The following is a 72,089-nucleotide window of genomic DNA, read 5'->3' on the forward strand; positions in this document are numbered from 1 at the left end:
AGTAGGGTTGGTGGTTGGACTTGATCATCTCAAAGGTCTTTTCCAACCTGAATGATTCCATGATTCTATGATTCATGCACCCTCCAGAAAGCATGTAATCTTGGTGCTCAGCCGAGGATGAGATCTAGAACTGTGCCTGATCCTTTTGTGCATGCTATACAGGTGAAGAAAATTTCCTTACTCCTTGTCATGAAGAGTCCGGCCATGTACGAGACGAAGCACAGCTCTGCTGCAGCCATCACAGCCTGAATAACTAATTATCTTGGTGGGAATAACCCTGACATCCATTTTGCTTGACTCATGACCTTGTGCTTTGTCTGCACAAATGCCAGTGTTATGGCCAAGACTCTCTTTAAAGTTTTATGGCTCTGCAACAATACTGAGTCGGGACAAGGTCAGTACTGTAAATGTGTGCTCTGTGCGCACTTTTTTCTACTGTCAATTTTGGTTCTACAGTGTGAAGAAAGGCAAAACTCAGCAGAAATTATCAAATAACAATGTCTGCCACTATGGCTTTTCATAGAATCATAGAATAGTTTGGGTTGGAAGGGTCCTTTAAGGGTCATCTAGTCCATCATTTGCCATTACTGATGCTGCAAAGAATTGCTAGGAATGTTTTCAAGATCATTGTAACTTTATTAAAAAAATGCTGAATGTCATTATTTCTCTTCACAAAATGAGTCAAGACAGGGATTGTTTCCACAGATGTTTTAAAAGAGTCTTGTCTCCGAGGTAATCTTAGTATATCCTGAACCTCGATTAAACATTAAGAAGCTTTTTCTGGGAGACCACTCATTATGTCTCTGAATTGCATTTATTTCCTTTATGTTCCTGAATTTTACCTGATACAATGTGAAATTTTGTCTGAGACAGACTGCTTTGACTTTTTTTCCCCTAGGGTTTTAGTTTTGTTACAAACAGAAATTGATTTTCCGCATATTGTCAAATATCAATACAGTGGCAAGATGGAGAGGTTCTGGATATATTTTTTTTTGCTGATTCTATTAGTACAGTAAGTTCAGTTTTCCTCAGTCCTGGCATTTAAGATTCCCTGCACCAGTCATCACTACATGAGCGGGCTCATTGTATAGCAATGCATGTATGTTTGGTATCTGGTGATCAGTTTTCCTGGGTGGCTGGTTCACTTGCTAGCTAAGGACCAGGGAATGGGACTATGTCTCCTGGGCCACCTCCAGGACTGTACTGTTGCCATTCTGTAAGCACACAAGTTAGAGCTGGAAAGTTAGAGGCAGAAGTCAAATGCACGTATTGCAGACAGAGACACAGAGTGAGACAGTGTGAGACTTCCTAAGTCTCAGAAAGATGCCTGTCTTAGATCCTTTTCAAAATTTATGTGCAGGGTAAAATTGAAGCTCTAAGAGGTGAACAAAATTAGGAGTCATTAAGCACATGAAAATTTTTCATGAAATTGTGGGTTTTACTGAAATTCTTTTCTTGTAGCGGTGAAACGCCTCCAGGAGAAAATCCTTGGAGTTTCTAGTATACGTGTATACAATAGACTATACTTTCGTTCTGTAACTCAATGCAAACAACACCACCCCTCAAAAAAACCCCAAACTCCCACCTCTTTCCATTGGAGGCAGATGATGCCTGCTTCACTTTTGCATCATCCAGTGCTTGACTCCTGGATGAGTCTGTTAAACGTCCCTTCTCCCATGTTCTTTAAATGTGAACGCTACAGTATAATTAATGTTCTTATTGTTTCTTTGTTTCTTTTTCTTCTATAAGGAGAGTCTTCCGACAAAATGCACAGGCTCTGTGCCTGCAGATCCCAGATGTAAGAAAAGCTATTTTTCGAATCAAAACCTGATGGAAGGAGAAGCCTTAGTCTTATCCAACATCCACATTTTCCTGCACACAGAGACATCCTTGTATTTCTAGGTCTGATTTTTGTAGAAAACATCGTTATTGTCAAAAGAGAGAAAAAGATCTAACAAAGACAGCCATACCTAAGTCATACTGCTTTAGCTATCATCTAGCTAGCCCCATTTGTAAAAGTTTTTAGAGTTTAAGACTGGTTTCTAAACATGATGGCACCCAAGGATTCAAGTTTTTAACATACCTTGTATGAACAGAGGTACATTTGTACTTTGAAATTATCAGAAGGTATTAGTTTCTCTGGAAACACATTTTTACAGTCACATGCATTAAATGTTATCTGTGTGGTTTCCATACAACTGAGACCTTACAAACAACTTTGCAACCTTTTTTTTTTTTTTTTTTTTTTTTTTTTACTTGTTCTTTCAGTGCATTTCAGTGCTCATTTACATGGTTACATGTTTTCATGTAGGTCTGATACAGCCTACTAGTTACAAACAGAGGTTTGGGTTATGCAGTGGGATATTAAAAGGCAGGAGTGCTTTATTTCTTGCTATGTATAGAACTGAATGACATTTTGTTGAAGCCACAGCAAAACCAAAGAAGTCAAACACAGGTTATAGAGCATTTATCATCTTCAACATTAGTCCTGGAAGCGAGAGAGTTTCCTCAACATTTTATTTTCTGCTACTCTACTGGTTGAAACCAAACAACACAAGCTCTTTGTCTTTTATTGTTCCCTCTTCAACCCTCCCCATAGGACACATCTTTTTGCAAGATCAACATAGAAAGAGCAGTTACATTTCTTCATACAATTGGCTGCTAAAATAACTAGAACCACTGCAGATTCTGGTCCATGTAGCTGACTAGGCTTACTCTTGTTCTTGACTTCAAGCACCAGGAAATGGGACTTGTGTGTGGAAACAAGAGAAAGAGGGAAAGAAAATCCGACAGACAGGGATCTACTGAAGAATGAAGAGAGAAGAGTAGATATGGCTGAAGTAGTTTGACCTTGACAAATATTTTGGAGTGGAAGTTTCCATGTAGAAGGCAGTTTCCTGCAGTGCTTGAGTCCGATTATGTGCAAGTAATCACAGGAATGTGCTGTACACTCCTTGTAAAATATACAGGCCAAGCTTCAGAAATATCTGGGTCTGGCCTCTGTTTTCTATCCCATAGGAAGGTCACAAGCAAAGTCCCACATACTGATTATTTTATTTATAAGTGATTATATTTTTATCAATTTACTAGCAAAAAGGAATGGAAAGGCCTTGGCATTTTCAAAGACTAAAGCACAAATTGTTTTGTTTTGTGATGATGCATTAATCCAAAGCACTGCTGCTTTGATAATGATAAAAAATGGACAAACAAAAAGCACACAGTAGAAAACTTTGATTTATGTAAAGCCTTCTGTACAAATAATGATCTTGGACCATTTTATTCAAAAGTCAGAGAAAAAAAAAAAAAACATTGCCTTGCTCAGCTCAGGGGGAAAAGGTATGATGCTGACATAGACTTATAATATGAAAATAATTTGCTGTACTTAATTATTTTCAAAGGGGAAGAGAACAAGCATGACCTGATGATGATTAGCAGCAAGCAATCACAGACAGGCTCCAAGGAATTGGTAGTTGTCTAAGCTCTTGTACAAAACACATTTTTGACTGTGATTATTTGCATCTATTGTACATTGGATACTCTTTTTCTTCTTCCTTTTTTTTTTTTTCCCTTACTAGATTTCCAGGTGAAATTTAATTACAAAGCAGCCAGATTGGTATCTGAAGTAGAAGTCAATAGACTGCAACAGCATTAAAGAGATTAACATGCTCTGTGAGTTAAAAGTTCAACTTCTTGAATCAGAGTTAGCATGAAGCTACACATGGACGTTATCAGCCTAATGAAAACACACAAACAAGGCAGCACATGCTGAGATGGCATCTAAAAACTCTATTTGTATGTGCTTTTGTCAACTTTTCCACAAACGTGACAATGATGAGTCATCACTCCATCAAAATCCAAAACCCAGTTCTGCTAGACACTGTGCATGAGCACTTCAGATCTTAAGGGTAGTAGTGAACTGGTGTAACAATTCCTTCCAGGTTGGTTTTTGTTCTTCCTGTCGGGAAAGCAAGAGGGAGGAAGGAAATGCAGCTGTCCCAACACCATTGAGAGGGAGCTGAATCCTATGACTTTGGAACAATAGTGGAAAAGTCTGACTCACTTGAGCTCACCTGGGTAAATATGCAACTTAGAAAAAAAACCATTTTAAACATTTTGGCATCATTCACAGGGAACAGTGAATATTGGAGAAAATCAAATGTATTTTTCTACCAGTTATCATATGGAAAACACAATTGTGTTGAGGCCTGGTTTAAATTAGAATTAATCATTATGGGAAGCAAGAGGTGCATTCAATAATTGGTTCATACCTTTCTTTGCGTCACTGCCCTCTAAAATGGCTGCTGTAGACTGAATTGGGATTAGTCATAGAGAGGGGAAGAAATAATAAATGCTTGGTCTGTCTATAGATTCCGTAGGAAAAATCCTTTGCTCTGTCTTTTCCTTTTTTTCCCTTCCTTGCCAAGCTGCCTACATTTTGGAGGTGATTCTGGAGATCTGAGACATTTTTTTTAAAAGATTTTATGCCAGTACTGTGTCTTAATACAGGAAGTTAGACTGATATGTGGGGAAATGTCTTTCACCGGATATCAGGACTGGGCATTCCGAGATGCCTAGTCTTCTTCCCTAGAAATACCTTTTGTTGGCAAATTAGCTCTTTCTGCATTAGGGGTGCTTTAGCTGCAAGTGTAAGTGATATCTAAGTAATAAACCACCACAGTAAGCAACACTCTCTTTCATGGAAGTATTCTAAAAATCTTGATCCGTCAATGCTATTTGACCTTTCCAAGAGTGCATCTACGTTTAGCAGTTATTTTTTTTCTTAGTATTCACCAAGGTTCATCAAAGAACAATCATAAGGTGTTTCCAGGTCTGTTTTTCTTCCACATTATGAAATACAAATTTTCCTAAAAGAACATTTTCACATCATTTTATTTGTTTTTTCATGTCCAAGGTGAATGCTGTGCTCACTCACATACAGGCTACTTTAGAATAGACAGCCTGTAAGTTACCAGGTAAACCTAGAAATTTCCTGTTTTAAGATATCACTACTTGTGGAAGGAGTTGTATTCACCTTAGAAACATTGACAGGAAATTTTTGGGACTGTGGAATGGAGAGTATTGCTTTTCATAATGAATCACTGCAGCACATTTCTTGTCCCTCCTCATCTTTTATTTGGGTATGTATATATATTTATATACATACAAACAACTCTTTAATTGTCCTTCCACAGGTGCTTAGATTTTCCAATTTCAAACTCTAAGTCACTTTTAGATTCTTCATCTACTGAAGTGTCACATCAAGTATCAGATCTCAGGTAACTCTCTGAGAGTTTGAGTCAAATTGTCTCTACTTGTTTCTGAGGGTATGCTTATGTGATCTCAAGTGAGTGAGTTATTTTATTCAATGAAAATACCTCCTACAGCTGGAGAATTCTGCTGCTCAGCTGAGACACTCTAACAGTGTGTATATTTTCCTTTTCTGGTGTTATGACAGGCACAGTTGATTAGCTGAGCCCAGTTACATCTTTCAGATATAAATTCCGGGTTCGTATGTGCTGTCTTGTCAGCATTCTTGTTCTTGTATCAGGCAAGAACTGTGCAACCTGAACGTGTGTCTTCTCATGTGAGTAGTGTGTTTGTCTCACTATGCCACCTAGCCTTCAAACACAGTAAGTATCCCCTTGAATATCAATAGTTTATAACCTTTGGCTTTGCATCTACTAAGTGCTTCAATGCTCAGTGTTCGCAGTAGGTTCTTTTTGACACAGCTGGAAAATTCATCTTCTTCCCTGACCTCATAAGCATCTACAGCATCTGTCAACTGTGGAGAGATAAATACCATAGATAGGAATGTCTGTTATTCTAATCAAAGAGAGAGAAAATAACTGTCACTGAAATCAGGGTGGTTGTGGGTTTTTTCTTTTTTTTTTTGGTTTTTTTTTTTTCCACTTTTCTTTTACACAAACTTCTTGGCACTGGAAATGGCAATTGGTGCTGTATCAGGAACCTAAACACCATTTTTCCAAGATGTGTTTACTAACACAGGATATTCATAATAAAAACTGCTCTAGCAGTTTTACAGTACAGTAGAATCAAGTTGTGATCTCTCTCATGCAATCAATATTTTGTTGTGAACTGACTGTTGTTATTTAAAGAAATCAAATGTAAAAATCTATACAGCTTTCCCAAAGTTTTTCTTCTCCATTAAACTTTTCAATGTCAAATGTTAAAAAAATATCCAAAAGGATACAGATTTTAAGAAACATTGATTTTTAGGTACTCTAGATGAATTCTGGATTGACAAAATTTATAATTTGTGTAACTCCTTTTAAAATTAGATTCATTGAAGCAGGAGGGGTTTTTATTTAATTAATTAATTATTAAGACAAATCTACATAAAAGCTTCTAGCCCTGTAAAAATCTATAGAGCCTGGAGATAAATGTAATCATCTGGAACTAGATTTTGGTGTATTTTGCACTGGTGAGCTAGACCTACTTAAATAAATGAAATTATTCTATACTTGTAGTTTAGAAGAGGTACAATTTGAAAGCATTTCATAGTATAGACTTTTACAGTTAATACAGCTTTTTTATGGCAAATGGACTTACATTAATAATTTTCCTTAGATGTAGTAAATTTTACACATAATAGAAGATAAGGAATACCAATATTAATAGTAATATTAAAACTGATGATAAAAAACTGTAACGACTCAATTCACATTTCCGCTTGGAAATATTTACAGTTATTTTTTCCTCAGCTATTGTAACCCTTAGCTTAGGATACCTATGTATTTTGATTACAATATTTATCTGCTTTTGATTAAGCTTTGGAAGTACCCAGTAATGGATATTACATGAGTTAACATAAATACATCAAACACAACACTTGATGCTTGATCTTCGGTGAAGTCCATGGGAAGACAGCCTTATATGAGGTCAAGTGGAAGATTTGAAATTAATTTATGCAAAATAAATCACCAATAGAACTTCTGACAGACTCTTTGACCCAGAGAGGATCTGAAAGAGCAGATAGCTTAGTAAGGATGTTGGGTTCAGGTTCTAGAAATAAGCCCACATGAACAGATTTAAAAGGCTTCTAAACCAGAAAAATAAAAAATGTTGCATATTTTTTTTGTTTTCCATAAGCAAATACAACAAAGAGACATGTATCATTCTGGATACAAAATATTCGGTTTTGGAAGAGGAATATCAGGACTCTGATGCATTTAGTAAAGGAGAGCAGATGTTCTTTTCTTCCTGCTTTTTGGGAGGGCAGGCAATTGCCCTTTTTTTTTTCTCTTCTCAAAAGACTTATTAAGAAACTTTCTACCTAAGTGGTTTTGGCAGTCATTGTCTTGTCTTGTACAAAGTAATAATTATGCTTCTATAAATCTTCATAGTTCACCTATTATGTCCTGTGTGAGGTTATTGTCTTCTCTTCTCGCATCTGTCCAAACTTATTTTGAAGTGGAACACAAAAATGGAATGTTAATTTTACATTAAACAGAACTGGCAAAAATATGATGAGAATTCATTAGTCCTGTTTTTGAAATCTATGAATGTCTTCCTACACTCTCCCATTCCCTGAAATACATTTTTAAAATCACTTATAAAACCCCATATATTATATTTGTACAATAATTACACTTAAAGTTTTTTGTAATGTTCCTGGTTACGTATTTTCTGCTGCCTAATTACCGCCAGAGTTCATTATGTGTCTATACTGCTGTCCGACAGAAGAAGAGATTATACCAAGCTACTACTTGTGCTGGAGGGATCAAAATCATTTCCACATACATTTTGAGAGAGTCTGATATGGTCAGCTCTGCACAGCCAATATCTTCCAAGCTGCACGTCCAAGTAGAATTATTGTCCTCAGGACAGCTTATTAAAAAGGCATATAGATGGGCTACTGAAGTTCTCAAATTTTCCCTAACAGTATCTCTATCTCTGTATGATTTTATTATTATCCCTCACTCAGGATTTCCTGGAATAAATTATCTGAATCTCAATTAATTGCAGTAACTGAGAGTTGAAGCTATTAGCAAGCCTTTGGCAAATAGCTGGGCATTAGTATTTATTACAGACACAGATGCATGAGAGGTACAATCAATTTTGTCTTTGTTGGATTTGAACTTCAGTGAATTGTTCATTGATTTTGGAATTTGAGAGGATTCTAGGAAACTATTAAACAAATGGGCAATTTTGGGGACTATTTTATAACACATACAACAGTCTAGACAATAGATGTCACGCCATTTACATAAATGTCCTTTTCTGCCTCACTTGATGCACACTATCTTCCACCTCATTACTTATTAGCCCATGGTAAATTGTGTTCTTTAGAGAATTTCTCCCTTGGGTATAACTGAGAATAAGAAAAACATGGAAACATTTCATATCCAGTTTCTGTTTGGTCCTCATTATTTTCTTCTCATTAATAATCATTATTATTTTTAAATATTGCTTCTAATATTTTGTGGTGACTTACCTGATGCATTAAAATTCCAGAAGTCAAATCAATTTTAAAATATCTTTTTCTTCCTCTATTTTGAGCATTGAGTTATTTTCCTCTATCTCTCTGAAATATACGGAGCTATTTGACAAATTTAGTGAATTTACACAGTTAGTTTATCCAAGGTACATTCTCTGAGCTTTGCATGGAATGCATTTGTATCATTTTGGTAACAATGTGGAGGCAGACAGTTTTGCAGGAGCTTGAATTTCCAAAACCTAAAACTCCCAGAAACAAACCCAAAAATCCCCAAAACAAAACTCCCAAAATGCGTTGAAACATTGCATGAAACATTTAGGCTAAAAATATCTTCTAGAGACTGTCTTTCAGGCACTTTGAAAATGTGACTGTCACATTATTATACATCAGTTAGATTTGATTATATTATATTCCATATTTGTTGTAGTGTATAATTTAGAAAAGCATTAATTTTCTGTGGCTGTTTCATTAACTGTTTCATCGCCATGAAAGAGTGTATGTATTACTGCATAAAATCTTCTTTCCAACAGGGTAGGAAAACAAGCAGAAATCTTTTAAAAAGGAGTAATTTTCCCCTCCCAGGATGTTTCATTGTTTAAAAATGAATTTTTGATAGCTTTTTCTTAAAACATGTCCTTGCTGTTTGAACTGATACACTGAAATATAGGAGTACAGGCTGTCATTAATCTAGGTCTGTATTTATTCAGATACCATAATGCCTTCTTATCAAACACAAAGTTAATGCCTTCACTGCTTCTTTTCCCTTTAGTGCTAGTCCAATTATAGCATTCTTACATGTAGACCAGCCATATTTTTAGCAATTGTATGCTAGCTGAGCATCCCCTTTTCATTTCATTTTCTTACCCCACTCCTTCTTCAGAGAAAAATCAGTCTGGGACAGAAAATTTACCATGCTTTCCTACCAATCACTCTCTACAGAACTTTGCTTCTCCCCAAGATTTGGGGAATTTTTTTATTAGCAGCTTTAAAAGTTACAGCTGAAAACATTTGCTATTTTAAATAGAATCAAAATCCTTAGATTGAAATAAGCTGGTATGTTCTTTTTGTGCCATGCTAATGATGCCAAATAAATATTTTTATTTATGAACAGTTTAAACACACTGCAATAGGAATCAATTTCTACCATATGTGTTCAGTCTTAGATTAGCAGCAGAAATATGTTGTTGGTTATAGAATAAAGATAACAAAAGCTATCGTGGTACATCCCTTTCTATTATATTACCATGAAACATTATCTGCAATTACCTCTTGAGTCTGAATCTGCCTTGCCAACTGATGTGATAAATCCTTAGTTTTCTTACCTACTCTACATAGAACTTTTGTTGTAGACTCATGTAGTAACACTGCTCGATATAAATATTTTTTTTAAAAAAAGAAAAGTTTTAGGATTGTAAGTGTCTTAGAAGGCCTTTAATGTTCCGCCTTAAGTATCTTGTCTCCTTTCCACTTCTTTACTTGTGCTGATTGTTGCCTTTGACTTTTGCTCATTATAGCAGATGCTGTTTTAATGTTTTCTGGTTGTGAGGCTTCTGAGATATGACCTATTGCCAAGTCAGGGGAAATCCTATGCTGAGGTCATTTATCTCTTTAGGGTCAGTTACCTCAAAGTATAATTCCAGCCTTCCATAAATTTTTGCCTGTGAGCATAGTTCTGTGACATAGTCTCTAGTTTTACCACAAGGCAAATACCTATATATGTATTACATCCACATCTACTAGTGATGGATCTTATTAGGTTACCTGAGCACTTTGTTGACCGTTTTCCAATGTGAAGGAGGAGAAATCTTGAAAAAGTAACTGGTCCCTGCAGTTACAACACATTTCACACCCTAATTGCTCTCCTGAAGTGATTCATGTTTTCACAGCAATGGAGGCAGGTAATACTCTTTCAAACAAATACTAGGTGATCGTATATTAAAAATTAATTCTTGCTCCTTTGTTACAGTTTTCTTGATAGGATCTCAAATATTCACTTTCTGAGAATTCCTTTTTTGTTTTACTGGGAATCCCTTTAGATTTACACTGGGTTTTGCATGCTGTTATCAACATACTGCTTTTAATTCTCAAATATTTCTAATTCCATCTGATCTAATTGCTTAATGTGGGTGATTTCCACCTTTGGATTTGGGATCTTTTTTTCATCTTTTCCCATGGAGTTGTTGCTTCTTTAAAGGTTTTTCAGATTAATCTGTAGTTCATACACATTTGTTTTACTTAGTCACCTTCTGCAGAGTTCTGACAAGCAGACACTGGACCCCTGTGGCCTGTACAGGAGAGGGGAGCATCACTGGCTTAGTGCACCTGACAGTTTCTTTAAGCCATTTCCAGCTTCAGTCAATCTATCAAGTCCTTTTACCTTTCCAGTTTTATCAGTTCCTAGAAGGAGATTTGCATCTCGGGTGTCATTGGTTTTGTTTGAGGTAAAGAATCTCTAATAACCCTCTTTGTGTCAGGAACTTTCCTGTTCAACATTAAGATTTTTGGCAATGATGTTGTTAGTTGGTGATATCAAGCTGACCCTAGAGACTGTTCCAGTTCCTCCCTTCACTGCCTAAAAGGAACAAATATGTGGGTTGGGTTTTTGGTTTTGGTTTCTTTTTAACTACATCCCTATACTTAGTGTCAGGGATCTCCAGAGACTTTTTAGTTGGGAAGTCTCAGGTTTCCTAAGAACTAAACTGTGGATAGGGATACTGTTTTTCTCTGCCAAATCAGGGGCCATATTATTGTTTTTCTCCATTGCAGGGAGTGAAGAGGAAGTGGACCAGTGGACCAATGTTATCTCTCTGAGGCTTAGATCCTTTCACTGAATGGAGTAACCTAGTTTCACTCCAAATAAGTAAAATGACAGCTGATTTTTAAAGTAATTTTGAGTGATTGTAAAAGGCTTCTGCAACACAACATTACTATTCCCATGACATCATTTCAATCCCAAGCATTTTAGATAAGAAATGAAATGAAGGAAGGAAAAATTCTCTTGCTGCTTCTAGAAGTACACTACTTTTACGTTCTTCAGGTAACGGCACAAACTAAGAAAGAGTTTCTGCTTCTTCTAGTCTTTCCACAGACTCTCTGAAGAATGCTGTAAAACATCTCCTGTATCAAGTCTTTAAATCTTTTCACAGTGTCTCATAGGAAAGTGTGTGTGCTGATTGACATTCCCTGGGTTATCCTTGTTTGAGATACCTGTTTGCGCAAGCCAAGGAAAGCAAGAGACCATTAGCCCTGACAGGTCAGGCGCTGGTTGGAAGTCCTCTCCCCTGTTCCAAGGCTTACCACCCACAATATCAGCAGCCATTCTATTTTAATTCCTAGTCCTCAGCAAGGACTATGAGTCACGCCAGTGTTAAGCCTTGGGGATGCACCGAGGAGGGCTCTTCTGCTCATATCTCCTGTACATCAAGACAAGTTTCAGTGAGTTCACTCAGGGAGAAAACGAGGACTAGTCCCTGGCCACACCTAATGTTGTTAGTTAAACAAGTATGATCATCCCTGAATGAAAGGATGGACATTTTTTTGCTTGAGGAAAAACAATATTGAATTCAACTGTGAAGTACTATTCACCAAATTGACTTTAACACTCACTACTGTTAAATCTGAAGTTTAGCTGCATATTATAACAGCTATATTACAGTCCAACAGGGAGTTTAGGAAGTCTTTTAAACAAGAAAGAACATAGCATGTTTGATATTACTGTAGTGTTCTCACACAAAGTAAAAATATCAATAAATAGAACCTGAGATTCAAAATTTATTTTCTCTCTAATTGGTTGCCTGCAGGAAAATATACGGTATTCCTGTGTCTGAACTGGTGCAAGTTCATGTACTTCTACTTGTGTTCTGTCAATTTACAATTGCTGAAAATTTGGTCGAGCATTTTATTGACTTTCCAACAAAGATGGAAAAAAAATCAGCAATGCAATTAAATCCAGGTGCTGAAATAGTAAGTCAGGCTGATTCAGCCACTCAAAATTCAGAATTTATAACTCCTGAATGACACAAGTAAGTCAAGCAAGAAATCTGCACCAGGACTACCTAAGTAAACACAATACACTTTTGGAACATAATGTATTTTGTTATGAAGAAGAATATTAAATACATCTACTGAAACTTTCTGTGTTTCATTGTTAAGTAAAGAATAAAGGAAAAAAGAGAATAAATATCTGCCAACTGATTTGATTCAGATTGAACTGATGAATAGAAACATGCCTCATTGTTGCAGCAAGTGTACCTTGGGTCCTGTTAGTTCTTAGAGGACTGATCAGATGATTAATTTATGGCTTAAGTCATGATCTTTGGCTTTACTGACAAATTTCAGTATTAAAAAAAAAAGCCTGAATCAGGACACTGGAAGTGTGAAAATGGCCGAAAGTAATTTGTCAATAAATAAAAAATAACATCTTGTTTTGACTTTGAATTTTTATTCACTTCTGTTCTTTCCCAGTGTGAATGTCTGAATGTATATTTATTTGCATGATGCTGTTTAGAACCTCTGCATTTTCTCAGAGAAACTATTACTGGAAGATCCAAAAGAAACTGAATTGCCCAGTTTTCAGTAAGGAGCTCCCTCTCACTTCTCTCCAGTCCTCCCATTTTAGTTCCTTACTTCTTTTCTTCCCCTTCACCTGTCCATATCTGATCTCTTTCCATTACTAATCACTAGTGCCTGCCTCAGAGGAAAACTGCATCAGACTGTGGAAAATCTCCTCCTAAAGAAGTTCAGGACATCAGAGGACAGGAGTGACAGCATGTAGGAGACAGGCAAGGATAGCAGCCTTCATCCCCAACTTGGCAAAAAAGGACCTGTGTGTGGGACCAAAGCCACGTAATAGCTGTTAGTATCCACGACTGTATGTGGTGTCTCTCTACCCCACACTCAGGGAAGTGCCAGGATCCTGTCCTCCAGGTGAGGACACTGGGCTAGGGACTTGGCAGTTAAAGGCCTCAAAGGAAGTTGTGGCAGGCAAGTGTGTAGCTTACAGCAGAAGTCCTGGTTTGTGGAGGTGGAAAGAGGTGGAAAGAAGCATAAAACATAGATGTTTGATTGTTCAGAAAGACAAAGATGTAGAATATACATTCAAAGAGATAAGGAGATAAGAGCTTGGGACATTAAGATTTGTAATTGAAAATTGTCCTTAGATGGGCCTTTGACATGGACAGTGGGTGACTCATTTGTACATTTTCCTTTAAAAAAAAAACCAACAAAAACACAAACTGAACAAAGAAACACACACACCCCCCCAACCATTTACTGAAGATAATGTTTAGAACATCACCCTTTACAGTTACCACAATCTTATTTTGCCTCTGGAGATCTTGATGCATAATTTGCCCCACAGTACCTATCTTTTCTTTCTATAGAAGTGGAAATTCTTCACTTTTGTCCAAGGTTTTTCACAGAAGACTGTATGAAAGAGTAGAAAAACCTCTTGCTGCTCTTTTTCTTGTTTCTATTCCTATATGCCCAAGAAGAGTTTGGAGTGGAGAAACTGAGCTTACAAAAGGACTTTAAATGGATATCTGTCCCCCAAAGGCAAGGAAATAGGAAGAAAAAAATTCTTTAATAAAGTTGAAAGGTTGTTAGAGGGCTACAGTTTTTCATCATTAGAAGACTACTACTAATAAAGGCTACTTTACAAAATTAATATTGTAGTTACTAATCAATCCAATCTTTCAAATCATTATCCGTACGTATAACTATTGAGTAAGTAAATAACTTTATCGCCTCTCTGAGGAAGCCTGGAAGGAAGAAGTACTACAGAAACTGTGACATGGTAGATACTTCAGCCAGTCCTTTGTAGTTAGGACCACAATTTCACATGGGACCCAGCCTTACTCCCTGACAGTTTTGCAAGACTACTTACTCTTTCCTGAAATGGCTATCTGTATAATTTTTATGCTGTATGACATATGCCAGATGTTTGCTTTGCTTTCCATGTAAAAGCTAATCTCAAACCTATGTACATTCTTGCTTCTTTACTTTCAATATTAAACCAAGGATGGAATTTTACAAGTCACTTACCTTAAGACAGGATCCAATATTTAGAAGAGTTATGGATAAATGTGACATATATTTCACTGCTGGAATATCTGCATCTCTTCCATCTGAAGAGAACACTTTTGTTCAATATGAAATGTTTATGCTGATTCTCGGAAGAGATGTGGCTATAAAAGTGTAATACTATTTGGGTCCTTCAAGATTTACTCTACCAATGATTTTCTCAGTACATTACAGAACTAGATACAGCTGTAATATGATGCAGATATGATCTGTGTTTAAATGAGAAAACCTGAACTGAGTAGCATATCACAAGCCATCTTGTGAAATTAGAATCTGCTCTGAGCCAATCTTACACAAGAGCAAGACATATAAATTTTGTACATCCTAACACCTTTCCCCCTTGGGGTTTGTCAAGAATCACTTTCTTCACCTCTTGGGGTGGAACACAGCAGGTATTTGACTGTGCACACAACAGTTTCAGAGAAGAAATGAAGATTAACACTGTTCAGAATGAAAGGAAATCTTTCGTAAGTCTAATGTAAACACTCAACAGGATTAAGATAATTTGGCTAATGCTGTACCCTTGTGAAAGTCTTTATTGTGTGTTTAATGGTGGCAAAACTATTGCTTTTATGTAAGTGACTACCCTGTAACAAGAAAGAAAAGGTTCCCTTAACTGAATGACAGACAAACCTTGATTTTCCCACAGTTACTCTGATATTCACAGAAATGTTATTCTACTAAATCAATGGATATCTAGATAGTAAAACTGACGATGAAAAGAAGAAATAATACCAAAAAAAATCTGAACATTTACTCAAGGGAAACATATTGTCTAAGATACTGCTTGCCAAACTTTCTTTAGATCCCATCCTCTGCTAAAATAAGGTCTCTAGTTTTTCCATAGGAAAACAATAGATAAGTTTAACTTTGCTTACATTGTTAAAGTAGTTAAGATCACAAACTAAGGTGATCAGGCTTCAGACCCTAGTAAATACCTTTTAGACAAATTACATATTCATCATGTTTGACACAATTTTCATAAATATAGTTATTCTGGTATTTAGTAATTTAGTCATCAACTTGCAGAAAAGTTACATGCCAAATTTTGTGGTTACTTGTATGTGCAACTACTAAAACAGGGCAGTCAGACAAGGTAAGTAACTTCTTTCAGTTCAACAAGAAGTGCAAAGTTCGGCACTTGCAGATCAAGAACCTCATGCACAAATACTATGCTGGAGGCCACTCAGCTGGAGAGCAGCTTGACAGAAAAGGACCTGGGGATCCTGGTGGATACCAAGTGGAACATGAGCCAGCAGTGTACCCTTACAGCAAAGATAATGAATTATGTCTTGGGCTGCATTAGACAAAGTATTGACAGCAGGTTGAGGGACATGATCCTTTCTCTCTGCTCAGCATTGATGAGGCCATACCTGGAGTTCTGGGTCCAGTTCTGGGCTCCCCAGTGTAAGAGAGACATGGACATACTAGAGACTCCAGCAAAGGGTCATGAAGATGATGAAGGGACTGGAGTATCTCTGCTATGAAGAAAGTTTGAGGGAGCTGGGGCTGTTCAGCCTGGAGAAGAGGAGGCTCAGGAGGATCTTATCAATATATATAAATACCTGAAGAGACAGTGCGGTGGTACAATTAGTACTGAGCTGGCTCTTTTCAGTAGTGCTCAGTGACAGGACCAGAGGCAATGTGCACAAACGGAGGCACAGGAAGTTCCCTCTGAATGTCAGGAAATACTTCTTTGCTGTGAGGATGACCAAGCACTGGCACTTGTTGCCCAGAGAGGTTATGGAGTCTCCATCCTCGAAGATATTCAAAACCCAACTGGAAATGGACCTGGGCCACCAGCTGTAGGTGGCTCTTCTTGAGCAGGGAAGTTTGACCAGGAGACCTCCCGAAGTCTCTTCCAGTCTCAACCATTCTGTGATTCTGGGATTTGTAACTGCACGCATAAGGATACATGGAGTTATATATGCACTCTCTGTATTTGTGCAGGGCGTATCTGCATTTCTGCACAGCATAAATGTATAAACACACAGTATTTTTCACAAAATACAATATAATGTGCTGAAAAGACATCTTAAGTTAAAACTGGATGTAGTAACACTTACTGTGACAATACAGAATTCATTATCTAAGGTGAATTTCATCTGACAGCTTTTCCCTGCTGTTTAAGATTTGGTGTCTCATGAAAGTCTTATGAACTCATAACAGGACCTGTATATTCATCTGATTTTATCTACTAGGTATAATAACAAGATGACTGGCAAATAATGCACTGGTCTGACAGAGACTGAGTACCTTGACATAGAGTTCGCATTTGCTGGTGCAGCAAGATAAATTACAGAGGTTTATTTCCACTTTGATGCTTTTTCATGATAGGACAAACAAGGTGACCATTGAAAATAAATAAATAACTAGGTCAAACTGTTAATTATAAACTGCACTCCCTCCCAGCTGAATTTTATGCACTGTTGGCCCCTTGTCTTTCTACGTTGACTTTAACATAGAATTGTAGAGTCATAGAACAGTTTCAGTTGGAAGAAACTTTCAAGATCATCAAATCCAACCTTTGTCCTAGTGTTATCAACACTACTAAACCATGTCCCTAAGTATCATTACAGTTCAGCGTATATATTTACATTTTGGGGGGAGGAGGGTGGTGCACAAAAATGTTGCTTACCTGCAATCTAGAGGAAATTTTTAACCTCAACATAATTCAATTTCTGCCCTATCTTCTTTCAGGCAGGAGTATCCTTTGCTATCTGTCATAGAATCATAGAGTCATAGAATCATTTTAGTTGGAAAAGATCTTTAAGATCAAGTCCAACCATTGTCCTAACACTGCCAGGCCCACCACTAAACCATGTCCCTAAGCACCACATCTATATGTCTTTTGAACACCTCCAGGGATGGTGAGTCCATCACCTTCCTGGGCAGCCTGTTCCAATGCCTTTTCTTTCAGTAAAGAAATTTTTCCTAATAGCCAATCTAAATCTCCCCTGGCGCAGCTTGAGGCTGTTACCTCTTGTCTTGTCATTAGTTACTTGGGAGAAGAGACCAACACCAGCCTCACGACAACTTCCTTTTAGGTAGTTGTGTTACTACATGTGTTGCTATGTTACTGTATGTGATACTATCTTAATATTACTAACTTCCTAAGTGTTTGTTTAATCAGTATATTAAAATCATATATATAATTTTATTTAGCATAAAATCTTGTGTCACTAATTCTTCCTATGTCACTTTTCCCCCCTCTAACTTGTGACACATGCATAATTTCATTGAAGCTGTTTCCTTTTGGCTAGAATGTAACCCCGGCATTTTAGTGCAAATAAATGAGGAGACAAGGAAAAGAAACAAGGTGAGATTTAAAAGATGGGACTGAAGGTAAGAAAACAAGTTATGAACTAAGGATTGGAGAGACAAGTGGCAGGAAAGTGCAAGTGAAACAGCACTTGCATTTGAAGCAGAGTGTAATCGCAGGCAGATCAAGAAGTGCCAGAGTAACCAGCGCATAGCAGGTACAGTCTTGCTAGGAGACTGCACTGTGGCTTCAAGGTTTGACTGCAGAGCACAAGCAGAGCACGTACAGACTGGTAATCACTTTCAGTGGCTCTGTTGTTTATGACTCATCTGAGAAAGGATGAGCAGCAACTGAAGGTAACCACAAAATGAACATCTTAAAAGTCATAACAGGATGGCTGTGCCATTTGTCCTCTTTGTTGCCATCTGTCATGTGGGTAGATTAATGTAAGGTTATTTCCTACTCTTGTTGCAGTCTTTTGCTATGATAATAAAGTATGAGAATTTGAATGCCTAGCGTGTCCTTGGAGTAGAGGAGCATTTGACATTTTCCATTTAGTACCCAGCTCTGCCTTCCCCAGCAATGAGTATGGCTGTAAATGTTGATGAGTGGAATCAGTAGCCAACCAAAATTAAGAATATTATAAAGGTCAAGGTAATTTACCACTAGCATTCTCATTGTGCCATATTCTAGCCATTAAACACCATCAAGAAGTCTGCAAGAGCACACAGTCTTTTGGGTTGGTTTGTTTTTTGCTGTTTTGGTTTGTCGGGTTTTTTTTTCAAAAAAAATAATGGCAATAGTAACAAACAAATGGAAAACTAAGCCACTTTCTTTACAATGCACAGATACTAATTGAACAGTCTTTGTGCTACTTTGTACCCGAAATGACTTTCGGAAAGAGAACATAACTGAATAAGGTCCATGGAAAACAGAAGTTGTAACATCAGAGACTAATAAACCAAAACTGTTCTTCATAGTGCTTCATTTTAATATTGTGTGGCTTTTTCCCTTCTTTTTTTTTCTTTTTTTTTTTTTAATCTCATACACATCAAAATGGAAAATCAACTGTAACAGCATCATTTTGAAGAGAAATGGAAATATGACATTTGTCAGTCCAGCCCCAAATGGTTGCAAAGTATTTATGCATGTTCTCATAAAACACAGCTGTGATATTGCTGTAATTTGAGCCGAATGCAAACTGTAATTTTAATGACAAAATGCTTTTGTCGTGTAAAGCTTGCACAAAAACATGATTACATCTAATATTTTGATCTCATCAAATGCGAGAAAACTGCTAGTCGACCCCCAACATATGCTTCTATTATTAAATCTAATCTATTTGCACATTAGTTGCACTTCTGTCAGTTCACTGAGCATTGCAAAAAATATAGGCCCTGAATTATTTGGGAGAGATTCTGTTAGAAGAGGAAATAATTGATCAGCATACAGGACTGGAGAAATCCCTTAAGCAAAAAGCATTCAATTGCAAAATAAAAAGCCTGGTGTAGACAGGACACATGTCATTGATGCTGCTCCTTTGAAATTTTCTTGAACAGGAGTTCATGGCTATCATCTCCAGTCTGGCATCCTGTGATCTCAGATTGCACAGAAAATAGGAAAATAAAGTCAACCTATCCATCCTTTAAAATTAGCTTGCCAGACCTTTTCTATACTGAAATATCTATGCTAAACTGACTTAAAGAAAAATAGCTACATTTGAAGAGGAAAATGGTACCGTTCTGAGCTGTGCTTACAAATATTTTTTAAATTTTTTTGGAAATAATTCTTTTTATTGGGAAAAGAAACATAGTTGCAGATTATAATTATCCTTTAACTTAGTAAAATGCTAATGAGGGTATAGTAAGTAGTTGGATTTTGGTGGGATTTGTAGTTATAAAATGACGTATTTATTTTTATTCTTTTTCGATTACTTTGAAATCATACAGGTTCAGTTGCAACTTTTTTATGAAGCCCATCTCTATAAGGGTTTATTTTATTGAGTTATGTCAAAATTTGAGTGAAAAAATTAAAAATGTTGCAGTATTGTTAAAATGTATTTTATTTTGTTGTGGCTTGTTTTGCTATAAATAAAATATTTCTTGTTGTCTAGATAATTTTACTGTAAAAAAGTAATTATCAAAATAGATAATGGCTATGGGTAAGTAAATAAACACAAAAGAAAACCTAAATCAAATTCAACAGCAGATTGCTCTACCGGTCCAACATAAAATATATTTTAGAGACAGTGTTTAGTTTTGTGCTTCATTTTTCCTACGTATTTTTCTCCTTCCTCTGGCTGAAATGCACCTTGCTTTGGGGACAATTTAACATCCTTTTGTTGGTTAACAGGTGCCATCTTTACCTCGCAGATGCAGGATCAGGGCTTCTGAAGGCAGATCCCATTGGACTGGTTAGTGATGGAAAAACAACGTAAGTATTATTTGTATTGTTGGTTACTCATTGATTTGAGGACCTTCAGTGTCTTTAAATATACGTATTTATTTTTCATTAATTGGATATAATTTGCTTAAGTGGAATGATATTTAGAAAAAAAGATGATGAAACATTAAATCAGCATGAAGTTTAAGGTTAATGACATTTCCCCTTGTTCTTCTAGACTCAGCCAGAAGACATGCTTCTCTAAAGCCTTAACACATCCTCACACTGCAGGAATCATATCTTATAGCATTAGTAATCCTAGTATTACCCAGCTAGATGGCTTTCTGTGCAACAAGATCCCTTCAGTAATTTTCAAAGGTGGATGTTTTCAAGGACATCCTTAGAAATCTTTAGAAAAGTAGAAGCATAGGAATACAATATCAGTTGTTGTTTCTAATGTCCTGAAATGTCCATCTGCTCTACTATCTTCTGGAAAATAAACCAGTTTCTGATATGGGGCCGGAAGAGACATCTGGACCTAGCCTGGACTTTGTGCTTCACTAACCCGTTGTATTTCAGCGACCTTTGGCAGTTTGTTCCTGGGCTGGTGGCCAAATGGCATGTAGCCAGAAAAGGGAAAACGAGGCAGCTCTGGCACTTACTGAAGGTCTGGTCCTGGAGATCCACTAGTATCACACATCACAGCGGGGTTTTGAGGTAACCAGAACTTTAGTTGAGTTCACATTTACTACATTCAAGTAAAAAATTCTTCACAGTGACTGGCCCAGTGGTCAAAATCTGGAGAGACTGTGCAGGGAGGCAGTGGAATCTATATCCTTGGAAATACTTAAAAAAGCTTGGACAAGGCCCTGAGCAACCTCATGCAATTTCAAAGCCAGCCCTGCGCTAAGCAGGGGATAAGACTCGACTGTCTCCTAGGGTTCATTCAAATATATGCAATTCAAGGAGTTGGGTCTTGAAAACCCTTATGCTCCAGAGAAACCTCAGATGAGTATGTGAGAGGAATTATACAGAAGGGGCTAGTCCTGACTCATGTAGTGTTCCCTTGTACACCAAGATGACATAGTCTACACTTGATGAAGGCTTTAGTACCTACTGACTTACAAGTTACTATAAAGCCATAAAAATATTATTTATTACTATTATTAGCTCAGCTTTCATTACTGAGTAACTATCTGTTAGTAATTCTTTATTTAACCTGCTCTTTGTGGGGGTGACAAGTAAAGAACAACAAACTTCAGGATATTCAAGAATTTAAGCAGTAACAGGATTTCAGCTATCTTCAGAAAGGATAATACAGTGGCAATTCCTCTTTCTCAATACCCTTTGACAACTACTGTGCCAGACTTTTTTATACAAATTTCCTGATTTGGGCTAAAACAGAATTAATTCTGTTTTAGTGCTTTAACTTTTCAGTTAAGTCTCTTTTAAGTAACTGCACTTTCTGAAACAGCAGCATGTTTTTCCAGACAGTGACTGCTTCTAGCAGTGATAAGGCCTGATGTTTATAGCGAGTCCCAAGGAATGGTATGCAGAGAGGCCCTTGCTTATATTTGTTCTTACAGCGACTAAGGTCACTGCTAAATCCTGTACTCCGTGTCGGGGTGCCACAAGTGAAAAGGGTCGCAAGCACGTAAAAGGTCGCACATGCAGGGAGGAGCGAACTGGACAGGTGACCCAAACCTGACCAACAGAGTGTTCCATCCCATAGACGTCATATTCAGTATAAAACTGAGATATCATGAGGGTCAATCTCTCTTCTTCGATGGCCGACATCTGAGGAGGACTCTGTCTGTTCCTGTGTTGTCGATCCCGACCCGTGCATCCCTGAATCCAGTGCCTGTGTCCAGCTCCTGCATCCGGTTTCACCTGCTGCCGAGTCCAGCCTGGCGCTTCCCCAGGGCCAGCCCTGCAGCGTGGTAGTGACGTATCGTCATCAGGGTGGGGAGAGTTGGGTTCAGTACTGGTTTTGTATCTATTTATATATATTTGTACGTATTGTATATATTTCATTATTTCCTTATTCTTATCTTATATTTTATTGTGATTGTTTCATTAAAGCTGTTTTTTTTCTCTTTTCCAAACCCTAAAGTCTATCTCCCTTGTTCTCTCTCCCTTTCCATTTTAGTGTGAGAGTGTCTGCCATTCTTTAGTGGCTGGCCCAGCCTCAACCCTTGACAGCAAATCTGTTTATTTACATCTATTGTGGAACAAATATTTTTTTGCTTATGACAAGATTGGACTTTGCTAGAGTAATGAAAAGGTCATATTTCTTTTTCTGAATGGATGACAGATCATGATATAGTTTTTCAATGTTTTTTTTTTTTTCTTTTTACACCTTCATATTCTCAAATAAAACTAGAAGAAAATTAAAAGATATAAATTTCTGGCATTTTCCTTTAGCCCAGGTGTTCAAATATGGTAACTATTCCTGAAGTCACTATATATCTTCTTCTGCTTAAGATGCACAGAGGATCTGGAGATAAGTATTCATAAATGGATTTTTCATTTCTTTTATTTGAAATCCTGATAGGCGCTTCTTTTTTTGACAGGCTTGCTAATGGCTTTTTGGGTGCAAAAAAAAAAAAAAAAAGAAAACTCTAACTTTTAATATCATCCATACTTACTGAAGGTTGCCATAATCTGCAGTTTTCAGTCTGGAAAGTGCTGTGCTTATCATAATAGCACTGTGATATTTAAGAATGTTATCCTTGCCAACTTGCGGATGTGCCTTGCTATAAATGATTTCTTTGTTTTGCTGACACGAAAGGAAAAGAGAAGAAATTGCAAGAGGCTGAGGAAGGAGTGGTGGAGTCTGGTGAGGGAGGACATGTTTCAAATAATCTCTTTGTCAGTCTGTGAGGATCTCCTTTGCCCCTGCAATGTGTGTCCTGGAAGGAGGTAGGGAACAACATAATCTGGATGCATTGCTGAAATATGTGGTTAAAGCAACCTGGAAAGAAGGCCTGCACACTACAAGAAGAGCACACTGCACAGGGACAAAAACTCCCCTTCTTCTCTGAGGAGAGTGTGGGAACTCAGGGAGAAGGGGACCCTCCCTAGTTCCCCTTTTACTTTAACTGCATCTTGCTGTCCATGAAGACACCAAATCACAGTATTTGTTGTATTGTCTTTCCCCTACAAACCTAGACACTGACAGCAGGAGTAATTTCATCTAATTAGTTGTCTGAAATTTCCCATTTTAATCAAAGTAAGTTATTACTTATTATCAATGATTGAGAGAGCCTAGAGGAATGAAAGAGAGGGACCTCCATAGTGCAATTATTTCCACCCTCTAGGGACCAATTGAGACCATATTACACAAACATCTCTCTTAAAATGGGATTAATAGCTCTCCAGAGATGGCCCTTTTTCTCTCTACTGACTGTAAAGGAAGCAGTAGATACCTAGTACTGGTGAGAGAGAGACACTTTATGCTTAGACACACTTAGGTAAAATGAATTCTGTTCTGAATTTCTCACATTATGAGAAATAAATGAATATTTCCAAATAAAGTCGGTGTAATGAAATGGAATTCATCGATTACATTAATTTACAGATAAAGAAGAAACATTCGCTCCAATACTACTCTTAAAGATGAGAATATGTGCTGTAGAACTTCATTTTCCTGTAAAAAATACAAATAAAGTCCAATGCTAATAACTGCTAAGGTAAGAATAACATAATTTAAAGTACAACGGAAGTTTATGCACTAATCTGGGATTCATGAGAGCTAAAATAAATTGTTTTACTTCTCTTTGTCTCAGCTTCAATTTACTTAAGAATAAGCTTTTAGCTATCTAGAAGCAGAAATTTTTCCAAAAAGAGCAATAGGAATGATAAAAAATTTGGAATAGCTTACATACTAGAAGAGATTAGTCTCCAACCTGAGGGACAAATATGAAGGGGAATAAAATAAAGACAAACATGGAAAAGTAAGAAGTGAGCAATTACACATTGCTTCCTGTGACTTGGAGGAACAGAATCAGACCATTAGGAAAAATGTTTGAAATAGAAAAAGGGGAATGCTGTTTAATTCCATCTTGTTTGAAACAGTAAACCTCCTTGCAACAGCATGTTGCAGGGGACAAGTTTATATGAACTCATAAAGTATTTAGATCTATCAAAGTCAATCAAATATAGTCTCTTCCGCAAGAAATCCCTGAATGGCTCATTGAGAAAAGCTTTCATGATACTTCAGGCAACGTATCACAGTACGCTTGTCCTGTTCTTTCCTAAGACCCTCTATAGAGAAATGTTGCTCAGCTGACTAGAGTTTTACATGGTTTGATTCGAATAATTGTTCAGATATCCATAGAGCATTCTAGATCCTTGCATATAATGCTTTGAGTATCTTATACTTACAGACTTAGACTACTAGCTTTATTCATTGAAGCTGAGAAAATCTTTTAAATACGTGTTCCACTGATATCATGCAACCGACTATGGCTTGCAGTGAAATACTATTGTTTTCTCTTTATTTTTGTTTATTTTCAAAATCACATATTTAGAAGAGTCTTCAGTTTCTTTGAAATCAGGCAACCTAGATACATACCCTAAAGACAATACCTTCACTTGCTGCTTTGTCATGAGTGTTTATTTTTCCTTACAGTTTTATTTTTAATAAATAATGTCGGTTCAGCTCCCTGCCAACAGGCTGTTGAAAACTTAATTTGACAACTGTGCTACTAGCATTCTGAAAGCATGATAACTATGATATACTTACTGCATGACTATGGCCCCATGACAAAAAGGAAAACTCTTTTTCAGTTTTCCAATATGCTACCAATGTGGAAGAAAAATACTGGAAGACATTACTGCAATGATCTGGCAAAACTTTTGTCCTAATCTTTCACAGCTCTCATTGAAATCAAGCTTTCTTCAGCTTCAAATTGTGCACCAGTAGTTCAATACTAAATATTTCTATATTGTATGGTGTGTAGGAACACTAGCAACAGTGACAGATCACAATTACCATTCAAAAATTCCTTTGGGGCCATGACCAACAGATTTTATGCTATTTATTATGTTTAGGATATCCTTCCTACCACTGTAACCACAGAAAGTGGCAATTTTCAGTTTAGCAGTTTAGAACCGATTGGTTGTTTTTCTCCCATAATTGAATGTGGTCATCCCTAAAACCTCCAACCAGTTTCACAGCCTTCTATTTTATGTGGATGTGGGCTTGAATTTTTTAATAAACTTGCTTTCATTTAAGAAAGGTACTAAAATACTGCAATTTCTTCCATGTTAATGTTGATGGACTTGGGGAATTTCGGTTGCCCTCTCAAAGCTTTGCACATGAAAAAAAATACTTCCCTTTGATCTCTTGTTTTAACTACTGGAAATTGCTGTAGTATCATAGATATCATTGCAAAATATATTAGTAAATCATATGTAAATATCTTCTATGTTAATATCTGCAATTTTGTCTGAAATAATCACTCCATGTTCTCTTTACTGTGACTGGAGAGCAGTAGTCATGCCAGAGTTTGACTCACAGGCATATAAATAAGTCAGAGGTATTGACTCCAAAGTTTCTCTACTTGTCTTTTCTCCAAAGAGACTCTCACCTGGATCACTTTTCTTTTGTGAACATTCAAAGTCAGGCGACATGAATCCCATTTTTAAAAACTCAACAGCTATATCAAAATAACCAGACATTCAGATCTCAGCTGCTACGTGTACTTACAGGTGCTCGTTTATCTGGTATGAGCACTACAGTGTATGAGCACTTTGGTATAAGTCCCCTGAGCACTAGTTACTAGATGCTTATCATACAACAAATGCCTTATTTGTGAAACTGGAAATTCCTCTCGTCCTTCTTTTAAGTCTGGAACTCTCCCAAATCCTGGGTATCTTTAGCGATAATACAGCTGGGTTTGAAACAATCTACTCCCTGTCTAACTTACAGCAAGCATGTTGCTCACTGACCACAGACAGTTCTAGTGACTGAGTAGTTGATCAGCTTTTTTTGTTTTATATAATACACAAAACACCCTAGAACCTGCTCAGTCCTTCATAATGTTGAAGAACAGGGAGAAAGCAGCACGTCTCAGACATTTTGCTTGCCCTTACTGGTCAGGTGGCTACGCCCAGGAACACACTGACTGCTTCTGTAGGGTGTATGCTAACCTCTAACATATCCCTGTGAACCTTTTGTCTTCCCATTTTTTAACATGGTGATAATCAGAACAAATTGATTTTGTTTCTCAGATTGCTAAAATCCTCCCAACACTTTCTTCAGCACCAGTGCTGAATAAATCATTGTAATGTTCCCCTGAAGTGAATTGAAAATTAATTTACACAGCTAAGATGATCCTCCTAATAACAGGGTACATGGAATGGGGAAATTGGAAATCATTACCCAGCAAACATTATCTGCATTATTTTTGTAGCTGCTTTAGATTGCATTGTAATAGAAAATTAGGAGACTGGCTGTGAAGAAGTTTAAGAGGGTCCCCTGAAGAGCTTCTGCTTTAAAATTGATTCTTAAAGAAAGCATTAAAAAGCTATTGGAATTGATTGCCTGCTAATATAAAGGAAAAACTCTTTGCCACCATTTGTGTTAAAAAAGAGCATCTTCATTCATGCATGTTATTAAAACTACTGGCCTGAAAGCCCCTGTAGAAAGATAAAGGATATGGATGGGATATTAAAACAGCAATCTTTACTTTATCTGGGATTTAAAGCTAATATGTCCCTTTTATTAATTCAGTAGGAACCATTAGTTAGGATGTCAAATAAGGGATTTACAATTAAAATACTATAGAACAGAAGCGTCTTTAGTAAACAGTGAACCAGGAATTCTTCGTTAATCTTCCAAGCATGAGGTATACCACTGCAAAGAATACAACCTGCATTTACAGTTTTCTTTATTGTCTGGTGTGCTATGCAGCAGCAATAAAAGTCAGAGCTGATAACACCCCTGATTAGCTCCAGCAACTTCCACTGTTGTGGGGTAGTGGTGAATCAGATCTTAGCCAGCAGTGAAATGGGATCCACCATACCTTGTTTGCAAAGACTCAAGCGAATGCCCTTTGGAAGATGCCGCTGTATGTAACACATTTGTAATATTTAAAAATTACACGGAAATATCATTTCCTTTCCAGGCTTTGAACTGCTCTAAGCTTTTCATGGTTTTCTGATTTCTAACACATTTAGAACAAATTTCCCTTGTCTCTTTTAATTTGAGATAACAGGAAACATTAAAGGGCAATGAACATTGAGGAGGAAAAATCTTAATAAGGGTCCTATTAGAGAAACAAATGGTATGAGTTTTAATGGAGCAATTTACATAGGTGCATTCTTCAGTTTTCCTTTCCTTTTTAAAGGCAAAGAGAGATCATGAGAGAGGGAACACCATCTTGGGAACTTTGCCCAACATAGTAATCAAGGTGAAATATCCTTAGGTAAAGCTGCAAAGAAATGCAAGCTGATGAAACTTTATTTCAATTGCAGATTCAGAGAGAAAAGGGATAGAAACAGAACAGTGACAGACCAGATTAGCAGCCAATATGGAGATTAAAAAGAAATAGCCCCGTCAGGAAAGTGACAAGCCAGACATAGCGGAAGGGCACCTAGCTGATAATAGCAGCCAATGTTTATTTATTTGGGATTTTAAATGTCAAACAGTAGGAGAATTGTTTCAGAAAATGAAAAAAAAGTGTTGGCGGAAAATAGGGATGAATTAGTTTAAATGGAAAAGAAGGGTGATGAAAAATGAAGAAGGATATTGCCTGTGATCAGGATGTGATACAAGGACAGTAAATTTTTTTCCAACATTTTACACCTTTCTGATAGGAAGGAAGACTATTTTGTAAGTCAGTTTATGAACCAACACTAATCCATGGACTGACCAGAGTGGAAGAGGAAAATGGAAAGCCTGAAAAGAATGAAAGCATAGGAGCTTCTGTACAGCAAGATAACATTTTTGGGAATCCCTGTTTCAGCCTTTGTGCATATCAGGTCTGGTGTCTGGAAAATAAGATGTAACACAAACCTGCAAGGATTTTATCATGTGGCTCAGAATTCAGTAGATAATTTAATTTGTTAGACAAACAGCAGGGACTTCTCTCCCCGAGACAATTCTGGAATTTTGCTTTCTGGCTTTACCAAACAGTCTAGAAAGTGCTCACATCTTTGCATGAAATAGTACATTCTGAAAATATTAAATTAATTTAATAAAGGGTGATTGTTATGATGAATTCAATACGGTGCATTTTACACATCACAATAAAATTGACTTTGCTGAAATGACAAACATTGATATTAAAACAGGCAAAAATCGATATGCTTTGTGAATCATTTTAATTTTATTCACACCAAGTTTTCCTGGCAGAAAGCACAACTATGCCAATAAGTGTTTCACCACTTCCAGAAATTACACCATTTCTGTGAGTTTACATTTTTTGGAATGTAAGTTTTTAGGAAATAATGTAATTAAAAGACTCTTTCTTGTGAGGAAAAATAACTGGTTTTGAAAAGGAACTAGTAAAATCAAGATGTTAAAACTTGGAGGATGCATCGGAAATAGGAAAAAATTATTTACGAGGAAGAAATGTTGATTCCTGAGTGCTGAAAGTTATATTAGAAAGATCAAAAAGATATACATGTAGCTCTGAACATACTTGCAATAAAACTTCTTAGAAGTTCACTCTCAATTATTTATTGCAACTGTTGTGACTGTCAATGATTGAAAGATTAACTACTTGTATCTACCATCAATAGCCTAACTTTCATTGATGATCAAACACAAGTTACCTACAGGCTTCACCTTGTGGTGTGTTTGCCATTCAGAAGTTTGGAAGAAGAGGAGGAGGGAGATGACAACGAAAGAGCACCAGAAGTCTTCTGAGAGTGACCAAAGTAAGAGGAAAAGCCAGTTACAAATTTCCTAGGCAGATATGATGAGACAAGACGAGAAGTTTAACAAGTTGTGTTCTTCAAAAAAATCCTTAACCTTTTGCATTTTATATTTTAAAAGCAGTTGTTAAAGATGTGTTGATTCCAGTGTTGTGTTGATCTATCTACATGTGCTGCTGATAGCTGAGCTCAAAATATCCTTGCACAGGAAGACAGCTACATGCATAAGTTGCCACAAGCTAAGCTGGGAGGTAGATTTATAGCAATTTTGCTACTCTCTAACAACAGTCTGAGTGCTTGCTCTCACTCTGCAGTAAAAGTGAGACAGCTTATCCCTCACTGAAGAAGAAAACTACCTACATTTACCATGGCATAAGACCAGGCAGTTATTGCAGAGTACCTGATATCATAAATTCAAACTATAACTTACACCTCATTAACCTGTTCAAAGACTAGGAGTCCTATACGATAAGCACTGTTCAAACACACAGGGATAAATATTCTTTGTCAGAAAGAACAACGAAAACAAAGGAAGAGCCTAGAAACTATGATCTGAATCACAGAAGTCAGATGACTTGCTCAAGGACATATGTAAAGATGTGAAGTCGCAGACCTGGGACTTGAATATTTATTTTTGAAATTCCAGTCATAAGACCATCCTTCCTCACCTCAGTAGGGCAAATTCTTTTCTGCAAACAAGAGTGTGCATTTACAATTTACCTATGTTCTTTCACCTTAGCATTGTTATAATTCACGGAAGTCACATACCTACCCAAATCTGAAAAAATAAATGTTGGATAAGAACACATCCAGTGTACTCACAGAAGGGTCGCTGAAGCACACTTGGGGGATGCTATCTTGTCCTGCTGCCCGAGGAGATCCAGGCAGCTTCTTGGCCAGGTTCCAAAGGGGCAACTTACCTGAGGGACTGCTTGGGAATGAGAAACGTTTGGGCTACTCATATTTGTTTAAAATGGTAACTCTTACTTTCTCAGCTGCAAACTGTAATGGTGCATGCTGAAACAGTTAAACAGGAAGGTGTGTTTTTTGCTGTGACCCTGAAACAGTTGCTGCACCAAGAAGAAAGCTGGTTGAGGCACACTCTTCTCCCTCTCTACACCCACATTAGCAGCTAATGTTGCTTTGGCCTCTCTGAGCCATCCTCCTGAGCACCAGAAGCAGCAGGGAGCAAGGCTTGCTTGTGCCTGCACCCTCCAGGTTCAGTACTTCCACCCCACGTCCTAAGCCTTGCTCTCACTCTTACTGGCTTGCATGTTTCCCTGATGTGCAGTTGGTTAGCATTTTGGAGAGCCATGCCAAAATAATTAGGAAATTGCAGTAAGTAGTCATAAATGCAAATCAACTGAAATAAAATCATGGACAGCAATCACTGATGCATTAGGTTTTGGAGGTTTCTTTTTCTTTTTTGAAGGGTGAGAGGTGTTAAGCTGGGCCAATGCATACATACACACCACGGAGTATTGCTCTATAACATGTTGGGGAAAACTATGGTAAAATTCAAACAATTACCATTAAACCCCCCTACATTATCAAATTACTTTTATGAAAGTGATCTGTGATACTTTTCTCTTACGTCATAGACTATGAAAGTGATTTTTACAGATTTCTCCTCCTTTTCCTGTGTTATATTATTCTTGTGGCTTCCTTGATTTAGAGACAGATGTTGGTCTTCTAAAATTATAGTAAAAAGTCATCATTCTACTTTTCTTCATTTCTGCTTAGTGTGTTTAAACAGCCCTTTTGCTGGCAGCCTCTGTTTTTATTGAAAACTTGCATCACAGGATAATTCCAGGCACATATTGGACATTCAACAGCAACTTTGCATTGCAATTACAAAGCAAATCAGCATCCCCTTGTAATTAAAATAATAACATAGCACTGCCTCTTGCTAGTTCCTAATGCCTAACTTTCTTTTGCTCAATTTTTTTCCCTTCAGTTACCAGAGTGAACAGCTGTGGTCATATATATCATACACCTGGCAGCTTCAGATGTCCAGATGCCAAGCTTATAGTTTCAGTATTGGCACTCATTTATGAATTTAGCTTTATTTGAAGTGGATATTTTGTCTAGAAAAAAATGTTCCAAGTGACAATTGTCAGGGAGAGGAGAACCTTAGCGGAATAATTAACCTCCCATTTGAAATTTATTTTGAGTGGTCACGGGTATCATAATTAAAAGGACAAGTGAATTATGGGACTAAAAGAGTCTTTGCCTATTTGGAATTCATTAATGAAGGCTTTAATTGTTAATATTGAACATTTAGGTAAATCTTAAAACTGAGTTTTGCATGCACCTCCCTTGGTAAACTGTAAAGCCCCTGATCCCATCTCCACTGATGGTTAATGGACAGAAATAGGTTAAAAGGTAATAAGATTTGCTTTTCTGGAGCACTCAATTCCATCTAAAAATGCCAGAAGGTACCCTCATGACACCTTCACCAGACAGACTGTATCATTTTCCCACCAATTTGCTGCAAAATAAATTGAAGATCAAAGAGGTTAAACTACTAGGCCATGGATTGATACAGAGCCTGGGGCACAGCCAGGATTAGAATACAAACCTCCTCACTCCCACCTTATGTTTTGCCACAAGACCATTCAACACTTGGTAAACAATGGACTTGTAACTCAGCCATGGAGAAAATACTGCAGTAAAGTGATTTGTTATTTCCCATTGTGCAGTATGAGCAAGGAGGATCTCGAGCCAAAGAAATAATGGTATTTTATAAGGAAAAGATGTAAATCTTAAATGTTTCTGAAATTCTTCAGCTCTGAGACTATCAAGTACTGCTTATTTATAGATCATATAAATAATTATTAATAAATAGTAATAAATAATATATATAATCATATATAAATAACTGGATGACTAAATAATTGAAGAATTCATAAACTCCAAGGGAAGAGTTCATGTTGTTTAGAACAGCAATCAAAGTCTATGCTTGAATTATTGCAAAAGTGAAACTTGAAGTCTAAAAACATTAGTGCTTTTGCAGCATTTTTTTCCTCTGGTCTACCAGTTTCTGATATCTTCTTTCAAGAAGTCATAATATTTTTGTTGCATAATATTTTTTTATTTCACTTCCTTATTTTAATTATGTAAGGTCCCCTCTGAAAACTAGGGTATTGCATCCCTCTCCTTGTTAAAGTAGAGAGAGGCCATGCATATCATCTTACTTAAATGACATAAGGAAATTGTTCTACAGTTTGTTTTTTTTTAAATGTGTCACCTAAACCAATGTCAAGATCCAAGTCTACACAGCACGTATACAGTATGCTCCAGATTTTCCAAACTGCAATAAAATCGAACTTTATTTCTAAAAAGAAAAAGCTCCAGTCTTTCTTTTCTTTAAAAAGTCAACATTTTATGGAAAATTGTCATGCCATCAAATGCATTTCACAAATTCAACTTATCTCTCCATCATTTGCTTGTATGTTTTATTGGGATCACAATGAAAGCTAATCTGGAGCCTAATTCTGTACTTCCCTGTAGCTTTTTTAGGTGAATTCTTATGCCCCAACGTGGGGAAGCACCCAGGAAGAGGGGGTTCTCTGAATTGCCTATATTCCTCCCCCTGCAATCCTGGAGACTGTCCGGAGCATTTCCAGGGAAAATCAGACATAACTGATTACAGGGTGCCATATAACAGGTGGGTAAAGATGAAGATAAGTCTATTGTTTTCCATACCGTATGAGAAAAACTGGTCGCCAGGCAGTCTCAAAAACAGTGAAATACAAATGGAAACAAAGGGTTAATTTCTGTTTGGTACCTGCCTCTTACAAAAGCTTGTACAAATTGTACTTTGGAAAGGGTGAGTCTGGGACAAGACAATTTACAAACATTTAAAAAAATACTACTATTTGTAACCAAACCAATAACAGAGAAGCCCCAAACAGATGACTTCAAGCACACTGGAAGAACACAGACTAAACTAAAACATTTAGCTAGCGTCCTTGTTTGGGCTAAACCAGAACTAATTCTGTTTTAGCGCCTTAACTTTTCAGTTAAGTCTCTTCTAAGTAACTGCACTTCCTGAAAAACAGCAGCATGTTTTTCCAGACTGTGACTGCTTCTAGTAGTGATAAGGCCTGATGTTTATAGTTCGTACCAAGGAATGGGATGCAGAAAGGTTCTCGCTTATATTTCTTCTTAAAGCAACCAAGGTCACTGCTAAATCTTGTACCCCATGTTGGGGTGCCGGGAGTGAAAAGGGTCGCAAGCACATAAAAGGTCGCACCTGCAAGGAGGAGCGAACTGGACAGGTGACCCAAACCTGACCAACAGAGTATTCCATCCTATATACGTCATATTCAGTATAAAGCTGAGAGATCATGAGGGTCAATCTCTCTTCTTCGATGACCGACATCTGAGGAGGACTCAGAGTCTGTTCCTGTGTCGTCGATCCCAACCCGCTCATCCCTGAATCCAGTGCCTGAGTCCAGCTCCTGCATCCTGTTCCATCTGCTGCCGAGTCCAGCCTGGCGCTGCCCCAGTGCTAGCCCTGCAATGTCAGTGGTGACGTATCGTCATCAGGGTGGGGGGAGTTGGGTTTGGTATTGGTTTTGTATCTATTTGTATATATTTAATTATTTTCTTATTATTATCTTTTCTTTTATTGTTATTGTTTCATTAAAGCCGTTTTAATATTCTTTTCCAACCCATAAGTCTGTCTCCCTTGTTCTCTCTCCCTTTCCCTTTTGGGAGGGGAGAGGGGTTAATGGAGAGCATCTGTCATTCATTAGTAGATGGCCCAGCCTCAATCCTTGACAGCTAGCAGCAGGTACTACTTGTTTTAAATATAAATAAGAGAACTTACTGATTTTGTGTTGCTTTGTGCTAGGAATGGTAATGAGATGTTGAACTTTCCAGCAAGCCTTTTACATATGGAACTCTATGGTATCAGAAAAAAAGCTTACATTAAAATCTGAGGCTGCTAATAACTATAAAACCAATTAAAGAAAGAATAAGCACAATTTTAGCAATTTGAATCTACAAAAAACGTTTAAGAAAGTGAAGTGAATTTTACATTTTTTCATTTAAAGTGCAATGTAACCAAGAGTTTTTGTTGTTCACCTGAACGTTCCCTTCCTAGTGGTTATTGCGAGTTACTCCAGCCACATGCTCTGAAGGTAGGGCACTAACCCACAAACTGAGAACTAAGTTTAGACTAGACACACTCTCAGACTTTCTGTTTCATTTATTTGTCATTTTAGGGCATGGAGTAACTCTAAAATCATGAACTATAGTGGAGAGGAGATTTTCTTCAGGCAAATACTGAGTTACTCATCAGATCGCAATAACATGCAAGCCTTCAGAATGGAATGAAATGCTTTAAAATAAATCTAAGGGTGCGGAGAAAGAGTTAAAGGCATAAAATGTCATAAAACATGGTAGAACTTTACCAAACAGATTATGCTAAACTAATCTGGTAATTTGCTTTGAAAATACAAGGGGTTTCTCTGAGATGTTCTTTTAAGCATTTTACATGGTGCTTTGGGAGAACAACTTGGTTAACACAGAGAAGTCTGACAAAAAGTAAAGGAAAGGGAGAAAATATCCGAACATGCTGAAGGAAACTTACCAATAAAGAATCAGTACTGGGAGATATCTATTTCTTATTTTATTTTTTTATGTGACATATAAAAATAAAGCTTTGTTTAATGGAATTTACTGATGGCATGAAGTTGGGAAACATCCCCACACAAGAGACGTTTGAAAGACCTGATGACCTTGGAGATTTGCATAACAGTAATGAGAAAAAAATCCAATCATGCAAAGGGCAATGTTGTGCACTGAGGGGCTAATATTAAGAACTTATGTTTTGAGCTCAGAGTATTAGAAAATGGGAGGACCTGTGTGTACCAGAGATGCCTGTGAACTGAAGTGATACATGTAAAAAGACAAATGTAATTCATATTTGTGAATACATATTTCCAGAAGGAGACATGACATTTGAGTGGCTTTTACATGAGGTACTGCTGACCACTTTTGGAGAACTACACAGTATTTAAGAACCCTCAACAAAAAACAGGTGAAGAAAAAGGCTCTAGGAGTGATCAGAGAACTATGAATCCTAGAAGAAGAGTAAAACTGGGTTTGTTTTAGGCAATCTAACAAAACAAAGGCTAAATGATATTGAATTACTATCTATAAATACACAGACAGGGAAACACCATGGCAAGAGAAGATCTATTTAAACTAAAGGACGGCATTGGCACAAGAACAAATGGATAGAAATTGGCCATAAATAATTCTAGTGTGGAAATCAGAAGGAGGTTTCTAGTAATTAGGTGAAAGATATTCTGTGCAATATCTTTCCAGTAGAGTTCTTGCCTCCCCCACTCAATAAGTTTACAAAAGGGATTGTGAAGAATGACTGCTCGCAGCAGCTGAGATTTAGACTCAAAGATCCAGGAGCTTCCAGTCTATGTTAAACGTCCATTCCTATTATACTAAATAGATAAAATCTGCTGCACATGATGTATCATGCCACAAAACAAAAAAAGTTGAATCTATCTTTGCTGGTTAATGGATCAAACTGTGCGGTGGAGGAATTAAACAGAAAAAAAAAATGTTTTGTAAAAGGTAAAGATGCCTAAGTATAAATTGCTTTATTAAACTGCCTCTTAACAAGAGAGATTACATGGAAGGGCAAATCCTGTGGCCTAATCTGTAAAAAAAATTCTAACGATGTAATGTTCCAACATGCTCCCTTTAAAGTTTACTGGAGTGTTCTGCCAGCCTGGAAAAGGATACTGCCTAAATCTTTAGACCGTTATTTATTTATTTGTACTCAGATTTATGTCAAAGCAAGACAGGAAGAAACACTAAACTTTTTACTGTGATGAAGCTTGGCGTTTGACTTCCATTATAAACAATGTGAACTAAAAATGCCTGGAGGCACTATACCTTGTGCAGATGGCATTTATACAGCAGATTACCAGCATTCTCACTGACCTTGGTAGATCTGCAGGGGACACACCGTATTTTTGTTTAGCTGAGCTGATTTAAAAAATATCTTGTCTGTGCGCATCCATATCAGGGTGAAGCGCAACTTGTCTCCATCATTGTGTCAAAGGGATTCATCTGAACTTCATCATGTTTTCAACAAAGCACATTTGCAAAGGTGTGAAATCAGATGGCAAGCGTATTTAAAAGCCCTCTGTTCCAAGACCCTTAAGCTCTTACACATGCTTGTAGCCCACTGAGTTCAGTGCAAACAACTACGGGGGTTATTTGTTACATACACTCAAGAGCCTAGCAGATCAGAGGAAGAAAACATTAAGGGTCAAGCTTTCCCTAGGCTCTTCTGAAATTGTGGGGAATATCCGGACACAAGAAATTTTCTGTCTACTTACATGTTCTGTGTAAAAATCATCTCTACCACTTTAAAGAAATAAAGTTTGAAAAGTAGGCCGCTGCCATCAGAGTTGCTGGATGGTAATAAAAGGCCAACTGACATGAAAGGTTCGGGGGAACACATGTAGCACTCAAAGCAAACCGAGGCTGCCTTCACTTTCTTTGCTCATAATTCCACTGTACCTTTAGAAAACAAGTCTCCAAAAATTCCCAGCAGACTAGGCACCTCTGGGCCATCTAACCTCAGAAATACTTTAAAACCGGAGTCTGTCTTTTGCTTCAATGTGTTGGTTTACTTGAAGTTACAATAGTGATAGCGGTAGCAATATCCTCGTCTCAATTTACCTTACTGTTAAGTTCTACTTATAAGAAGACTTCAGATAATAAAAATGCAAAGAATGAAAATGTATCATTATCATTCTAAAAACAGACCTGATAAATGTACACTCTGAAGAGATTTTTTTCATGAACTTACAGAAGACAAGAATCTTTTCTTTCATTGAATAATATACTAGTCCAGAGAGCATGTTAAGTTAGATATAGCTGTCTAAAATGTGTTCTAAGAATTACTAAAAATATCTATATCTATATCTGTATTTTGAAGTAGTAGCAGGCTAACTGAAGAATGTACACATTTTCTGAGAAGTGTTTACCAAATAATGATTCTCACTTTTTCTATATGTTTTTACAAAAATTTTCCTAGATATTTTTATCAGAAGCAGAAATAACCCAAATCACCATGCAGTAGCTTTGTTCTTGCATTAGAAAAATACAGACTAACCCCTCCCCCAGTCCCAACAATCCTAACAAGAAAAAAATGAGAGAATGTTGGCTTTGCATTTACAACATCATTTTCAGCAGTCAAAAACATTGATCAAATATTCCCTAAAACTAATTAACCAATTGTAATCAATAGCAGCCTCGGTATTTCTCTCATTTAAGAAGGTTTTATTCATTTGACATGTTTAATTTTGGCTGCCAAGCACAGAATGAGCTTTCTAGTCATTTAATTACCTGAAATTATGAGTATCTTCCTGATAGAGAATGCCACGGTCACGGTTAGATAGCCAGGGCAGAACTCTTGGCTTTTGTTCCAGAGTCTTTATGTTGCTGATGAAGCGCAAAGCTGGCCCACTTGCTTCAGATGCCAGTCCTCAGCCTTTCTCAAAAGTGTAACTGAGGAAAGAGCGTAGGGGCGAAATGGGGATGGGAATAGACAGAATGGCATGTTCAGTGCCCTATTGGATCCCTGGCCATAAATAGCGTGTGTAGCATTGTCAGTTAGAGTATACTAAAAGTAACCTTAAATTATGCATCACTTTTTCTTGAGTAGACAGGAACCATAAAAGCATTGGGAAATGGCTGAGAGACACCCTCTCCCTAGACATTTTTCAGGTACTTTGGAAGAATGAATTCTTTGCTGACAGCAGTATAAGCATCCAGAATATCCGATTTCCCATATACTGAAAACATGAAACAATGAATGCCTGTTTTTTAAAAATCTTTGTTATTTAATGACAACCAGTGAAGGGTTATTTGAAGTAAATGTGTATTTCAGTTGTCCCTTTAGAGTAATATTTTCTGTTAATTTAACAGGTCAAATAGTCTTTTATTTTTCTACTAGAACCTGGCCTGTCATGTTTATCGACATGAAGGAATTAGAGACTGGGGGTGGTGGGAACTGTAGAATATAGCAATGGCAATTATTAGTATATTAACATTTAAAGAGTGTTACGTGCCTACATAAAAAATGAGGCATAGTTCACTCTATTGGTGCTACTTCTACACAACAAGAACTCCTTCAGATCACACAGCAAGGCAGCATCTCATCTAAAATGCAAGAGGGAACAAGAAGACATTGTGTCCATCTATCTTGTAGTTTCAGATATGATGTTAGCTATCGGAAGTAAATTTATACAGTTTCATTTATCTCTCAAATATATGAAATTTTAAGAGATGCCAATCTATTTTTCATACATATTTTTGAGTGTATTCATTCTGAGTGCTGGTTTTTCATGCTTTTGCAAGTTCAGAGTGTCTGTCTTGCACAACTTGAGATATAATTAATAACACAGGAGCAGGATTATGTGTCTAACACTTTGCCTTCATTTTAAAAAATCAAACTCTCCAGAGGCTGCTCCAGTTTCAGTGTAGTAATGTATATAAAGAACTTTCCATCAGCAGACATGTTTGAGCAGATATATGTAGCTTTACAGTTCCTCATTGGCTTCAGAGCACAGAAGAAAACCACAGACTTGGTTACACAAATGAAATAGAGTAACTTGCTTTAAAGAAGTTTTTGATGGGGAAAAAAAAATTAATGAATGGGTGTTTGCTAAAATCTCTTCACGGCTAAGCTATGTTTTAGTTTAGTATGACTGACACATGATATACATCAAATATATCTAAGAGGAATATAAAAGAAAAACTTATGAATATTAGAGAGAAAAAAAATGAGCAAGTGAAACCCTTGGAGATATTTCATTTTTCTGCAGAAAATCCAAGCCACACCTACTGCTCAGGAAGTTCTACAACAAATCAGGGTGAAAATATCCTTCAGCGCTCTACCATAACAGGAACTCTGCATGGGATTCATCTGACCAAATGTAAATTTCTATGTCTGAGTGAAGCTTCCTTTTTAGTCCCTGCAGAGAAATAGGTATTTCTATGCTGAAATTTCTCTAATTTTTGAACTAAACATTTATATTTGATCAGAATAATCATGCAATAGAAATGTCTTTCTCTTTCCACTGTGCTGCTCTCTCCCAGAGTTAAAGGTGACCAGTTCAGGTGTAGGTGTCCTGGTGGTACTTTCAGACCTTTACGTGACAAGAATCCCACCCTAACTACCACCTCAACATTAGTGGCTAACTACATCTGTGGCTCTTTACAGTTCCTTCTTACCCTGATAGTTGTCCAGCTATACCTCCTTGGGCAGCAGTGCACAAAAAATACCCACTATGATGACCAGCCTGAGACGGGTACTACTGCTGTCCCAGGCTGTATTGTCAGGTAACTCATATAGGACTCAGCAAGTCCGTATGGAAGGAGTACTGACTGACTGTCTGGATAATGGTACCTTATTTCCAGTATAGCAGAATAAGAGCAAAGACAACTTAAGGTCATAAGAAAAAACGGAGAAGGGAATTCAGTAAAAAGAATAAAACTGCATCTAAAACACAAAGCTGAAAAAATACTTTAATTAGGTCCATAGTAAATGACAGAAAATAGTGTTGTAAGGTGAAAAACTATAAACAATTTTGATGATGATTATTATAAACCACAGTTCTTCTGCTTTGTACTCTGAACAAAACTCATCACAGGGCTGACCTGTACAGTCTTTCTAAGGGTGCCCCAAGCTTTCACTCACCATTTCTCTATAGCCATTAACTAAACTTCTCATTTTCTTCTTTGAACTCTGTGTTCAAGCTGATACTCCATGGCCTTTTTTTAAATTATTTTTCACATACTTCACTCAATCCTCTTCCTCTCTCATTTATGCCCAAAACTGATAAAAATTATAAATTGACCTTTTTCCTTGAGTCAAACATAGGCACTTCCTGATACCGCTGATGCAGCTCTGTCTTCCTTGCTGTTTTCTGTTCCACCTGTGCTGTGGACGCTAATTGAGAGGGAAGAGCACTGCTGTTCATTGAAACACAATGTGTACAACAGCTTAGTCTCCTAAAGGAGTCATTCTTTCAATCTGTTTCAATATATATCCCTCTGTGTGTATATATATACGTATTAAAAAAAAAAAAAAAAAAAAAAAGAAATGAGAAAAATAAAAGCACAACTTTAAGGGTACTAAATTCTGCTAGGAAAAGGACATTAATTTATAAATGCCATCCAGTAATTTCTATCAAAATTACTCTGACGGGCACTGTTCTACCATAACAATGGTAGCTCAGAAGAGAAATATATCAATAATCACATATAGTTGATATATCTAGAAACAACAGTTGAGGAGAATCAAAATCAAACATGAATGCATGCTGAGGCAAAAGTATGCTCTGGAAAGTGTCTTGCATTGTCAGCACCCAAAAGAAGTATAGAACATCAGCGATGTCTCCAGCCCAGTATGCTGTCCCCAGCAGCGGCCCAAACTAGATGGCAGAGGGGGAGTAAGGACTAGTAACCATTGTTTCTCCCAACTAATCCCTTAGAATTCAACAGTTTTCAGCTCAGGCCATTTCCTGAACCAGATAGGGTTTGTTGGTTTGGTAACCTCCCATGGATATCTCTTCCAAGAATTTATCCAGTCTCCCTTGAACCCATGCATCCACAACATCTTTTGATGAGGAGCTCCTCAGGTCTGCTACCTAAAAATTAGGTAATTCTAAATGCATCAGTTCTGTGGCAAAATCAGGACAGAAGACAAAACTAACTAAGAACCATCCATCTTTAATCCTTATAGCATATACCCAGAACAAATATTGAGAATTTTCACAAACCTGTTGCACTTTCTGATACAATCCATCTATTTATAAAATATTTATTTATTCTGCAGAATTTTATTTAGGTTACTCAAAATTTCCTGCTAGTGTCTCTAAATGACTCCTTTGCATTGTTATTAATGGACATTCTGTACAGCTTTGACTCTTTTTGTATAGAAAAAATTAGTTTGATATTACAGTCAATGTCACTTGCTCATGAATTTAGAAGGCTGCCATTGCTTAGACGTTTCTTGGTTTTGTTTGCTTGGTTTTGCCAGAATACTGTAGCTGGACCTTTAATTTTTGCTGACTAATCCCAGCAAACCACTAGCCCCATCCTGTCTCCAGACTTTTCAATGAAGAGTATTTATTTTTCTTTGAAGAGAAACCAAATTGTGTTTTAACAATTTGTAAGCTGCACGAGGGGCAACCTACCAAATCAAAGTTTTAGGCCTGAACTTTATCTTTTTAGGTCGTCTTTGTAATTTGCTGTGATCTTTTTTCATTTTGAATCCCTCTACTTGTAAGAGAATCTACAGCCTATAAATCACTCTTCAGAAATATCCACAGCAGTATCTGACAAAAAAGTAGCGAGGTTTGTGTTTGAATCTTAAAAGGGAACACTTTCAGAAGGATACTGTATGAGTTAGTAGAAGAAATGATGAATCATTTCAAATATTTTTTTAAGAAGAGTAACTTGACAAAGGTGTTTTGAGAAATGGTGAAAGCATAATACTCTGATTTCCTGAATAAGTTGTAAACTATCAACAGCTTTTGCCTTAACAAATATTATTTTCCCCTGTATGGAGGTTTTCTAAGTCTCAGATGCCTGGGTTTCAAGGACTAACTATATAGATAGTGTAAGAAAGAACACAGAGACTGTGTCTTTGCATCTTAATTATACCGGCCCTCTTCTTTCCAGCACCGAACCAAGCTACACCCAGAGCACGGGAGATAAATGTGGGAGCTGTAAGCTTGACGTCTAATATCTGCTACTGAAGATTTGGGATTTGATTTAGTGCCTCTATTGGAAGGTTTGAAAAAAACAGGTCTTCCATCTTCTTTTAATAAATTCATTTTCAGACCTGCAATTTACCTTTTTGGCAGTTTTACGATTCAGAACAATGGGCCTTTTTTTAGTTGCGTAATTTTTTTGGCTGTTTCCGTTTTCTCTCACATTTATAAGCTGAAAAAGTGGTGTTTGGTAATTTGTAGAATAGCAAAACAGGAGACATTCATAGCTCCCTAGTTGGAAAAACTTCACCATGATTCCTGATTGCAGAAAATGCTAAGGGACTATTTGGTATTTTTTAATAGTGAGAAACCGATACTTGCACATTACCAGGCCAAATTATATTAACTCCATATATACCTGCTGTACTGGAATTTCTGAAAAGTAACAAATTCTGAAGTGACATAATACAAATAGCTCTCAGTAGAAAGGAGAAGAGATTTTTCTGCAAGGAAGAAAAGAATCCCACAATGGTATGACTTCTCTTTTATTTCCCAGTAATCTAAAATGTTTAAGAGGACAGAGATAAGCTCTGGAGGCTAGTGGTCCTCGTGAATCTGAGACTTGATAAACTCACGACACAAAGAGTTGACCAAATTTGTGCAAAGCCACCAACACACACATCAACAACGGGCTGTGTGATGACTCAGCCTACACGAGTCTGTAGGCAGACAAAGACAACAGGATTACATGTTCACCACCACTTGGGTGACTTTCTGAACTCATACCTAGAGGATATTGGTTCATCAGTGTGACCTTCCACTGCTGAGTGGACTTACCCTCAATTGACCTCCTCATTGTTACTCCCACCAGGTAACTATGAGTGAGTGTGTGTTTGTGTGTGCGTGAACTGCATGAGGAAACAACTAAATGTACTATGTGAACGTTAACAACAGCTGCAGTCTTTTAACCACAAAATCTTAATAAGTAATAGTCATTCTAATAAATCTTGGTTATGACCTGGCCCCCTGACTCAAGACGCTGTCAGGGAAAAAGAAGGTGACAAGAGCAGCCATTACACCTTTGCATACATACACTACATCCTGTCTGGTGGTGGATTTGAGTAACAGAGTTACTATAACTGGATCTTCTTAAAGAATTGTACAATCTAGCTCAGAAAATTAACAAGAGTGACAGAGCTGTTGGGTCAAACAGAGAAGTTCCTCTATTGAATTGACCTTTCACAAACCTGGGTGCCTTGAGCACATGGTTCAACCAGTTTTTAAATAAATTTTAATTACTTTTAAATAAACTGTAAAGGGGGAAGAAAATATTCTGTATTCTATATAGATAAAGATAGCATCATGTAATCTGTCTTCTGTCGACCAAAAGAAAACAAAGAACTGCTGAGATTGATGTAGTAATTTAGTTGTGTCATATCACCATAAAACTGAAATAACATCATAGTAAATCAGTCCTGTTACATCTGCAACTCACAGTAGATATTCTGTGCTCCAACTTACATTTCATTGCTGGGAATGTCACTTGGTCAGAAACCAACCCCAGCTTCACAGTCCTTTCATGCCTTGCTTCACATAGACCTAGACAGGATCCCAGGGTGTGACTGCTCCATGTACCTGTGCTGGATTCAATCTCCCCTGCCATTAGTAGTGCCGAAAGGATAACTAGGGTGGTAGGATGATAGGTGTTTACAGAGTTGTTTCTATAGGGAAAATATCTAACATGCATCAGGACTAGTAACAACAAAAAGATTGTGGTGTGTTCTTATTCAGGTTGCTCATAGGTCAATATAAAGAATATGTTGTTAGCTCTAGCATGGCTATATTATTTAGATCTTTTTCTACGGATTGTGGGAGGAATTTTGGAATGATGCTGTGCTTAGCATTTATCTAATAAATAATATCATAGCATTATTCATATAATAAAACATTCATCTCCACTTTCTCCAGGTTTCTACAAGAGTTTACTGTGTTATTACAAGGAAAGCACAACTGCTTTTATATTTCTATGAAATTCTGTTGATTAACAGTAAGAGTCAGGGTTGTATTCTTGTTCTTTTGATTCTTACAGTCAGCATCTTTTCCAGTAAACGAAAGTCCCATAGGGCATCTTTGCCCTTCCTTTTTATGTATTTGTCTAAACCCAGTAAGAATGGAAAAAACACTTAGGCTATCAAAGGGGAAAAAAAAAAAAAAAAGAAAAGAAAAGAAAAGAAAAAAAACCCAACACAAAACCACCTCACTCCAAACAATATAATTAGGACAATAAAGGATATAGCCTCCACTCAATATGCATACATAACTCTGATTAACGTTATCGGGAAATACAGACTCACAGACTGGAGAATAGGTCCCTTAGCTCAGAAGAGAGCATTACTCTTGTATCTGAATGTGTCCTTTTAACAAATGACCCTTAAGTTTATCCCACAGCAACTATTTTCCCTTTTACTGCATATTTGAAACTATTTTAGTTTGAAGTGCCACCAGGAAACTAAAATCTTGTTATAAAATTCCCCACAGAATTTGAACCACATGTTTAAAGAATCACTTGATATTAATTGCAAGATACGTGGAAATAAATTCTGCAATACCCATGTGGACAATCTCACAGACAGCAAGGGGGCTATACAGATGTAACAGGGAACAGAGTCTGTCCAATTTATACTCCTTAATGCAACACCATACAGGACTATTTTTGGAAAGAGGAAAAAGGAAAGGAAGAGGAATTGGAAACTGGTTTTGTCCCCTTGTTTTCTTAAAGGCCATTATGACTAATGATCCACAGTTTTTTTCCAGGTCTATATTCTGCAGTAACAACAACAAAAATGGAAACATCTATATGCAGATAAGGGCTCCAGTTAAAAAAATAACCTCTCCGACAATTACAGAATCTTACTTCTGTTCAAATTTTCCACATTGTTGCAGGGAGGAAACCTATCTTAGCAAGACATTTACTGAAACAATCTCAAAACCTATTTCATTAACTCATGTTCCTCGCATCAGCTGGCAAGGAAAATATTCAAGATTTTGCCTTCTCAGCTCTTTTGATGGGAAAATATTACACCTCCCTCACAGATGTGCCATCATGCAGGCTGCTTTCAAAACAGTCTAAACAAGAAGTGCTGGACTGCCAATTAAATTCAATCACTCTGTTTAGCTAACACATCCTGAACAGCAATCTTTTCTTTTTACTGGTAGAATACAGATGTGTTTCTAACTTGCTGCATACACTTGAAGGCCATCAGGTCGTTTCTACCTAGATATACCAGAGATGCTCCATCGATTTGATATGAGCCACTGTAATTCACTTGCGTATATACAGTTCAATATCTGTTGTATTCCTCTGTGTGAAGCTTGTTATCTCTTCGCTGAGAAATAGATGTGTTTAATACTGATAAAATGTGATTCTTCTGGAAATTTTGCTGAGAATGGAAAGTAATTAAATAATTGGTGTGTGGCCTAAGAAGGTTAATGTTCTCAGTTATCTTTACAGAAAGAAATCTACTGAGGTCAACTGGAGCCTTTTAGTTGGCTTCACAGATTTTATGGCTAAAAGGAACCATTAAATCTTGAAGTCTGAACTCCTTCATGTTAAATTTCATCCAATTAGCTTTCCAGTGTGTTCACTAACTTGTTTTTGGCTAAAGTGTATCTTTCAAAAAGGCATCCAACCTTGATTTTAGGACCTTAGCAGTTGAAGGACTGGTCACATCGATGCATATGTTGTTCCAGAGATTAAAATCTGTGAGAAAATAACACTTGCAAACTTGTGCTTTTCAAGCATTTGAATTTGCTTGATTTATGTTTCTAGAAATTGGCCGTTGTCCTTCCTATCATTGATAAGTTTTAGCCTTTTGCCAGCCACTATTTTGCTCAGAAACATATCCATGGAAATAAGTAATCTGAGTCACCTTTTTAACAAACAAAACAGATTTTTCTGTCTTTATAAATCTTAATCTAGTTCTAGTTAATTAGAAGACACCTTGAACTAGTTTCCCTAGTTTAAAATCATCTATCTGTATGAGACACAAAACAACACATTCTTTTTCTTCCACAGTTTTTAACATAGATTTATAAATTAGAATAAAAGAGTAGTTTGCAGGTTACAGTCTGATTTAAGCCACATTCAGATGTAGAATTACCTAAACATATCCTAAATATGAGTCACCGTTTCCTTATTTATAATCCTAAAAATTGTTTTTCCTTTTTACTATAGCATGACACTGGACAGTTTTTTGTCTGCTATAATGACTTCTCAGAGGCATTACTTTCCAGAGTTGCATCCCTTCATTCTGTAATAACAGATCTATACTTCAGTTTTAGATGTATAACTTAGACCTATGCAAATACGATTCTAAATTATGATGCTACTAAGCTTTTCAGACATTTTCTACTGATCTTCAGCTAACCCTCTCCTTTATTTAATAGCGAACTTCTGTACTGGATGCTACCATGGCACTTATATCTAATGCTAGCTGCTTTTAACTCTGTACAAGTTTAAATAGAAAATAAGAGCTAGTGACTGGTATGGGTGAGTTTCAAGCTAGCGAGCTTGTACATTTGACTGAAAAGAGTAGGAAGCGCTGCAATAGAAGATATATTACATCATTCTCAAATGCAACTGTGCCAGCAACAGCAGCTGGGAAGAGTATGGGGTTCTAATTACAGATTGCATCAATCTCTGTGAACAGAAGCAAATCTCCTTCCTAGTTTTCAGAGTTGCAGCTTGCTTGGAGAGGCATAATGAGTTAGGATTAAATGTTCACTTACAATAGGTTGACATTATAGGATGTAAGCAGATGTTGCACGTAAAAGCTCTAATGATATATATTTCAGTGCACCATAACTTCAAACTTCTAAATTAAGTCTTTATTAACCTCACTGTAAGCGTAAGGATCTCTATCTTTATTTTGGGATGCAGAATCCATGATTGGAAGAATGTTCTCTATGCATGCTAAAACTATAAACCAGCTAGAAACATCTTAAAAGAAATATTGCGAGCTGGTTTCCACATGAGAATGAGACAATGAATGTTGGCTATGAACAGAAATAGCAAAATTACAACGCTAAAAGTCAAAGTTTACCAGATGATACCGAGAGGTAATCAGGTTATCATATTATTTCTCTCATCCCAACATTAAACCCCAAAGACCTCAAATTAAGATAGCACTGTTTTCATTCCTTCAATTAGGAAGTCTGTTTTACTAACAATGCAATTGTAGTTCTGAGAGGTTAATGAAAATATATTAAATAAATCTGACCTCAAAGCACACACATTATAGTCCAAGAGTTTAGTTCAATCACGTCTCCATTTTGTTTGCTTTTTATTCCTCTTACTCTGACTTCAGCACTGTTGCTGGTTTCAAAAAAATATTTCCTACTTTATAAGGAAACTTTTTCAACAAGAAATATCCTATTGAAAACTCCTTTAAAGGAACTATAAAAATCAGCAATAGGGGTTAGATGGATTTCCTCTGCAACGCCTGTACCATGAAACCATGTCCTCCCCTCTGTTGTTTAAAAGCCTACACCAAAGCACATAACTCTCCAGGTCTTTGGAAGTCTAAGCAGAGTCTTCAGAAAGAGTGGCAAGGGAATTACTGGCAGAAGACTAGCTACCTAAGACAGGCTCCTTCTTCAAATAGTTGGCAAACCTGAGGGATCCTTACATTTGAAGATCAATAGAGCCAGCGCATCTGAGCTTCTCCTGATCTCCAGGCATCACATCTGCCACGAGCATCCTCTCATAGCAGGACACACTGCTACACTACACCAACCTCCCTCTGCTGTAAAGAACTCACTGCTACATGTGAAAGTTAGGACTTCCTGGCACTAAGACTGGCCTTCAGAATCACACAGCTATAAACAGACACTGACAAACCCTCCCTCTCCCATGCCAAGAAAAGGTATAGTGCAAGACTATCATTGACAGCATCATTTGTTTGTAAAAACTTTGTTTGGATTGTCGATTTAGTTAATGCTAGAAGACAAAAAAAATTCAAGGATTAGAAAGCCAAAATAATTCCTTTTCTCCTGTTTGATGGAAAAGAACAAAAGGGGATCTGACAACATTTTAGTCTGATATTCCTAATCATTCCTCACAGAGTACCTATCTATAAGCAGAAAATAGTGTTTTGCTTAATAAGTTTTCTTGTTCACTGAAAATAAAGAGAATCATGAACCGACAAAATTTAAAAATGGCAAATAAAGCTTTTAAAATATTTTTCGTGGAACTCCTTAGATAAATTTCATGCTAAACTCCGTGGTGCTGTATAGAATCATCTTTCAAAATAGAAGATGTGCAGATAAATAATGAACACTATAAAAAACTACTACTTTCTTCAGCAAACACAGTGCTTCAGAACAGTTTCACTTCCGCATTCCTCTTCTAGTAAGAGAGCAGTCCATACATTCATTCCTATGAATTATCTACCTTGTACACCATTCATATCAATGAGGATTTTTTAAAGAGTGAGTGTGTCAAGGAGCAGCAGGATCTGCTCTGTGAAGGAGGACGAGCATGAGCTGAGGATGACTCCAGGACAGACCATGTCCTCATCAACAAGCACCAGCCTGGACTACCCAAGCGGGCCAGCAGGGCAGGGTGGTCACAGCAGTGGATCCTACCAACAGTTCCAGTGAAAATGAGATGAATGTGAGATGATGAGTCAGGTCCAAGGTCAAGTCAACCCACGAAATTCAGCCAACATCACCTGGGGACAAGGCACAGATACATCTAAAACACAGCTCAGCAACAGCTGCAGGCTAAGCTGCAATGGGGCACCCAGGCCCATGTGCAGAGTGTGGAAGAGGGTCCCAGGTGAGGCTAGTCAGAGCCACTAAGGCCGAGTGGTGCTCTCAGGGCCTTGACACTGAGACCTTCTTTTTCTTTTCTTTTTTTTTTTTTTATGCTAAATACACTATTTCTGGGATATACTTGTAATTACTTTTCTTATATTTTGACAGACATGTACAGCTGTGCTCTTCAAGTATTTAAAATTCTTATTAACATGGGTTTATTCATTTCAATAAGAGCAATATGCAATACCTATTCATAAATCAATATGAAATTGGGTCATATTTTTTCAGTGACAGTGGTTTATTTGTGCCTTAAAGCTTCCTATGCAAAATTAGCCAGAAGATATGAAGAAAAATTCTCTTAATGGTCTCCTAGGACCTATATATGGAAGGAGGTGGGTTTGTCCAGCCACCCACTGCTGCAATAAGAACTGAACCACTGAGCCACACAATCTCCAGGAACCACAAAAAGTCCAGTGTTCTCAAAGGGTTCCTCTCTCCCTGCTTGCCATTTGTATACACACACCTGCTTCTAGCAGCATGGCTTCATCCCTACAGGCATTTCCCAGGCACAGTATGTTATTTTCATTGCTATGGCATGGAGAGCTTGAATTTAACACTGAGATTACTTTTATTTAAACACTGCACAACTCAAGCAGCAAGAGCTTGGCTTTGACTGCAGACTGGAGCCTCGGGCTTTGAAAATAGAAGCCAAACTTTGTTCTCTATAGCTGCAACCCACTTCCTTGATGAAAAATCGCAACTACTCCATGCAGAGCCTGTGAAGAAGTTGTGCAGCTTCACAAGGACAGATTTTTGTTAAGAAGAGTCCCTGTATAGAGAAAATCTTACTATTACTGAGGTACTGGATAAACATGGTGACACAGAGCAAGGACAATTAGCTAAATTTAGAGCACAGATTCAAATCCCTTCACCTTACATTGCCGATTATGTCTATTTTAGGAGCATAGTTGCCACCAGAGAAAGACATTTTTACAAATAAATTAGAACACTAGTGGCCTGGGGGTGCTATTTTTTTTCTACTGCCCGTACACAAAGTCTAAGCGACTCTCCTGATTTAAGTGGTCCATACTAGGTGATTTCATCTGAGCCTACAATAGTAACTGGTAGAAATATCGCTTCTGCAAATCTTTCTTCTTTTCAACTCATGTCTGCTTGAATTTAGAATAAGATCATGCATCTTTTTCAATTGGATGAGCGTAGAAAGATTATTCTTTCCCTCATGTAGGCTGCTCAGGAGTTTGTCTTCTGACCAACATAGGTTTCTGTATGCTTGGAAGCAGTACTGGGAGGAGATGTGGCTGGTGGGACAGGGATGGTTTTACTAGCCTAGTCCTGCTGTGAACCCAAGATTTTGGAGGGATCTGAATTGTCTTGGATTTATTCTTCATTCTATGTTCTCCCTGCAAGGGACTACCAAAATGCATAATATTGCCCTGAAACAAAATTGTATTTTTTAATTCTTCTAGGTGTGTAGTTTATCCAACAAACACTATTCTTCTTTGTTATCTCTCTTAATTACTTAACACTTTTTAAGATTTTTTTTTTCCAATTTTGTTTCACAGCTGTGTCCACCTTCCTTTGACTTCTTCTGCTCTATGGCCACCCTTCTGAAAGAACACTTTTTCCCCTGTCACCCATCCATCTATTATATTTCCATCTTGTCTCAGCAACCAGAATCCCTTTTTTCATGGGTTTTTTTGGCATGCTTGCTTTTTAATTTTATGTCTAAATGCTATTTTCCTCACTGGATATCTTTAAGTGTTCAGTTGGCACACAGAAAGCAAAAGTTTCATTATACTGGACTTTTAATACTACCTGTAGATTACTTATATCAGACGCCTTTTAAACCAGTTAATCCAATAGCTCTCAAGTCAAAAAGGTTTGCTGTTCTCCTGAAGAGCTGATTTTATCATCTTGCCAATAAAACAAATGTACTGCCTGGTTGCTCAGTCAGCATCTCCATTTTCTTCTTACAATTCAACCATTTCAAATTGTAATTCGACCAAAAGCTGACCTACAAGTACTGGCCCACTTTCATTGCTTTGTTCAAATCTGAAAAGGAAAAACAAGGACCTTTTAAAAGCTCTTACTATTCTGAATCAAAGTAAAAGACTGTCATGGTAATGGCTAGAGAAAAGCTACTGCCTGCCCTGTCTTCCTTTCCCATTCCAAGATAATATTACTGCACATAACAAGTGTTGTTCTGATACTTCATCTTTAATTTAGACTTCCCTAGAATTTGTCAGCTTAAGCCAGAGACTTAACACTATTTTTATGCAGCTTTTTTGTACTTAACGACAGACAATCCATTCTGCTGCGGAGCAGTAAACAAGCTCACTGCAAGATGCCAATTGGGAATCACAATGGGAAATAACTGATCTCCTGTGTGATATTAGCTAAAATGGTATGTCCTACAGCCAACCTTGAGACTTGGTAAAATACTGTTTTGTGAGAGATTAAGTCACATTTAATACAAACTGCAGCAAAACCCATACATTATCAGATAATACAGAGGATTTTTTAAAACAATTTTAGTTTATTGAGAAACGATTAAAGCTAGCAATCATATGTATATCTGTTGAGAGAATTCTGTATATTTATAGTTCACACGTGCATGTGCATGTACACATTCGTGTATGAAGTTAAAAGCAACTTTAAATCTGACTTCTGCTATTTTGTTGCCACTGATAGTGGCATAGTACTGAGGTACATACAGTTGATTAATTTAGAGATACATAAGAAAATGTGAAGGATCAAGTTCACCTGTTTTCTCAGGTGGCTATGAGCTGCTTTATTTCACACCAAAACAAAAGAACTGTAAATCTGAAATAACTGGGGGTGGGGGATGGGGGGCAGGGCTGGTAGCGTGTTGAGTTTCTGACTATTTTGATTTAGAAAAATAGTCCAAAGCAGCTAAAATGTGCTGGTGATGTTTGCAAGCAATCTTAGTGAAACATTTTCATTACGTAGTAGTAAGACCGAAAGAAAGAAAATTTAGGGAAAGCCAACTCTATATCCATCAAATACTTGCCTCCTCTCCAAAAAAACCCTGAGCTTATAAAAAAATTCTAACTGGGGTTTTCCTGTTTTGTTTGGTTCTGAAAAATAAGAAAGAGAACGTACTTTAGACTTAACTACTAACAAACTAAGGATGATGCATCATCCGTGAGTTATTTTTAGCTTATTCAGGTCATGGACAAGGTAAAACAAAATGTAACAAAGGGAAAATCATACAAAAGGAAAGCGTGACTCAGGATGCCTAAAAAATACCTGTCTTCTTTCAAACAGATTAGTTGGGGGCACATGATTCACAATCTAATGGTTGTTCTTTTGTAAGCAGTTGAGGAAAAAACTTCTTGTTCTCAGTTGTTTCATCTCAAAGTAATCCTGAATGTTGCTGCACAAAGCATGGTTACATTCAGTGTGAAAGGATACTGTAAGGAAAATCAAGGAACTTCAATAGGGGAATAAGAATAAAAAATAAGAATTATCATCAGCATTAGCAGTTCAAGTCTCTCCCAACATCCTCTTTCATACAATCAGGAAGCTGTAATTGGAGACCTATCAATTTACACCAGTCAGCGTTATCCCATTTTCTCTTGCCACCCACTGGCTGAGAATTTCTATCTTGTACTGTTCAAGTTGCTCTGCCACCTGTCAATGTTATCTTGATAAGTACCTTGCCTTTCCCAGTTAAAATGCATTAGTAGGTCATGCATATGAAAAGCATTCCTATTTCTTGTAAGTGATCAGAGCACACATTATATCCTGGGGTTATCAAAAAGCCCCTATGAATATGTCTGACTGTTCCCCAGCTCAGGTGATGCTTAAAGTTGCACAGTATGGGCTTCAGGTACTGCTGCTGTTAAATGCTTTTCTTTCACTGGGGAACTTTTATCAGAGAAAGCCATTATCTGCCTTGCCTCCTGGACAACACTACAAAGGTGAAGATTCTTTGCTGGTATTTCTACAAAGTACTAGCTACGTTTTAGTTACTTGTTATTCCTTTTGTGTGTTTGGATAGATATATAAGTGAAAGTTTCCCATTTCATTCTGCAAATGGAAAATTAACAATAACAATTAGCTACATTTCTTACTTAATTGCACTTAGCCCTTTTTAAATAGCATATAAACAAAATGTGCTATTCGAGCACTGACAATATATATCCTCAAACCTCACTGTTGCTTGAAAGGAAAAAAATGACAGCAATAATAATATTTCCATATGACAAATTCATGTGTAATACTGACTCTTCTACTCCGCTTACTTTAGAGGATACTTGCACCATAGGTTTCAGGGTTGTTGGGACAGCAGAATCTGTGTAAGGGCAGTACTAGCTCCACATAGCTGGAGAAGGGAATAGGCAGTGTCAACACAGACAAGGAAGTCAGCATGTGCTGGAAAAGCTTCTCTTTTGGGGTGATGTCAGAGCCATAGAGAAGTAACATTTGCTCCTAGAAATGCCTTCACTAAGTGCTTCATGCTGGAGTTTCACAGTGACTGTGTAGCTCGCTCCAGGAGAGCTTAAAATGCAGTAAATGTGATAGATTGTTGTAGGCTTATATTTTCTCTAGTGTCAGACATGATTCCCTGTGTTGTAATGAGGGTAAGTGTATAAAAATAACAATATTTCTGGCATAATGCAGTTTTGTCAGGCTGTACATGTAGGCTAATGGTAGGCAAGTGAGACAGTTTTCCTCAAGGCCCATCACTTGGAAGGATGAGAGAGTCTGAACTTTTTACAGTAGAATATATCATCATATAGATAAGAGATGTACAGAGAGCATATATTTGTGAATATAGTGGAGGGGGTAAAAACTTTGGGCCTGGATATCTTTGATCCTTTGTATGTCATTACCTTCATGTGAATGCTTCAGCCAGGCACAAACACCTCCTCAAACTAAAGTCTTTTTGAAGAAGACTATGTATCTGGGTTCTATTTAAAAAAACAAAACAAAACAAAACAAAAAAGCCACACAAAAAGCACCCACCCAAAATCAAAAAACACCATATCTTTTTTTTTTTTTTTTTTCTTAATGCATTGCATATTTGTAAGGGCAGAGCAAGGAAACACTGCCCAATTTCCATCATCTTGCTTCATCAGGAAGTAAAAGTGAATTCATTAACCTCTCCTGCATCTCTTATGCTGAAAAATGTATGCTTCAGAAGAAACAGCCTAAGGATTTTATACTCTAAATACCTAATTTCCTAGAACGTTAACAGTGAAGCCTAAAGCGACTTGGATCATAATATGAACATATTTAAAGCTAATCCAGGGCCCTAAGTGCAGCCTGGAGGGGCTTCTTTGAAATAGGAAATTCTTGGCCAAGAATGCAAAGACTTACATTGCTCAAGTCAAGCAGTGAAACAAAATGAGGTCAAATAATAAGTACTGTGTTATTGCCCATCCCATGGTTTCTCTGTATAAGCACAGCGTAGTGTAGCATAGCTGATAATTAAAGTTTGTACATATTGTACAGTTTTCCGATATCAATATGATTTTCTTTTTCTCTCAGATAAAGCTAGAATCAGTGTGTTAAAGTTCATGTCCACCTTAATTTGAACATATATGTAAATGTTTGCCTTTGCACAAGTTACAAGTCTTGTAATAGTGTCCTAGGTGGGGAGGGTTGTTTGAGCTTTTCTCTTGATTGACTAGGAGTCATATGTTGCATAAAGAAGCTGGTTAAATTCAGTCTAATATCCAGTCTGACTTTGGTTTATTGCTACTATTTGATTCAAAGAATCATCCAACCCATGTGTTGTTTTAGCATTGGACTTTCCCAGTAAATATTCTAAAACTTGTAATTTTTCTGAACTCTTGGATGTGTATGTGAAATACTTTGTACTTGTTTCTCCTCATTAGCGCCCTCGCTGATTTCTCTTGAACTAGTAAATAAAATGACACTTAAAAAGCAAAGCAGCAAAATGTTTGTCATTCTCAGCAGCAAGAGGTGTTATTTCTTGCATACAATAATGCATAAAAGTTCTTGTCAGGGAACAAACAATCAAGAGCTGAAGCATATGAAATAAAAGCCCTTACAAGTTGAGCAGAGTGGAGAGAAGAAAAAGACAAAAAATAAGACAGTGGAAAAATCCCAGAAAGGAGAGAAGTCAAGGCAATAGGTGCATCTGATGCAATCAGCAGCAGTTGTAGTATGCTCATTATCTAACCATGTATGTTTCACTGGAATCCCAAATCATTAGATGAGCAAATATTTTGCCTTTAGAAAAACTCTGAACGATCTGATAATGGGCACATGGCATGGTATAATTGTCTCATGCTTTAATCCTGGCTGTTTCACCACATAGCTCAGGACGAATCACTTTTCACCCCTCACCATCTTCTAAATGTGAATAATTACAGCTATCTTACTTCACAAAGGTGGTATTAGAAACAATTTAATTGATGCCTGTGCAGTACTTGAAGAAACTTGGGTGGGTAGATCAATGCTAAATTAGAGCAGGCAATTATATTCAGCCTGAGGGAGAGAAATCAATATCCATATGGCAAGGCAGGAGGAATACTTTCATGGGCCTGTTTTAAGTCTCCCTTACGCCACTCTCACATCTCTGTATATTGTACGCTTCCTTGGAATTCTGGACAGCACTGGAAAGATGAGAGCATGGTCAGATAAGATGAGTCTGTACGTCTGAGGACCAGCCAACAAAATGCTCTGTGTGGAACTTGAAGAGAAAGTAAAGAACAGAAGTAGAACAGAAGTAGTCACAGCTGAAGCTTTTCCACAGTGTGCAGAGTATTTTGATTTAACTGCCTTTACACAGGCTTGGATTTTTATCAAGTTTTACCTTTTAGGGAAATAATTTTATTACATTTTAGAGGAAAACTGAAAATGTGGACAGTGAGTTTTTGCATTTTATGGCAGAATATTTTTCTTTTCCTTCCTTTGGAACAATGACTGAAACTTTTATTTAGTTACTGTCTCCATAAAATTGTTTCTTAAATGAAGTGAGGTATGACCTGAAACTTCATAATCAATTCACTGATTTTATCTTAAGGGGTAAAAAAAAAAAAAAGTTTCTAAAGATTATTTTTATGCCTAAATACAGAAATTTAATAATAAATATTTTCAAAATATTATATCTATCTCGAAGCAATACTGAAACACAAAAACATGGAAATGTTTCTAAAGTATTTTTCTCATGTGTAATATGGGAAAAAATCCTGACAAATTTTGTGGATAATACTATATAAAAACTTATAATTAAATTTGTTTTCATTCACAGGACCAAGACCTTAATTTTGCTGAGATATCTGCACTACTCAAAAGGGTTCAGAGAGATGTTTTATCCAGCAGGTGATGACTGTTCTGGTGAGGGGGTGAGTTATAGCAAATGCAGTAATCCCTAGTTATTAGAACAATTCCTTTGGGGAAAGGGGAGAAGTTGGCAGCTGGGGTTACGTTAGGCTAGCCCTGAAGCTTGAGACTGCCTTCACTTTTCAGATCCATTGCCAGACTTAAACAGCAACTCAGATACGGGCCTGGAGACTACACCATATTAATACCGACAGATATCTTCCTGTGTACAGGTATACACGTTTGTTGCACTTCATGCTTCTGGGAACCAGTAGAGAGCTTTTCAAGTCAAGACTAGTTTAGATTTGACCACTGGCCCTTTTTTCCTGGTGTTTATTGCTAGTAAAATGCATGTTTTGCAAACTTGTTGCAAAACATGTTGAATTTCCACAAGCTAAAAAGGTCAGATCCTTTCACAGAAATGTGCTTCTACCTGAAATCACTCTCTTTATCGTTACTGATGATGCTGTTGCTGGTTGTTGGGACTTGCAATTAAAAGTTAAGTGAAAGTTTTTGTTTATTTTGCAGTAGAATTCTTAAATATTTATGAAGGACCTTAAGTCTAGCTCGCCTTGAGGAAATATAGATGAATTAATAATTTATGTGGTTGTTTTGCAGAAAATTAAAGGTTGGGAACAAGTGTTTAAAAATTAAATCATCCACAATCTAGGATAGCAGATGTTATATTGTTAAAATCTTGCAAACAACAAAGTACAATGAGGTGTTATCTTCTCCTTGGTCCAACTAAAATCGTAACAATTCATTACAATTGAGCAGATTCTAAAGCCTGAGGCTAGCTAATGTCAGAATAATGAAGAGGAACTTCAATTATGTAGCCTAGATTTTTTATATTTGTTTTTGTTTCATTTTGTTGCCTGCAGTTGGAAAGACTCTGTATCTGTATATTACACAGTGATTTGTAAGATGTTGCACTCCCACAAAAATCACTGCATATTCATTAGTAATCATACAATGGAATCCCCTGCAACTAAAATGTGTGTGCATCTACCTGTGTAAATAATAATAATAATAATAATAATAATAATAATAATAATAATAATAATAGTAATAATGAAAAAGATATCCTTAGATTACATATATTAATAACTTAATGATTCTTATTCTTTTTTCCAGTATATTTTTTTCTTCTTCTTTTTCCTTTTTTATCAATGACAGCTGTTTGTAGCTCTCTCTTGGTCTAGACATCATAGTTAGCCAATTTCTGGTCAGCATCGTAAGTCAATAGACCAGGAAAGATGGCTTTCAGACAGGATCTGTAATGGATTTCCTTCTTGGCTTTAATGAGCTGCCCTGACAATACAGTTTCAAAGAATCATTTTTGTATATTTAAATGCCTTCCATGCTGAAATCTACACTAAGAAGATGTAAGCAAATCATCTTGCTGAAAGTAAGGCCAGGCTTGCAGTCTTTTGGAGCTTTTTTTTTACAATAAAATTATCTTTACAACTACAGAATCTGTGTCCTAAACATGGTCTGATGGCTAGTCCTGCTTCTGGATCTGCTCCCAGTGCAAGGCTTCTACTAAGATCTATGCAAAACCCTCACAAAATGAAAGAAAATAATGGTACCAGAACTTGGAGAAATATTTGTTCTATGAATACAAATTCCAAGAGGTCTGTAAGTGCAGAACTTTAGAGCAGGATCCAAAGAAACCATACGCATTTCTCCTCTCTTTTTGTGCCTATTTGACTGTGACTTCAACTGTATGTATAAAACTTGGTCATTTTGGCAATGTAAAGACATCCACATATCAGTCTGTAACCACAACAGCAAATATAAAAGAGACTTCTTTTTTTACCCTTCAAATAAAAGATCTGTACAGCTGAGCAGAAGAGAGAATTTTGTGCTTAGATTCCATCTAATAAGAACCCAAAGGATTTCACTGCAATTAAAAATGTAAGTTAAGCAGAGACATCTTCAATTTAAATGAAAAGTATATGTAGAAAAAAATATAAAGGGTTGTTCTTTCAAGATACTATGTGAGGATTTAGCAACGTGATTCCGAAGATGCAAATAAAGGCAAAACAGCCACAAACTTGTGCATTGCTTAATAATATAATTCATTTCTGCACTTTGGCATTTTCTGCTCAGAGGAAGCCAAGTATTGGCAATTCAACTACACCAATGCTAAATTATGGTTGGTATAGATATTTAACACTGTAATTGCACAGTAATAACAAATGAGAAAATTTCACAAAAAAAAACCCTACATACATAACAGTTCATAGACTTAGTCTGTTCTGGTTTCCTTCTAAATGTTCACCTTCAATGAGCATTGCAAAAATCAGTCTCTTTTTTTCTTTTTTTTTTTCTCCTGTTCTAAGTCTATGAGATTGACTATTCCTAATCTTTTTGGAGGAAGCTAAGGTTCCGTAGCACACATATCTTAATAAAATGGCAGCACTCTGAATAAACTGGAGTGCTTGAAAGTAGAATCACTTTTCTAAATATTAAATGTAAGGGACACAATGAGCAGATTGATCTGATAGCATTAGAAGCTTGCATCCCCTGACTTTCTCTAGATATGCATTCCACACATGTAATCTTCCCTTTTTTTTAATGTTCTTTCAACTGAACAAATTAATCTCACATTCCCACTGCTGGGGTTATTTTCATCATTTATTGTGTCAGTGTTATTAAACACAGGCAAAACATAAATCTAGTGCCTAGTTTTTAAGGGTCCATTATGAGATGCCAACCATTTTGTTCCCCCTTTCCAGACACAAAATATGATTTACGAATGTGATCAAGTTCTAGAGGGTTCCCACATGATGCAGAGCATTTCTGTCACAAGTACTAATACTGTGAAGACAAAATGTTAAAAATGTTCGGATTTTGAAACAGTTGGTTTGATTTGTTGTGAGATATGGTTGAAAACCACAGTTATAGCACATAAAAAAAAAGATCAGGCATCTGAAATTTGCTTTTGTTACTAGTGGTCGAATAAAAGAGCAAAGATGTCTTTTGATATGTGTCACAGAACAGAGGAGACCATCTAGCACTCCTCAAAATATCTGGCAACTCAGTGGTTAGAGATCACACCTCACACATTGAAGTTCAAGGGTCAGATCTTTACTCAAAATAATCTGAAATTACAATCTCTGCATTCCTCTTTCCTGAAAAAAATCCGTGAAGACTTTCTGTGAAATATTTTCTAATAACAAGGACAATAATTTTGGACAAACATTGTTAACTACTACATTGTTAAATACTATAAAACTTTATGCAATTGCACCTCTGTAAAACGGACTGGACTTAAAATTGTTTAGATGTCTGAAGCTCTGTTGACAAAGCCCCTTTTAATTCAATTGAAGTTCTGGACAAAGGATCTAAGAAAAACTGTCAAGCGTTAAATGAAAAGAAGTTATAACTGTGTTTCTCAAAAAACACCTTTTATCTAGAAACCAAAAGTAAGATACAGAAATGTTTTGAGAAGTTGATAATATATCTGACACTTCTTCCAATTTCCAAATGATCGGGAATTCACAAACAGCTGGTTTGCAAAATATCTACAAGCGTTGCAGATTAGATGCAAGCTATCACTTTCAACAGGACTAGCCAATCTGAAAGTGTGTTCTCCTTTACATTTTAGCAGTCATGTCTCATTACACAGCTAATGTTCTATTACTCTGTCTAATGTAACATGACATGAGTGGTAAAATTCGAGGAAGCAGACAATTTTTCATATTAGAAACCCGCTTTTCCTCTCTCTGAACTGGCTGTCAATTCCATTTTGAATGCACCAAACTGTAATCTTGCCTAAATCACCTATATGGGAGAGCTAGCTAATGTAGCAGCTATCTTGCTACCAGAGGAATGAAAAGCAAAGCTTGAACAGCTTGGTATGTCACTTAAAAAAAAAAAAAAAAAAAAAAAGGCATGACATATGATGTTTGTTTCTTTGAAAATGCTTTGAAAGCCTGTTATGGTTGAATACAAGCTTTTTCTCTTCTGTTTATGCATGCAACTACCCACACATACAAAATATAATCGGGTTGTACTTTTTTAATTAAGAAAAACATCACATAGATAGATATTAAGGAAAATATATTTCAAACTTTGATTCAATTTGGAAGATGAATACTAAGAATTGCAAGCAGATGGAAATATCTTAGTCCTGCACATGACATGTATATAGTCCTTAGACAAATGAAATTTCCGTTAACTTTGGCAAATGATCTGTTTCAGTAATGATTTTGAAACATAAAGAACAAGTACTTCTTTGTCACATCTATTTGGAGTATTAGAAGGGCTGTGTCCTTACCTGAATTGCAGCTACACCAGAACCCTCAAGTGGATTGAACTGACTCTACTTGCTGTCTTCAGCAGGGCTAAGACTGATACAAGCTTTTTATTTCAGTCTCAAGATTGGGGACCACTACAGAGACTTAGATCTATGAGATTTCCAATTGCCTCTGTTCTATGCAAGGCTGGCATCTAGAGAAAAAAAGAAAACTTTCTGTTGGAACCTACATAAGTTTGATACAAAAGTGTTTTAAATGAGACAGTATGAATCTCATGTTGATTTTTCCTTAAAGAACATGGAAAAATAACCAGATTCACCTAGAATATTCCTAATGTCAAAAATCATTACTTAACACTTCATGATGTCTTCATAATCTCAAAAATGACCAGGTCTGACTAAGTCATTGACAATAACAGGAGGAGGATTACAGAACCAGTAATACAAATTAGGCTGGTAAGGTGTAGCAACAGTCTTACAAAAGAAGGTTCTCCCAAGTTTGTGGCAATCATATTTTGCTAGATCTTAGAAATTCTAGTGCCTTCAGACAGTATCACGAACACATCTATTTGCACATTGCTGGAAACAAAAACTATTAATAAGATCATTTAGCAAAACCCTATTACGCAAAAAAAGGGCCCTCACAAAAAAAAAAAAAAAAAAAAAAAAAAAAAAAAATCTGCTTTATTCTGATGTCAAGTGCTTCTTTCTTTCTCTGTTTTTTTCTGTCAGTCAATCCGTGTCTTTGGAGACAAATTCCCTGTCTTGGCAGTAGCTGGGTTAAGTATTAATTGGGCAAAGGTATTTTATGTGATAGAACTCATTTGGGTTTTGACGCATCAAAGCTGCACAACCATGAAGGATGGCTGTAACAGTTGTTTCTTTTTCTACTGAGAACCTGGAAAATTTCTGAAATTTAGTAGAGGAAGAATAACAAAATTAATTCTTTCCACTCAATGATTTAGATACGTATTTAGTACTTTTGATAGTCGTAATTGTCTTTTCTTAATTTAAGTATATATAAACTATATACAACATATTTATACCTGGTACCAGAAAATCATTAGAGATACTTCGATTTTTTATATAAAATTTGTTGGAAAAATAAATTTTGTTGTGTGGACCTTTTGTAAAGAAAAGTTATTTTTCACTTTACAAAAAGGACATTTTCATGTTGTAATACTGAATACTCTAAATATATAGTATTGTAATAACCAGAAGTTTACAAATTTTCTTAAACTGTCAAGTATACCTTGCTTCAGCAAAGTTATTACTTGTTTATATTTTATTATGGTAACAAAAAATAGTAAGAGATTTAATCTGCAGAATAAATCTCCTATATGCAATTTTTTTTTCAGTTGCCAGACGATTGTGAGAGACTGACATTAAATAATCCTAGATTTTACCACAACATAAATAGTTTTTGTTGCAAACTTTTCACTCACAAAGGATACAGACCTACATTATATATGTTTTCCGCACTTAAAGAAATGATAAGGAAAGAGTGTGACAGAGTTTAATTTTTCTTAGTCATACTGCTATTGAAAACAAATGAAAAGAAAAGAGAGAGTGCTGTACATTAAATATCTGCTATGACAATAGGTAAACCTTTCTTTACATAACCACTAAGACATATTCCAATTTTTTTATGTGTCTGAAAATTGTAGACTGGAACACATCAAAAACCTATTGGCACTCCAGATGTTTTTTCTGATTAACCTAATCTTTATCTTACTCATCTTTCTCTAGGTTATTGTTATTGTTGTTGTTGTTGTTATTATTATTATTATTATTTAGGTCTCCCATTTTTAAAAATAATGTATGAAAACGAAATGTCTGAATGTCAGAATCCAGCAATTTGAATATTTTATGTTCTTTTTATTTCATTCTCACCTTACATCATTAATATGCACTCAGAATACAGTATTTACTGTGCAACACACCTATCTTGCAGAGCAGCCGCTAAGACTGTAGACAGGTCCTTGAGGTATCCTTGGACAACTAATTCCTTACAAATGACTATAAGGTGACTTTACATAAACGGACACAGTAAATATTGTGATGCTCTTAAAACAAAGTGTTTTTGACGAATAGCTTTCAGGTGTTTTTGTTTACCAGCATGATCTCATAGGGAGCTTGAAAAAAAAAATGTGGAAGGACCATAAAAAATCATTTAGCTTAACAGCTACTCAAAGCAGAATTAGCTGTGCCTAAAAAATTCCTGATGATTATTTCTCTACACTGTTCTCCAAATTTCCAGCGAAAAAGGTTCCCTAACCTCCCCAAGAAATCCATGTCCATATTTAACCACCTGAACGACGCTTTTTCTCTGATGGGCTGTAAGCCTTACAAAGGTATAGTTCCTTGCAGAAGAGAAAAAGAAAAGGAAAATTGTCTTTTTACAAGGTGTATTTAGGAGAATGAAACGCAATAGCCCTAGCTGCTATCTGCTGTGGTCCTCATCAGGAGTGTTTTCTTCTTCTAAAAGGCAGTTATTTACCATTCTGAGGGGTCCAAGTTTTACATTCTGCCTTCCTTCAGAAATATTATCCCCAAAATAGTCCATATTTTCAGTAGTCATCTCTTTTCCTAAGTCTTAGAAGTACTAGCTATTTAGCTATACACATATATGTGTATATGTATGCGTGTGCCTATATGTACATATATATATATACACACACACACATACATTCCAATCCCACACATATTTTAACTCTACAAAAGAACATATCCTTGCTATCATGTCAGTGTGCCAGCTGAATTGGTATTCTTTTTTCTTTGTTGCCAGGACTATTACAATGAAATTGTCTCCATTTGTGATCTCATATTATAAAGATTCCTGAAGCTCTGACAACTCAAAGCATTATGATATACTCCTCTTACACTGTTAAAGCATAGATAGGGAGCAGAGTTCTCTGTAAAGCATGAGTAAAGATTTATAGACATGCTGAAAGAACACTTTCCCTGCTGCCTTCTTAAAATAATTATGACTTTCCATGAATCTCTTTCTAAATCAAGTGCAGAATGACAAAAGCAAAAAGAAACAAGCCGCAAAAATACCATTTACAAAAAGCCCTTGTTGACTTATTTCAGGAACATATAACATCCTTGGGTGAAAACTGTATATAATGATTTCAAGAAGACTTATGTGCCTTAATATGAAAAATAAGTATTTATTGTGCCTGCCACTATGTTTCAAAAACTTGCTTTCTGCCTTGATTGTTGTGTTACTATAATACTTTCATATGATAGCGCTAAATATTGAAGAGTGAACAGATATGAAGCAAGAGACACACATAAAAAGGCACCATATGACACAAAATAAACATAATAGATTGACCACTTTTAACAGTCACGAAGAAATAGCCTTGTTTAGAAAAACAGAGTAAGCACCCCTGAAATGAAAGCAGCCCTTAATGTTAAAGAGACCATTGGTACTCTTCATTCAGGTTGCAAGAGACAACTCTGATTTGTCTGATCTACCAGCAGCAGCTATCTGTGGGCTTATCGATAAGCCGTGGGCTTATCGATATGTGGGGTTATGTAGCTGCTGTATGTTCAAGAGTATCAGTGACTTTCCACACTGTAATTTCTGCCTAAGCCTAATATATCTTACTGTAGCAGTACATGCTGCTGAATTAATACCCTTCATTCTTTGTGTTAATTACACAGCATAAAACCATTTAAGATTAGTTGTTAACTTGTCAAGAAACAGTCGGGACAAAACCACTCTTCTGTTATATGGATCGTAAATGCAGAATTTCTCTCTCAGGGGCTCTCTGGTGGCCTCTCTCAGCTGAATAGTGCCTTGATGGGCTGTACCACAGTCCTCACATCTGTGTGTTCAAGTCCTTTGGCTCACCCACTCAGACCCTCGCTCTTCTAGCAAGGTTTCTGCTCCACCTCGCAAGTGCTGGGTGACATACATAGGGTTATTTCATTCGGTGAAAGGCACCCTGCTCATGAAATGTCATCAGCCACCCTTTTTAATGAGTAGACCTCATTCATAGTAATTCTTAACTGACTATTTCCATCGTAGATGACATCTGTAGCTGTGTGGCTCCACACAGATAGGTAGGTTGGGTTACCCCATTCTCCTCAGGTTTGTAACCCAAATTTTTCTGACCTTCAAACACTGGCAGCACCTCAAATGCTGTCTGTGGTTTCATGGCATGAACCTGATCCCTGCATTTTAGAGAAAGAATGCTAAAGCCACTCAGATATAGACTTATGTCATCATGTAGCGGTACATTCAGTTAATATACTCAGATCCAGTGGAAACACTAAATGTAGGCACTAAAAGATGATCTGGACACACAAAAGAAATGAATAAGATCTAGTGATCTAAAGGATTTGTATCATTAAATTGCATTAAACCAAAAGATATTGATTTGTGTGGTGACATCAAAGAAAACTGTAAATCCAAAAGGTTTATGTACTACAAAGGGTCAGCACTCAAAACAGAGGGTGTTACAGCAGACACACATGACAAAACACTTAAAAAAAAAAGACTTTGAACAGTAAAATACAAAAAAAAAGGCTGATTTCTGCAAAGAAACAGAAATAGCTGCTGAAAGAAAATGGTGACTGTAGACCCATTAGGTTTGTTTATTCTGTTTAGCCAAACCTTCCACACTCTGATAAACTTTTGTGACAGTGGATCTTGGTGGATGGTAAAGCTTTCTAACAGCTTGATTCTTTGAGACAAGGTAATTTTATTCTTTAAAATAAAACATTTCTGATGTTTCTGTACTTGGAAGACAGGCATCCAAATAGTTCTTTAAACTGTGTAAACTTGTGTATCTAAGGATTAAAAAAAAAAAAAAAAAAAATTAAATAACACCTGTTTTGCAATTGCTTGATGTTAGCTTTGGTTTCATTTAAGCTAAGTAGTTTATGAAAGAGTAGTGTCCTATAAACATTAAAATTATTGAGATTCTTTAATCTAAAGAAGAAAAAGTAGATGGAAGAAGCACAATGGAAAAGAAAAATGCCCCAGTAACAGACTTCGGATACAAATTAGACCATTAAATTAGACCATTAGCAAGACCTGTGAACACATACCATTTAAATTAAGGCAGCAATGAAAGTTGTGCTCATGTGTTTGTGATGTTGTCACTGCAATACAGCTTCTTCTCCCTTGTCAGGGAAGCAAAACATAAGAAACAGCTAGAAATAATCTGAAAGAGTAAAACATCCTGAATCCAGGGCAAAAGTTCTCCAGTAAAAATAATACATCAGTAATGCTTCCTGTATTCCACCAAAATTTATTTCTACAAACAACTGGCCTAAGATGGTCTTAGACTCAATGGATCTTCAATGAGCTCACTAATCCACAAGCAGATGTGGCTTTTTGAAGTTCACGTGCTCTTTACGAAAAACTTTGTTTAGACAAAGAAGAAAACCAACCAACAAACCGATTTTGATTTCTTATTCTTTGATATATAAAAAAAAGCAAACAAAAAAATGAAAACATATGAAAATATTGTCATGCAGAAATATACAAACTGCAGATGAGCACATTTAATTTATTTTGTATTTAGGGGGATTTTTAAGACTGCATTTATTTCAAAGTTCACAGTGATCTGGCTTTGTGGCATCGTGTGTGGTAACTTTCGCTTCCTCTTGGACTTAATCACAGTAAAAATTGTACCATGCTCAATAAAATCAAATAGCAAAATGCTTTAATTAACAGTAGTAACCATGCTTTAACTATTGAAATCATGCCTATATTTTACTTCTGTTTCTATTAGGCTTACTGATAGAAGATAGAAATCAAATACCTGTAACTGCATATAGCATGAAAAAATGATGCATCTTTTTTTCTATAATTTATTAATATGAAGCTGTTTGTAGAGGTGTTTTTACTGAACGAGCAATGCTAATGTCTATCACTTTTCTTTTAGACAAGTTACATTGTAAATTATGAGGTTTCATAGTGAGCTTCCAGACAAAGAATTAAAATGAACAAGGTTGAATTCTTGTTCATTTTACTTTCATCAAATTGAGTGAAAATTTGAATGGATATATTTTACTATGCATTTGTTAACATGTGTCCACATTTTATACGTATATATAGATAACAATGAATAGCCTCTATATATATTATCAACAGACTATATATCATTATGTACTATTATATTACACAGAACATATTACTGTTGTTTATCAGGTATGGCTATTTCAATCTACCAATCTCTAATCTATAATGGCAGCAACAACTTCAATCCTACAGGATAGAAGAAAAGCTCAAGACAAAGTCTTGATATAATTTTTCCACCACTACCTTTAAGAAGAAAAAAAAATATTTTTTTTCGATGAGTTCAAACACTGCAGAGCCTCACTTTTAAAGCGTAAGCCTCTGGTACCCCTTTAAGACTTTACTCAGCAATACACAGTACATTTCCTCTTGTGCTCCATATTACATTCACAAAATATGATGCATGGCTTTTGTGTAATTAAATGTGTTATTCTTGACACTCATACAGAAAACATTCACATTTTAATGGGAAGCGCTGCGTGGATGGAAAAAAAAAAGACCTATTTGTCATCCTTCATTATGTCAATTCACCATAATAAATTAACAGGGTAGAAATATTCTCCATATTTCCACTGTGCACTCTATAGCTCTTCCCCTTCAGCGTGTTAAGAGACCAATCTCTTTAGGGAAATAGTGCGGGAGTACTTAAAAGCACTTTGCAATCTGGTGTCTGAATTACATTCTGGCATTGGATTAACAAGGATAAGCAAAACTTTCACCTGCTAAAATGCTTATTTAGGCTGAATATGAGAACATTTGTTTCTCTGTGGGAAATATACATATAAAGCCACAAACGATAGCGTGAGTTATGGAGAAAAAAACACCTCTTCAAGATTCGGTAACACTGGCAGTTCATGCAGCTGTGTACAATAGAAATTACATGGCATACATGAATGTTTTAATAATCCATTTCAAACTTTATGTAATATATATGATCAGTCACAAAAGAAATACAGATACATGAATTATGTCGACAGAAAATATAATGGAAACAATGTATACCCTACATTACATGAAAAGTGTGTTCTAATATGCATAATTAATTGGTAAAAAGATCTTATGGAAACATTGTATAATCATTGCCCACCATAGTAATCCTGCCTACAGGACTTCAGGGAATATTTATGAAATTATTGAATATTGTAGATAATTCTTGGTTAGGTCATGACCTACCTCTCTGTCTTTTTTGTTCTTTGTGTCACAGCTGCTCTAGAGCTCTTCAAAACAAAAGTCAGTTGGTCTATATGTTAAATGCCTGGGGAAATTAATCTTTTCCCTAACTCCTCTCTCTCCTGTTATGACAAGAGTTTAATTTGGTCATTTTTTCAGTAAATGACTTACTCATTTCTACTAGTTGATTCCACTGAAATCAGTGAGAGAAACACCCTGGGATTTTAGTGAAAGACCGTGGCTTTACCTAACTCATTGAAAAGTTCAGCTCAAAAGTTAAGTTTTTCAGAAAGCTACAGTCGTCCACAGATAGAGGACTAGAAGGATCACCTTGATTTCGTAGAATCCCCACATATCATTTAGTACTCAACCATACTAGCATCAAAATCAGAGTTTTGTTTTGCTTGATATCTAAGCTACAAATAGGTTTGGTATTTTGTTTTCTTTTTCTTTTATTACAGAGCTGAAAAAGCATTCTCATTGCAATAAAAACAATGTGACAACTGCCCCTTCTCTCCTTGAGAACTATTATGAGATTTTTCCTTATCCATATATTTCTTTGGCAATGTAACTTTTTTTTCCCAGTGTAGTGGATTTTTCTATTTAGTCATTGGATAGGTATATTTGATGTGGTAACATTCGGTATACTATTAGTGTATCTGGAAAAAAAGATTAGAATTAACAGAGGAATTGTAAAATTGGCGAAGATGCATTTTTAGGGAGAGCAGCAGACAGGTACTTCAGATGGTAGCATCAAGGTGGTTCCTAGTCAAGTTCCTCACAATGCCATCCTGGAACTCAGCTGGTTTATTGTTTTCAATCTGGCACAGTTTTAGATTTGTAATGGTAAAGATTGCCAATGCCATGAATGTGGAAGGTAGGATGGAGGAGATCAGAACTGAATGCCGAAAGATCTGCGTGAACGGAAATAACACTAGATTGAAATGCAAGGTCATGCACGTGGAGCTAATAATAAAAAGTTCTCCGTTATGCTGGATATTTATCAGGTGGAAATGCTCTGTAGAAACGGGATGTGATAGTCAATCTCCAAATGGATGAACTACCAGCATGATGCAGCATAAAAATGGCAAATGCAAACTGAAAATGTATTGTAAAAGGTGAATCCATCAGAGACAGGCAAGCATCGGTACCATTATACTGGGCCCTGGTTAAATCTCGGCTGCAATACAGTATTGAGTTTTCTGGTCAGGCAAGGTAATCTTGAAAGAGAACAGGTGCAGAGGCAGCTCTGGAAGAAAACAGGAGAATTTTCAGGATGAGCCTGAAACTGTTTTCCGGTAGGAAAACAGGTAGAAAACTGAAGCAGAAAGGGAGCTGATTGAGGTCCATAAATACATCAGCAGATAAATAAAAGAAAGAAGAAAGAACTCATTAATTGATAATACTGAAGCAAAAAACATTCTAGATGGACATAAACATGCTGAGGTGGAAATTAGAATGCTTCTAGCCACTACACCAAGCAAATTTTACAGTGCCTTTCCAGTTAGATTACACAGGAAGAAAGCTTTTAAAAGAGATCTTGGTAGATCTAAACCCATTATGAATGGGATTATTTGGCATATGCCTGAGCCAGGAGTCAAATGGGATACGTGACGCACATCCCTTCCATTCTCACCAGCAAGACTCCAGGAGCACCAGTGCTTCAAAATTACTCTAAAAGTAATCTGGTTCTGTAATATCTAAATGTATAGAGACTGAACCCATGTATTCAGTGATGTGTGTCTCTTAAGGGAATATTAAATAATACCAAAAATCAGATTACCAAAGTTGGATTTGAAAGATTAAGATTAGTTTGTATACCAGCTTCTAAATATGGCATCTAGAAGGTCTGTGTACACTTTATAGGATGTCACCTGCAATGCAGGTACCACTTATCTCTCTCTGTTTCTGCCAGCTACAGGTACCACAAAATGCAAATTTACTAAGCATGTGATGCTGAGTGTTTGGATTTGTTACAAAAAATATCTGTTAAATATGGAAGTAAATGTAAACAGTCACGCTCACAGGCAGCTCTTGAAATACATTATTCAACACATACTTGTATATACTTACTGTTTTTTTCCATAAACCTAGAGTCTGAGTTAAAGAAATTCAGCTGTTTCCATTGTCCAGAGCTTGTTGTGAATCGACAATTCAAGGAGGAAAACACATCAGCAAGGAGACGATGACAAGTTGTGCATGATGAATTTTCTGAATTCTGTAGAGAAGAGCAGAGGGCTCAGCTCTGCAGCATCTCTCCACTGTGATCAAGATCCGTGGATTCAAACAGACATGTGGCTCAGTCAAAGTTCATAGCAGCAGTCTTCAGTATGGCTCCAACAGAACTGGTAAACTTAGAAAAGTGCTGGTGGTTACAGAAATGATGAAAAAAACAGGGTCCTTAGCTTTATTCCCCACAGGCCTGACCCTAGCTAGGCTGATTTTGGATTACAAATTAATCAGTTGGTTGTCTGTCTTGGTCTACCAAAGCAATTCCTGGCCAACAAGATCCTAGCCAATAAGAGATCAATTCAGAGGAAATGTTCACTTGGTGATTCTTACAAAACTTCACACAGATTAAAGTCTTCACCTGTGGGTTTTAGCAGAGAAAAAGGAGTACTCCTATTGCATACCAATCAGTCCTTGTTAAGCTAAAGGGTTTTGGTTTTCAGGTACAGTGGAATATGAATATGAGAATAACTGTAATACTTTCTGTTCCATGGAAATTCTTTGAAGATATAATTTAGCAAAAGAAGTTTCTTGTTGTGGACGGTAAATGAAGAAATGGTCATATTTCACTTTTTCTTCAACGCTTGTTCCCAATCAGAGAACAGGAAAGGTTATCCTGGCATTGTTGTTGCTAGAAAACTTGGAGAGGAAAGTAAAGGCTTCGAGCCCCCAGCAATTCCAAGTGATTTCCCTCTCCTCTAGCTCTCCTTGGTTCCTGTCTACCCCTGTAAGCGCAATATTTTAAGTGCTCAAAATAGTGAGATTACAACACCAAAAGTGAAGTGGGTTGTCGACTTCAAAGCTGGAAATTTTCCAGGCACTTCTAGACAGTGGACAAACTTTTGCAGTTTGGCTCAAAAATAAATGTTCAGCAAACTTTTAAGTAGCAGACTATTCTGGGATTTAGAGTTTAACTATGCTTGAAGAATTACTACTCAGTTATGTATGCTTTAGACTAAGTCTAAAGCATAGATAGGTTCTGGTGCAGTTCGTACATGGATTGTGAAGATACTTTGTTTCTGCAGGACCTCCTCATCAGCGCACAGGATGACAGTGGGACATGTCTTATAATGATGCTGTCATCTATTTTTCCCTCCTTTTTTTTTTTTTTTTTTTTAAATTTTTCAAATGTATACAGTGAAAGAAATTTCAGTATGCATTTCAATGGAAGTTTCATTCTTAAACCATTTGAATGGTGACATGAAGAGCGGGATACTATCCCCTTGCATTGCTGGGAAGTTCCAGCAGTAAACTGGAAAATCCACCAAAACTGAACTGTTCATATGTTTCTCACAAGTTTTGACTATTTTGGTTTTGAATGCTCTGCTTAAAAGCCTGTCTCATTTGTAGGAGTGCTCACCTCTGAGCTGAATTGAGCACACAATAGCCTTTCAAAAAATAAAATGCTAATTCCTAGATAATTTACATTTGCACTCAAAATTGGCGGATACTCTTGCTTTAATTTGTTATATCTTAGCTCTCATCTCTACGATGGGAATGATGGAAGTACTGTGAAAGTAAATTAATATTCATTTGCGAGGTATGCAGATGCCATATTGACTCGTATAAGAGAAAATCCTCTGAAAATGCAATTAATATTTCTTCTCAGTAGAGTTTGAACAAATTGGTAAAAAGTGTCTGATCTGCCCAAAGGCCAATGAAAATAAAACAAAACATTACACAGCTGTTTAGTCATTGATCAGGACTTATTTTCTGCAGTGATAGATGCCCTGTGCTGATGGAAGAAAAAATAGTACATGGTTTTATAACTTTAAACTGTGTTATAATGTATATACACAAGTAGGAAAGTAGGAGTGGAGTTAGTAAAGGTGACTTCAGTTCTAATGTTGCCTAATAAGTGACAGCAATACTTTGTTGGAAAAAGAATTAGAGGGTCCCCTTCGTCCCTTTCCTTTTTCTTCCTCTTCCTTTCCATTTTCCATGCCTTTTCTATTCTCCAAAGAAGAATGAACACAAATATTTCAAAAAATGGCCTGATACCAACAAGATTCATCATTGAGGTCGGGAAGTTAGACCTACAGGATATGTTTCTGCCAGTAGAGCTAACGTCAGGCTTGACAATGGTAACAGATGGTCACCCCTTGTGTAGAGCAGCACCAGAGGAGAGTGAGGAGCACACTTTGCCAACAGGTTTCACAGATATTTATTGATAACAGTGAAATGCTGAGGTTTGGGATGGTTGGTTCATTTCCAAGATCTGCACGGCAGTATGCTTTAGTATTACAGACTTTTCTGTTTCTTTTTCTGCCTTCATTTCTTATTCCAGTTCTCTCGCTCTCTCCTCCACTTCTGGAACTTCATTCTCATCTTCACATCTTCACTGGCTTGTTTCCACCTGACTTTTTTCACTTAGCCAGCTATGGTCT

This window comes from Leptosomus discolor, chromosome 2 (assembly GCF_034619465.1).
Source record: "Leptosomus discolor isolate bLepDis1 chromosome 2, bLepDis1.hap2, whole genome shotgun sequence".
NCBI lineage: Eukaryota > Metazoa > Chordata > Aves > Leptosomiformes > Leptosomidae > Leptosomus > Leptosomus discolor.